This window comes from Hemiscyllium ocellatum, chromosome 29 (assembly GCF_020745735.1).
Source record: "Hemiscyllium ocellatum isolate sHemOce1 chromosome 29, sHemOce1.pat.X.cur, whole genome shotgun sequence".
In the NCBI taxonomy this organism is placed as follows: domain Eukaryota; kingdom Metazoa; phylum Chordata; class Chondrichthyes; order Orectolobiformes; family Hemiscylliidae; genus Hemiscyllium; species Hemiscyllium ocellatum.
In genome coordinates, this window is record NC_083429.1 from 17978320 (window position 1) to 18050408 (window position 72089).

Sequence of the window (72089 nt, forward strand, 5' to 3'; positions counted from 1 at the left end):
TGAGCTGTCTTCTTGATCCACTGTAGTTCATGAGTGTAGGTGTGCAAGTGGTGGTGTTCCCATGTATCTACAATTCTTGTCCTTCTAGATGGAAATGGTCATGGGTTTGGAAGGTGCTACCTCAGGTGTGCTACTGATGAATTTCTGCATGGAATCTTGTGGATTGTACACACTGCTGTTACTGAGCATCAGAAGTGGGCTGCTTTTGCCTGAATGGTGTCAAGCTTCTTGAGTGTTGTTGGAGCTGCATCCATATAGCAAGTTGGGAGTGTGCTATCACACTCCTGATTTGTGTCTTGATGCTGGCCAGGTTTTGAGGAGTCATAAGGTGAGTTACTCGTAGCAGTATCCCTAGCCTCTGAGCTGCTCTTGTAGCTACTGCATCATGTGGTGACTCTCACTAAATTTATGGTCAATGGTAATCCCCAGAATGTTGATAGTAGGGGATTCAGCATGATAACAACATTGAATATCAAGGGATGGTGGTTAGACTGACGCTTATAGGAGATGGTCATTACCAGGCATTTGTGTGGCACAAATGTTACTTGGCACTTGTCAGCCCAAGCCTAAATATTGTTCAGAACTTGCTGCATTTGAACATGGACTTTTTCAACATCTGATGAGTTGTGAATGGTCCTGACCATTGTTCATTCACTTCTGACCTTAGGATGGAGGGAAGGTCACTGATGAAGCAGTTGAAGATGGTTGAGCCTCAGACACTCCCCTGAGGAACTCCTGCAGAGATGCCATGGAGTTGAGATGACTGATATCTGACCACTGCATCCATTTCTCATTCGTGTTAGGTGTGACCCCAACTAGCAGAGAGTTTCCCGCCATACACTCATTGATTTCAGTTTTGCTAGGGCCCCTTGATGCCACACGTCATCAAATGCAGCCTTGATATCAAAGGCTGTCACCCTCGCCTCGCCTCTGGAATTCAGCTCTTTTGTTCTTGTTTGAACCAAGACTGTAATGAGGTCGGGAACTGCCCTAGCAGTATTTATATGGTGAGTTTAATTCAGTTTCAGATCAAATTTTAGCTCATGATGGAATGTAGAATAGAGGGAGCTTGTATCCACTGAAGTTTTGTAAGTAAGAGACGATGGGATTGAAACATTCTGAGTGTTCATGAAAGGGCGAATATGAAAAGAATCTTTCACCTTGTGAATGATTCTAAGGCTAAGTGTCACTATTTAAAAATAAAACATTGTCTTTTTAAGGCACAGATGAGGAAACATGTTTGGTTGCAGAGGGTCATGAGATTTTGAAACTGCTCTTTAAAAGCAAAGGGCTGAATTGCACATTTACTTTGCTAAAACCAAATTGCATGAAGCTTTTTGGAGGGCTTCTTGCAGCGAGATTGACATGTCCTCTCACTCTACTTCATCAAAATCACCTCATTAATTATCTATCCTGTCTCTGTGGCCTCTGTCACATTAAATTCTGTCTCATCTTATCACAGGCCATTCCTAGAACAACTCACTACTCCACTGATAACCACTGAAAGATCAGCAGCCCTTGTATCTACCTCATTTTTTTAAGGCCATTGTGCTCCCAGGTCAGCATGGTCATTCGAAAGCTGCCTTTTTGATGAAGGACACTGATGGAGAAGGGAAAGATTGTTCTGTGAATCTCCAACAGGTATCAAGAGGTTGAAAGGTATTAAGTCCTTTTCCTAGAGATCTGTCAGAGGAGGCTGCACTACTAACCCCTGTCAAGCTGACTCCAGGCCACCACCTTGGTCAGTGACATCTCCTGGGAGCAACGTATCAGCCAGCGGTACCATATGAAAGTCAACCCTCCGATACCTTAACGACAGGAGACAGAGAGTGATGGCGAGGGTTGTTTTTCAGACTGGATGCCTGTTTCCAGCGGTGTTCCACAGGTGCTGGGTCCAATTTAGTTTGTCATTTATTTAAATGATTCAGATGAGAATATAGAAGGCACGGTTAGTAAGTTTGCAGATGACACCAAAACTAGTGGTATTGTGGACAGCGAAGAAGGTTATAAGACCATAAGATCATAAGACATAGGAGTGGAAGTAAGGCCATTCGGCCCATCGAGTCCACTCCGCCATTTGATCATGGTTGATGAGCATTTCAACTCCACTTACCCGCATTCTCCCCATATCCCTTAATTCCTTGTGACATCAAGAATTTATCAATCTCTGCCTTGAAGACATTTAGTGTCCCAGCCTCCACTGCACTCTGCGGCAATGAATTCCACAGACCCCCCACTCTTTGGCTGAAGAAATGTCTCCACATTTCTGTTCTGAATTGACCCCCTCTAAGTCTAAGGCTGTGTTCACGGGTCCTAGTCTCCTCACCTAATGGAAACAATTTCCTAGCGTCCACCCTTTCCAAGCCATGTATTATCTTGTCAGTTTCTATTAGATCTCCACTTAATCTTCTAAACTCCAATGAATACAATCCCAGGATCCTCAGCCGTTCCTCGTATGTTAGACCTACCATTCCAGGGATCATCCGTGTGAATCTCCGCTGGACACGGTCCAGTGCCAGTATGTCCTTCCTGAGGTGTGGGGATCAAATCTGGGGCCTAACCAGAGCTTTATAAAGTCTCAGTAGCACAACAGTGCTTTTATATTCCAATCCTCTTGAGATAAATGACAACATTGCATTCGCTTTCTTAATCACGGACTCAACCTGCATGTTTACCTTTAGAGAATCTTCGACTAGCACTCCCAGATCCCTTTGTACTTTGGCTTTACGAATTTTCTCACCGTTTAGAAAGTAGTCCATGCTTGTATTCTTTTTTCCAAAGTGCAAGACCTCGCTTTTGCTCACATTGAATTCCATCAGCCATTTCCTGGACCACTCTCCCAAACTGTCTAGATCCTTCTGCAGCCTCCACACTTCCTCAGTACTACCTGCCTGTCCACACAACTTTGTATCATCGGCAAACGTCGCTAGAATGCCCCCAGTCCCTTCATCCAGAACATTGATATATAACGTGAACAGCTGCAGCCCCAACACTGAACCCTACGGGACACCACTTGTCACTGGCTGCCATTCCGAAGAAGAACCTTTTATCCCAACTCTCTGTCTTCTGTCAGACAGCCAATCCTCAATCCATACCAGTAGCTCACCTTGAACACCATGGGCCCTTACCTTGCTCAGCAGCCTCCCATGTGGCACCTTATCAAAGGCCTTTTGGAAGTCTAGATAGACCACATCCACTGGGTTTCCCTGGTCCAACCTATTTGTCACCTCTTCAAAGAATTCCAACAGGTTTGTCAGGCACGATCTCCCCTTACTAAATCCACGTTGACTTGTTCCAATCCGACCCTGCTCTTCCAAGAATTTAGAAACCTCATCCGTAATGATGGATTCTAGAATTTTACCAACAACTGAGGTTAGGCTAATTGGCCTATAATTTTCCATCTTTTGTCTTGATCCTTTCTTGAACAAGGGGGTTACTACAGCGATCTTCCAATCATCCGGACTTTCCCTGACTCCAGTGACTTTTGAAAGATCTCAACCAACGCCTCCGCTATTTCCTCAGCCACCTCCCTCAGAACTCTAGGATGTAGCCCATCGGGGCCAGGAGATTTATCAATTTTAAGACCTTTTAGCTTTTCTAGCACTTTCTCTTTTGTAATGGCAACCATACTCAATTCAGCCCCCTGACTCCCTTTAATTGTTGGAATATTACTCACATCTTCCACTGTGAAGACTGATGAAAAGTACTTGTTAAGTTCTCGTGCTATTTCCTTATCTCCGATCATTAGACTTCCAGCATCAGTTTGAAGTGGCCCAATGTCTACTTTTGCCTGTCATTTGTTTCTTCTGTATTGAAAGAAACTTTTACTATCATTTCTAATATTACTGGCTGGCCTACTTTCATATTTGATCCTCTCCTTCCTGATTTCTCTCTTTGTTATCCTCTGTTTGTTTTTGTAGCCTTCCCAATCTTCTGATTTCCCAGCGCTCTTGGCCACTTTATAGGATCTCTCTTTTTCTTTAATACATTTCCTGACTTCCTTTGTCAGCCATGGCTGTCTAATCCCTCCCCAGATAATCTTTCTTTTCTTGGGGATGAACCTCTGTACAGTGTCCTCAATTATACCCACAAGCTCCTGCCATTTTTGCTCTCCTGTCTTCCCCGCTAGCCTCTGCTTCCAGTCGATTTTCGTCAGTTCCTCTCTCATGCCCTCATAATTACCTTTATTTAGCTGTAACACCATTACACCGATTTTGCCTTGTCTCTTTCAAACTGCAGACTGAACTCTACCATATTATGATGGTGCTTCCTAAGTGTTCCCTTACTTTAAGATTTTTTATAAAGTCTGGTTCATTACATAGCACTAGGTCCAGAATAGCCTGCTTCCTTGTGGACTTCATGACAAGCTGTTCCAAAAAGCCATCCTATAAGCATTCCATGAATTCCCTTTCTTTGGATCCACTGGCAACATTATTTACCCAGTCCACCTGCATATTGAAGTCTCCCATGATCACCGTGACCTTGCCTTTCTGACCTGCCTTCTCTATTTTGCGATACATGTTGCGCCCCTGGTCCTGACCACTGTTAGGAGGTCTGTACATAACTCCCATTATGGTTTTTTTGCCTTTGTGGTTCCTCAATTCCACCCACACAGACTCCACATCATCCGACACTATGTCATTCAGTGCCATAGATTTAATTTTGTTCTTAACTAACAAGGCAACTCCACCCCCTCTGCCCACCTCCCTGTCTTTTCGATAAGTTGAAAACCCTTGGATGTTTAACTGCCAGTCCTGACCCCCCTGTAACCACGTCTCTGTGATGCCTACCACTTCATAATCATTCACGATGATCTGTGCCATTAGTTCATCTGCTTTGTTATGAATGCTACAAGCATTCAGGTAAAGTGCCTTAATGCTAACTTGCTTATCTAAGTTAAAAATCACACAACACCAGGTTATAGTCCAACAGGTTTAATTGGAAGCACACTAGCTTTCGGAGCGACACTCCTTCATCAGGTGATTGTGGAGGGCTCGATCGTAACACAGAATTTATAGCAAAAATTTGTAGTGTGATGTAACTGAAATTATACATTGAAAAATTGATTGTCTGTTTCTTATCTAAGATTAGATTTGTTATCTAAGATTACGAAGAGATCGTGTTCACTTAGGTCAATGGACTGAAGAGTGACAGATAGAGTTTAATTTCGATAAATACAAGGTATTAAACAAACAAGGGTAGGACTTATACAATTAAAAGTAGGACCTTGGGAAGAACTGAGAGACCTAGGCATTCAAGTACACAATTCTTGGAGGTTTGCAACACATAGATGGGTGGCTAAGGAGTCATTTGTCATGCTTGCCTTCATCACTTATTGAGCCAGAGTTTAAATATCTAATACTATGGGTCATGCATTTAAAGTGAGAGAGGAAAAGTTCAAAGAAGATGGGTGGAGCAAATCTTTTACACAAATACTGGTAGGAATGTGGGACGCACTGCCAGGGTGCTGGTGGAGGCAGACATAATAGAGGTACTTAAGGGGCTTTTAGATAAGCACATGAATATGCAAAGAATGGAGGGATGTGGACTAAGGGCAGGCAGAAGGGATTAGCTTAATTTGGCATCATGTTCCGTACAACATCAATAGCCCACTAAAAAGTATGGGCATGAAAATTCTCAATCAAGTACTTGCCTGGTTAGGTGCACAATTATGAACCAAACTTGAACTCCCAGTGAAGTGACCAATGAGGTCACCCTTTCCATTTCCTACACGGGCTGACCACATGACACAAGACTTTTGATGTAATAATAATTGACACTCACCTTTGGCCGGTTTAAATGAACACCAACACAGAAAGGTATCATTTAGGAAGTTGAATATTAACGAGGTGAATTATACCATCCGCAAGCTTAGATTTAGGTTTAGATTTTATTGTCACGTGTACTCAAGTACGCGGTACAGGGACACAGTGAAAAATGAACAAGGGCACCACACATTCTTCCTAAGTCCAAAATTTTAGTTAGAGAAATAGAAAAGTCAAGAAATAAAGTTAAAATGTCAAATATTACAGTTCTTTCTTCAGCCACGGGTTTGCAGATGTTCCAAGCTGGGTTTTCTCCAAGTGTGCTCACTATCCCCAACAGAGTGAGTTAAGATCCACTTGTGCGTGCCAGACTTCCCCGTCACTCACAAGGCTTTGGCCCAGACTACCCCATCGCTACTGACCCCCACTGCTGTCACCCTTCCCCACTGCCACCTCATCGTTATATCGGCATTGCTGCCATCTAGCCTTGCATTGGATCCGAGCCACTGCCACACTCCGTTGCAGTCGCTGTCTCCACAGTCTCCAAAAGGGAAGTAAGAAACCTAAAAAACTTTTGTTAAAACTGGAGAAAGAATAAATAAAAGAAAGAAAAAAGGAAAGGAAGGAAAGCAGGTGGAATTGATTAGATCTGGGTTCAAGAGTCTGGATGCTGTTTGCTCCACCTGCCACCATTTTGAAATGTGTTTAACAAACTTTAACCCCCTCAGTTGGCAATTCTCCACTCCCTAGTGAGAAACTCAATTCACCACTCATGAAAATCACAAAAGATGGAGCAAGTTGCTCCTGATGTCAAGAGGAGTCTCACCAAAATCCCATCTGATCCTGTCACACATCTCACCATACGATACAGGTCATTCATTAACATACCTGAGATTCCATAGCCTGCCTTTAAATATTTTTATGATAAAAGTAAAATTGATCATTGATAAGCAAGTTGATGTGAGCGAGATGGTGAAGTATTTAGATTAACCATGGAATAGATTCAAGGGGCTGTTCATATGACTTCATTGTCAAAGTACTCTGGACCAGAACTTGCTTTCTCTGTCTACAGATGTTGCCAGACTCAGTGAATCTTTCCAGCCATCCATGCAATCATGATAAACAACTCTTTTACTGATTCAAATCCTCAAATAAAAAGACTAAAGGCAGGAAATATTTCAAAGCAGAATAGATTTAACTTGACCTAAGCCTATTATGGTTGACTGAACAGATCATATGAGGATGATTGGTTAATGCAGACTGAGTAATTCCACACCTTTCACTAAAACTATGGTTAGAGTGGTCCTCATGATGCGGCTGAGGGATGTCATCACTTTAATTAACTAACAACATTTTCCAAATGGCAAACACGCAGTTTCATTCTCTCCACATGTGGAGCTATTGAAAACAGAACACAGCCATTTCATACACCAAGTGCAGTGCCTCGAGGTCTTTATAGTCTCTGAAAATTTTTAAACCACCAAAGAATATTGTTGAAAATGTACATTGCTGAGAGGCTGTCACCATTCTTTCAGATTTACTGTACCTCTCAAACCTGAAATGTCAAACACCAGCTGCCCCTGAAATACCTCCAAAATTATGTCTTTCTGAAAAAATTTTTTATTCACAAATTTCAATATCTTAATTATGGAGGCATAGAGTCATAGAGATGTACAACATGGAAACAGACCCTTCAGTCCAACCTGTCCATGCCGAACAGATATCCCAACCCAATCTAGTCCTACCTGCCAGCATCTGGCCCATATCCCTCCAAACCCTTCCTGTTCATATACCCATCCAAATGCCTCTTAAATGTTGCAATTGTACTAGCCTCCACCACATCCTCTGGCAGCTCATTCCATGCACGTACCACTCTGCAACATTACCTCCCAACTCCTATACTCAATACTCTGGCCAATAGAGGAAAGCATGCCAAACGTCTTCTTCACTATCCTATCCACCTGTGATTCCACTTTCAAGGAGTTATGAACCTGCACTCTAAAGTGTCTTTGTTCAACAACCTTCCCTAGGACCTTACCATTAAGTGTATAAGTCCTGCTAAGGTTTGCTTTCCCAAAATGCAGCACCTCGCATTTATCTGAATTAAACTCCATCTGCCACTTCTCAGTCCATTGGCCCATCTGGTCCAAATCCTATTGTAACCTGAGGTAAACCTCTTCGCTGTCCACTACATCTCCAATTTTGGTGTAATCTGCAAACTTACTAACTGTACCTTTTATGCTCGCATCCAAATCATTCATGTAAATTAGAGAATGCAGCACCAATCCTTGTGGCATTCCACTGGTCACAGGCCTCCAATCTGAAAAACAACCATTCATCACCACCTCTGTCTTCCACCTTTGAGCCAGTTCTGTATCCAAAATGGCTAGTTCTCCCTGTGTTCCATGAGATCTAACCTTGCTAATCAGTCTCCCATGGAGAACCTTGTTGAACGTCTTACTGAAGTCCATATAGATCACATCTGCTCTGCCCTCATCAATCCTCTCTATTACGTCCTCAAAAAACTCAATCGAATTTGTGAGACATGATTTCCCATGCACAAAGCCATGTTGACTGTTTCTAATCAGCCCTTGCCTTTCCAAATACATGTACATCCTTTCCCTCAGGACTCCCTCCAACAATTTGCCCATCACCGACGTCAGGCTCACTGTCTCTAGTTCCCTGGCTTGTCCTTACCACCCTTCTTAAACATTGGCACCAAGTTAGCCAACCTTCAGTCTTCCGGCACCTCACCCGCTAAATTGCCCATAGTTTTAGGTGCATTAGCCAAAGGGAAATGGGTCTGGGTGGGTTACTCTTCGGTGAGTCGGAGTAGACTGGTTAGGCCACAGGGCCTGTTTCCACACTGTAGGGAATTGAATCTAATTGAATCTTGAGTCGAAATTTCAACATAAGATTCAAATATAAGCTCTTGGGCCAGACACAAAAAAGAGCTAGAGGGTGAATGTACATATGCAGACAAGCTGATGCACTTGGGCAGGGAAAACAAGACAAGGAAATACATGGTGAGTGATAGGGCCTGAGAATCACTCAAGTATTGAAGGGACACTGGTGTTCACGTACATGGGTCCCTTAAGATGTTGAGACAGATGGATAAAATGGTTAAGAAGCATATGGAATATTTGCCTTTTTTATCTGAGGCAGAGTTTGAGCAGGGAGGTTATGATAGTGAAGTTGGCTAATTGGCATATTACTAATACAAATTTAGTAATTATCCCAATGGAGTCATCTCTGACTCCATTGGTATCTTACAATAAGTCACTCCTTCTCCAAACCAATACTGTGCGACAACAACAGATTATGTGAAGTTTAATGTAGCTTCAATATTAACCCTTTCAGACCATTGTCTTAAACAAAATTAAACATTCCTCTTCTCAGCTCACTTCGTAAGATGTGTGACATTTGAGAATCGTGCTTTCAAACTCAGTCTCTGAGTATTCTGAAGTAGCCCATTATATGTCAGCTCAATGAAAGCAGTACTTGAGTGCCAACCCTATAGAAGCTTGTTTTGACAACTCCAGGCATGTTTAATTTATGATAATCATCAATGAGTCCACAAATCAAAGACTAAAACTTTCAAACAGGCATGCCAGCTTAGCGTAGATTCACTGAGCAGCAACTTTCACATGTACATTGAAATAGCTCGGGCCCCAAGTGTACTTATTCAATAATATAACCACCACACTACTCTTTCATTAAGGAACAGTCGCTTAATGGTTTTGATAGTGGACTCCGAATAATTTTATCTGGACTAAACACTCCAAAGATCATGTGCTGAAATCCTATATGGCTAGTTGAGAACTTTTTGTTTAGAAATAATCAGATAGCTTTCTGATTCTTCGAAAAATATTTTGATCAACTGGTAGTTTGGGTGGAGCAATGGTAGATCAAATTTAATTCTGATAAGTGCACACTGATGCATTTTGGGAGATCTAATAAGGGAAGGATGTACACAAGGAATGGTAGGTCCAGAGGGAATACTGCGGAATAAAGGGATTTATTGTGCAAGTCCACAGATCTGCAAACGTGTTCCACAGAGAGACAGGGTGCTGAAGAAGGCAAAAGGGAAGCTTGTATTCATTGGTCGGGACAAAGAATACAGGAGCAAGGAAGTCTTTATAGCTTTATAAAACATTGGTAAGGCCACAGATGGAAAATTGTGTGCAGTTCTGAATGCCACACGATCAGAAGGATGTAATTACACTGGAAAGGATGTAGAGGAGATTCCCCAGCATGTTACCTAGGCTGAAAACTCTCAGTTATGAGGGGAGACTGGAAAGGCTGGGTTTGTTCTCCTTGGAGCAGAGAGGATGCTGGAGATCAGAGTCATTAGCAAGGTTAGATCTCACGAAATAAAAGGAGAACTTGCCATTTGGATACAGAACTGGCTCAAAGGTAGAAGACGGAGGGTGGTGGTGGAGGGTTGTTTTTCAGACTGGAGGCCTTCGATCAATGGAGTGCCACAAGGATCAGTGCTGGGTTCTCTAGCTTTTGTCATTTACATAAATGGTTTGGATGCGAGCATAAGAGGTACAGTTAGTAAGTTTGCAGATGATACCAAAATTGGAGATGTAGTGGACAGCGAAGAGGGTTACCTCAGATTACAACAGGATCTGGACCAGATGGGCCAATGGGCTGAAATGTGGCAGATGGAGTTTAATTCAGATAAATGCGAGGTGCTGCATTTTGGGGAAGCAAATCTTAGCAGGACTTATACACTTAATGGTAAAGTCCTAGGGAGTGTTGCTGAACAAAGAGACCTTGGAGTGCAGGTTCAAAGCTCCTTGAAAGTGGAGTCGCAGGTAGATAGGATAGTGAAGAAGCCGTTTAGTATGCTTTCCTTTATTGGTCAGAGTATTGAATACAGGAGTTGGGAGGTAATGTTGCAGCTGTACAGAACATTTGGGTGGGCCACTGTTGGAATATTGCATACAATTCTGGTCTCCTTCCTATTGGAAAGATGTTGTGAAACTTGAAAGGGTTCAGAAAAGATTTACAAGGATGATACCAGGGTTGGAAGATTTGAGCTATACAGAGAGGCTGAACAGGCTGGGGTTTTTTTCCCTGGAGTGGCGGAGGCTGGAGGGTGACCTTATAGTGGTTTACAAAATTATGAGGGGCATGGATGGAATAAACAGGCAAGGTCTTTTCCCTGGGGTCAGGGAGTCCAGAACTAGAGGGCATAGGTTTAGGGTGAGAGAGGAAAGATATAAAAGAGATATACGGAACAATTTTTGCACACAGAAGGTGGTACGTGTATGAAATGAGCTGCCAGAGAATGTGGTAGAGGCTAGTACATCTCTTTGATTCTAAGTGTGATGGTAGAAAAGCACAGCCAGTCAGGCAGCATCCGAGAAACAGGAGAATTTCTGAGGAGGAGCTTATGCTTGAAACATTGACTCTCCTGCTCTTCAGATGCTGCCTGACCAGGCTGTGCTTTTCCAGCATCACACTTCTTGACTCAGAGCAAAGGAGACTCAGGAAGAATCTGATTGAGGCACACAAAACTATGAGAAGTTTAGACAGAGAAGATCATAATAATACTTTTCCCCATGACAGATGTGCCTAACAGCAGAAGGTATCATTTAAAGGTGAGGAGTAAGTGGAGAGGAGATCTCAGAAATAGTGTTTTCACCCAAAGGCTGATAGAAGTGTGGAACATGTTGCCTGAGAGGTTGGAGGAGGTAGGTATTCTCACAATATTTAAGAAACATTAGGATGAACAGTTAAAATGTCAGGACTTAGTAGGTAATAGAAAAAGTGCATGTGATTGGGATTAGTGTAGTTTGTTGGTCTGCAACAGTGGGCCAAAAGGGCCTGTTTCTATACTTTATGACTCTGCGTCCAGGCTCATTCAGGAAACTTGCATCTGGTCCATCCAGCAGATCATCTCCACTCCATCTCCAAAGGAGCTGATTGTAACAGCCCTTGAAAGTAAACCACTCAGTTGTAACCCCACCTTCTCATGAAAACGCTGGTGTCAGGAATTCGTCTTCTGCCCTGCACTTGGTGATTGGGTTCAAGAGCACACACAAGCCTGACCCTGTGTAGAACATTCTGGAATGAGAGTGAATGAGTGTTCCACAGCTGCAATTCCCATTCAGGTGAATATTTTAAATTAAAACAAAGTTCTGAGCCTTCCATTCCCCTGAAACTTAAGGAAAACAATGAATTTGTGTGAGTCAGGGGCTGGAATATTCCAGCTCAGAACTGATTATCAAAAGGATGATGAGATACAACTCTAGTGAGGAGTGCAGGCTGTTGCTGATGCTGTGGGTATTGGGTTCGGTGCAGCTGGTTAGACAGTGTGGCTTCAGCTAATTTATGGCACCGTCATGAAATGTCCTGAAGGGAGTGAGAGCTACCGAGTTGTAAATTACACTGAAGGAAAACATTTTAACCACCAGCAGACAGGACAGCAGTGCCCAGGGAAAGCTGTTTCTACAAGATACAAGAGGCCCCACGAACCAGCAGTTCCTGCAAAAGCAACAATCTTGAAATACACACTTGTCATTTATGTTTTCTTTAAGGTGACCAGGGACCAGATGTTTTCACACAATGCTCAACGGTCTATCAACTGATTACCTGACTGCTTTTGAAATATTCTAGATATAGCCTGGGCCACAGCCAATTGCACCCTCTGAATTCGTTAAGAACTGTTACAAATCCCCATTACATATGTGAAAGAAACAATCGCAAACACAAACTGAAATTGCTGGTGAAGCTCAGGCAGCATCTGTGGCCCAACATTTCAACTCCCCCTCCCACTCTGCTGAGGACATGGAGGTCCTGGGCCTCCTTCACCACCGCTCCCTCACTACCAGATGCCTGGAGGAAGAACGCCTCGTCTTCCGCCTCGGAACACTTCAACCAATGTGGACTTCAACAGTTTCCTCATTTCCCCTTCCCCCACCTCACCCTAGTTCCAAACTTTCAGCTCAGCACTGTCCCCATGACTTGTCCTACCTGTCTATCTTCTTTTCCACTTTTCCACTTCATCCACCACCGACCTATCACCTTCATCCCCTCCCCCCACTCACCTATTATACTCTATGCTACTTTCCCCCCACCCCCACCCTCCTCTAGCTTATCTCTCTGCCTTTGTTCCTGATGAAGGGCTTCTACCTGAAACGTCAATTTTACTGCTCCTCAGATGCTGCCTGAACTGCTGTGCTCTTCCAGCACCACTGATCCAGAATTCGTGAGAAGAAAGCAGAGTTAATGTTTTGAGTCCAGTGCCTTTTCATCAGAACTGACAGAAGAGAGGGAAAAAAAATGGTATTAACGATGAAGCCAAGGTTGTGGAGTAGTGGTAAAGGGTCAGTAAATGGATAGGTAAAGATGGAGCCCAGAGAGAAAGAGAGAGAGAGATGTGAAAGGGATAGGTAAATGAGGGATTATTGATAGAAGCCAGGACAAAAGAGAAGCTGAATAGGTGATAATGAGAGCTGAGGGTAGCAGAGAATGGGTAGTCTATGATGAAAACAAACCCTGTGATATTAGGCTGAGAACATGTTGGTTGTGAGGAAAGCAGCCCATGGGAACCAGGATGTGCAGTGGGTGAAAAGCTGGGAATGATAGAATCCAAGTTCTAAAGTTATTGAACGATGTTATATCTTAGAGGCTGTAGAGTCCCCAAATGGAAAAGAAGATGCTGCTGTTTGAGCTTATGCTGAGGCTTGCTGGAACAGTGCAGCAGCCCTGCCATAGAAACATTGGCATGAGAACAGGGTGCTGTGTCAAAGTAGCAGGGAACTGGAAGCTTAGGATCAATTTTTAATCGACAAAACATAAGGTCTGCCTTTCTTCCCCATTTTGGATTCAGCACTTTTTCCAAGCTGCCATCAGTTCTGATGAAGAGTCACTAAAATTGAAATGTTAACTCTGCTTTCTTCCCATAGATACTGCCAGACCTGCTGAGTTCCAGCAGAAATTTCTGATTTTTTTTTAGATCTCCAGCATCCGCAGATCTTTGTTTTATAGAACACAAAATGTACATTGAAAAACAAATATACCCTTGTTTATCAAATACCATCACATACTCAATATGAAGAGATACCCCATCATTCCCTACAGCACACTTCAATGCACTCTTACCCTGGCATGAACTGTCTGACATAATCCATACCCTTCAGTATAACATTCTGATATACCCCATATCTTTCAACATAATACTCCCTCATATACCTAAACCCTTCAGTATAATACCCTCTGATATACCCCAAACCTGTCAGTAGAATACTCTGTACTTTATCACATACTTTAAGGATAAAACTCCGATACACTCTTCGATACAATATGACATCAGGAATGGTACGTATTATTCTCTGTCATTCTCAGCTAACAACTTGGTTAGCTTGCCGCTGAATTCTTCCACTCAGCATCAAATTTGTCACAGTTTTCACCCTCCCTATTTTTGCTTGTGGTTGGCATGTCTTACAATGACCTGAGCTGACTTCTGTTCCTATTCTTTGCAGCACCATGGTTGGTTATGGCTTCATACTTCTCATTAGTCTTTGCTGGTATCCAAGTACTGGATTTCTGACTTGCCCTGTCTGTCTGATGGGTAGATGTGATAGTTTTCCAGCTGCTTGCTGGCCATGCTTTATTCCCCTCTGATCTTTGACGTTGTGGTTGTGGTTTGACTCTCATGAAGAGTTACAATGCTGAGATCTGTGCACCCTGTGAGTTCCATCACTGCTAGACTACAGATAGAATACTGAGAATCCAAGTTGAACTTACATATTGGAACTGAAGTGTGATTGTCTCACTACTGGAATTGATATTCCATGAAAAGTTGTGAGATGGTCTCCCATAGATTATCCCATTGAGTACCACTTGTTGGGTAACACATCTTTTAGGATGTGCCTTGGTAATATGTTGGCAAAAGCTTCTGTGTCAAATTTGGTTTCGCGATGTGTTAACCTGCCTTTAGGGAACATACAATGCTGGTGGTTATAAAAGCTTCTAATCAGCTTCTACTATTGATCTGGTGTAAGACATTGACAATATGAAAGATTTGGCCATCTTCCAAAGGTTGCCTTTTGGTTTGGTGATTGTTCACTTCATTGTCATTCGGATGAGTTTCTGTGCTGCCAGTGCCATGGTGTAGTGCCCCCCTTGTTGGTCTTATTCAGGAGGCTGACTTGGCTTTTGAAATCAAATTTTCTTCACCTATGTCCTTTGGTGCCACAGGTTTTATGGATACACACATTCGGAAATGGTGAATTTAGAGGGCTATGGAGTCAGGACAACATAATGGGAAACCGGAGTAGTTCTTTCAGGAGTTGGTATAGACATGATGTGATGAATAGCCTTCTTCTGTACTGTAAAATTCCCCGATTCTATTCTATATGAGGAAGCTCTAGACAACTGTTGGGTAGATGTGAGACAAAAACAGTTGTGAACAATCTGACTGGTTTGTTAGTCTTTGCTGATCCTAGCAACAGTGCTATCTGTGCCTAAAGCATGCAATTGATGTTGGCCTGTCACTGTGCCTTTACATCATCAGGAAAGGTATTAATCATGTGGGCCCTTTCTTTACCCAGAAGACCTTTCCTGAATGCTTTGACCAGAGTAGAGGTGATTAACAAACTGATTAGTCTCTCTGTGAGTTCTTCTTCAGTGAATCACACCCATTACCTTTGCTGTGGAATCTGATGACAAGGTCATTGATATCCTCTTACATAAGAAAATAAGAAATAGGAGAGGCAGTCAGCTGTCTGGCCCTTCGAGCCTGCTTCTCCACTCAATAAGATCATAGCTGATTTATTACATGGACTCAGCTCCACTTACCTGGTCTCTCACCATAACCTTTAATTCCTTTACTATTCAAAAATCTATCCATCTTTGTCTTCAGAACATTCAATGAGGTACCCTTAACTGCTTCACTGGGCAGGGAATTCCATGGATTTACAACCCTTTTGGTGGAGAAGTTCCTTCTCAACTCAGTCCTAAATCTGCCACCCTTTATGTTGAGGCTATATTCCCCAATCCTAGTGTCACCTGCCAGCAGAACTCTCTGTTTCTGTCTTATCTATATTCTTCATAGTTTATATGTTTTCATAAGACCTCCCTCATTCTTCTAAATTCCAATGAGTGGAGTCCCAGTCTATTCAATCTCTCCTCATAAGCCAACATCCTCAACTCCAGAATCAACCTAATGAACTTCTTCTGCACCCCTAGTGGCAGTACATCCTTTTTTAGGTAAGGAAACCAAAACATCATGCAGTACTCTAGGTGTAGCCTCACCAGCAGCATTTACAGCTACAGCATAACCTCTCTCAACATTCAGGACAATATTTTATTTGCCTTCTTAATTACCAGCAAACCAACGTTTTGTGACTCACACAAAAGGCTACCCAGATGTGTCTGCATGGCAACATGCTGCAATTTTTTGCTATTTAAACAATAGTCCTTTTTGCTGTCATTCCTACCAAAATGGATGATCTCACATTTGCCAACACTGTACTCCATCTGCCATACCTTTGCCATACACTTAACCTATCTATTGGGCCTTCCATCTCTACAGCATCAGAGATCAATTTGTATCTTCTCTGGATCTTTTATTAATCACCCTTAGAAAGACTAAACTTATTTATTCTGCTAAGTCACTTGTTATCAGTAAATAATAATATTTTAAGAGACTCGCTCTAAAGAGATTTACGATCTTATCAGCAAAATGAAGCTGCATATGTTGCTTAAATAACTGGAGTTTGGTAAAGATGACAGAGTCTTTTTCCCAGGGTGGAAATAACTATCACGAGGAGGCATAATTTTAAGATGATTGGAGGAAGGTTCAGGGGAGATGTCAGAGGTAGGTTCTTTACTCAGAGTGGCGGGTGTATGGAATGCACTACCAGCCGTTAGTGGAGTCAGATACATTAGGGACATTTTAAATGACGCTTGGAGAGACACATGGATGATTGGAAAATGAAGGGTATGTATGTTAATCTGATCTTAGAATAGGATAAAATGTCAGCACAACATTGAGGACCAAAGAGCTTGTGCTGTGTTGCACTATTCTATGTTCTATGTCACTTGTCAATAATCAAAAGATTGCTCATTGTTTATTATTGAAGACCGATGGTTTCTTTATTGTGAAGTAGAGTGCAATGTTTCTTTATTTTTTTTACTTGATTTGCTGTGTTGTCTTTTTGTTTTTCCCTGTTTTGGTTTTATTTTCCTTAACTTTTTGTGGTTGCAGCCTCTTTAAGAAATTTTGCCGAGAGTTCATTTTATTTTATCCGCTTGTGGGTTGTGGGTATTGCTGGCTGGCCAGCATTTAGTAACTAGTTGCAACGGAAGAGGTAGTGATGAGCCGCCTTCTTCAAGTACTGTGGTCTACATGCTATAAATTGACTGAATGAATGCTCATGAATGCTCGGAGGGAATTCCAGGATTCCAGCAACAGTGAAGGAATAGCAATATATTTCCAAGTCAGGATGGTCAGTAGTTGGGAGGGGAACTTGCAGGTAGTGGTGTTCCCATGTATCGGCTGCCTCTGTCCTTCAGGATTAAAGTGGTCATGGTTTTGGAAAGTGCATCTCAGGATATTTGGTAAATTTTTGTAATACATGTTGCAAACAGTTCTGCTACTGAGCATCAGTAGTAGAGGGAGTGGATGTTCATGGATGTAGTGCCAATCAAGAGGTTGCTTTGTCCTGTATGATGCCAATCTTCTTGAGTGTTGTTGGAGCTGCACCCAATCAGGCAAGTGGAGACTATTCCATCACACTCCTGACTTGTGCCTTGTCAGTTTTGGACAAGATTTTGGTCTGTGCCTTGGAGGGGTAAAGCCCTGTAGTAGCAGCTTTCAGCCACTAGGAGGGAATTGGCACCAAATAAAAACTGATAACATCACATAAGCTTTGGTATTGAATTGACAGAAGGAAAAAATGGAAGAACCAGCTGACTACGTATTTTTCAGAGGGTCAGAAAATCACCTTTTTATGCTTAAAACATCATTTTCTAATAAGAAGGCACTGTACTAAACTGACAGTATTCTTTTCATCGAATCCCTACTGTTCAGAAACAGACCATTAGGGCCAACAAGTCCACACCGATACTTTGAAGAGCAACCCACCCAGACCCATTCCCTACTATTCTACATTTCCCCTGACTAATGCCCCTAACCTACACACCCCTGAACACTACGGGCAATTTAGCATGGCCAATTCACCTAACTTGCATATCTTTGGATTGTGTGAGGAAACCAGAGGAAACCCACACAGGCATGGAAAGCATATGCAAACTCTGCGCACCCAGTTGTCCAAAGCTGGAATCAAACCCAGGTCCCTGACACTATGAGGCAGCAGTGCTAACCACTGAGCCACTGTGCTGGTTTTGACTGTCATTGTTAGTTAGCTTTTTAAGAAGCCTTTTGACTGTTGTATGTGGAGAAACAGATTGAAACCAAATTTCTTTTATTTTTGTGCACTGAGGGAAACCCCAGGAGCTCGACATGTCCTGAGAGACAGGAAAGCAGATAGGATGGTTAAAACTAGTTATCTACATTCCATTAATCATCTTTCAAGATCGTTCTATGATATGGACATTATACATCAATGCATGTTATTGCTGTACATTCATTGTCCTAACAGAGAGAATACAGAAGGCAATTTGCACTCAGCAAGCTCCGTAGAAGCAGCCATGTCAAAACTTGTTTATTGTAAATGTTTGTACGAGAAGGTTGAGGATGACCTTATAGAGGCTTATCTATCATGAGGGGCATAGATAAGGTGAATATCAAAGTAGGAGAGTCCAAAACTAGAGGGCATATTTTTAAGGTTAGAAGGGAAAGGTTTAAAAGGGACCTGAGGGGCAACCTTTTCCACACAGAGGGTAGTTCATATGTGGAATAAACTGCCAAAGGAAGTGGTAATTGCCGGTACAATTTCACCATTTAAAAGACATGTGAACAGGTACATGAATAAGAAACTTTTTTTTTCCCTTAATAAAGTAACTTTTAGAGCAATATGGGCAAAATGCAGGCAGGTGGAACTAGTTTAGTTTGAGAAACTTGTTCAGCATGGATGAGTCAGACTGAAGCATTTGTTTCCATGCTGTATGACTCTGTGACACCAGAACTCCTTTCTTCTTTTCAGAATTAGCTTTATTGCCACATGTACTCAAATGAGTATAATGAAAAAGTTACAAGTTGCCACATACAGTGCCATCTTAGGTACAAAGATATCTAGGTTAAGATTCTTAAGTACAAATTCTTTCAACTTCCACCAAAGAAAGCAGGAATCTTAAGGTACCTTTTGCCTGGTAAAAGAGAGTATCAGCCAGTGCAGCACACTCTCAGTACTACATTCAAATTTCAGACAAAACAATACACTAACAACTCTGGAGGAGATTTGCTTCCATGAGCTTCAGTGGGTGAAGGGACCATCGAATGGTCCCTGGAAGAAAACTCATTATCATTGCCGCTGGATTGTTGACACATTTTCCTTGTCCTGGGAATTAATAACTGTCACCCACATTGGTATTAAGATCAGACATTAGAGGTTTTACTTTTAGTTGTTAGCTCCTTTGGACTGAAGTGTATATATTTTTACACAAACAAATTGATTCACATATTGTGTAATATAATTGCAAATGTAAGCAAAATGAGTTGGACTTGTGATGGTTCAGCCAATGGATCGCAGCTGAATTCATATCTTTTGGCATGAATATGCTCAATGTGTCCAGGCATGTCCCTGACATGTGATTAATTGTACCTTTGAAACACTCTTGGATCAATGTCCCACAATAGACTTCCTCAGTGAATCATGGATATTAATGGTTGTCAAGGATCTTAAAAGGGATCACACCCTCCTTAGAGTCAATACATGCTAAAATATGTTATTTATTTATTGGAAACAAAAACAGAACTGCTGGAAAACTGTAGCAGGTCTAGCAGCATCAGTGGAGAGAAAACAGTGAAGGACGAGTAATGTATGCCATTGGAAATATTCATGGGACTGGTGTTACATATCCTGAATGCCAGGCACTGAATTGGCCAGAGGATGTAGAAGCAGAGTCCCACGAAGCTGTGTCATTGCTTAGTTATTGACACACACACAATTTCCAAGGAAAACCTGAAAATGGTATGAGAAACATGAAATGGATAAAAGTTGCAGATTTTAATTTAAATGGCACAAGATCAATGTTTCAACCCGCCCCAAATTCTGCGACATCCACTTGGCTGAAAAGAGGAGCACGCAAAGATACTGAGCATTCTTTTGGATCATAAGATTAATAAAATGACTGCCAATTAGTTTGAACACTTTGATTGTGATTTGTTTCATAACACTGAACTATGGAAATTGACAACATACTAGCTGCCATCCTCAAAGCAGCCAGATTGCCCAAGAATTAGTTAGAGACCCCCTTTTTGGCAAAACACTCATTCTCAGGTCCCAGTGTGGGGCAACTGTGCTTTCCAGGTGATATTGCTACATTTGCAAAAAAAGATAGACAATAAAATCATGCATTTATACACAGCGACTTTAACATTGTGTTAACATCCCAAAATGTTTCACAGAATAGTTAACAAACAAAATTTAACAAAATTAATTTAGACTGACAGCAAAACATTGTCTAAAGAGTCAGCACCCAACAGCAATGCTTGTACAGTATTCACACCAGAATCTCTTTCTGTAACACCTCAAAGGATTTAAATTAATTGTGATTTTAACTCCCAGTCTGGAAACATTAATAGCTTATTCCTGGATTATCATACACCTGAATTTAACCAAACTCAACTTCTAGTTTATCCAAAAGGTCTGTTACCATGCTGTATGACTCTACGTCCTCTTCAGTATGTTAATCAAATACTCCAGTCTGGGATGATCAGTAACTCCTTACTCGGAGGTAATTTAGTTTACTATATTCTCCCCTTCTCAGGAGCACAGCTTTAATCATGCATGTCTAAGCAAGAATGTTGCACAACTGCACACAACAAGTAAAATTGAAACAAAGGTCTGTCTCGGGCTCTCTCTCTCTGCCATAAGCATTACCATTAAGCACAAAAGAAACCCTTCAGGTGCAGAACTTTATTCTTTTAAAAACCTTGAGGTACAGTTGTCTATCTTGCTAGGCCATAACATCTTCAAGTAAACAAGAACCCATTAGGCTGCCAAAGGAGCCCTCGCAAACTATTTTAGAAGACTTCACTCTGGCTGCAGAAGTAGCTATATGCTAATTATTATCAAATACACAGAAAACCATATAACCACAAATAACCATGACTCAAATTGCAAAATCAAAACTTAGTTTGTCTTAATATATGTATAAATCTGACAAAAAAGTATGATGATCTATCACACAATTGTCTGTGTTATAGCACTACATCTGTTGCAATGACTCCAGTGCAATTAGCCCAGAGAAGGAATAGGCCTGAACTCTCACATGCGAGATCTCCTGTGAACGTCTTTGTGATTTTGATAGTTGACTATGTGTACATGGTAGAAGCCCAGATGTTGTGTTATGTTTGCCAGGAATGATGAATTGCACCAATTCCCATCAGAGCTTTAACTTGGCACAGAATGGGAATCAAACATGAACCTTCCCTGGTGGATTTGTCTGAGCAGACCACTATCAGAGGAAATCAATCTCCAATAATGTTTGATCCACTTTCTGATCAGCTATGTGGCTTACAGGAAGTGGCTCAGTACAGGTGTAACCCTGAAAAGTGTGTGTACGTGCATGATGGATGGTGCAAAGAGTTAAGGCAGCAGTTGAATTGCTTTTGATGTACAACTACTTTTCTAGGAAGCAGATCCAAGACTTGGACTGCAAATAGAAATAGTTACGTTGTTCTCCCATAAACCAGTTCATTCAGCAACTCATTCAGTCTCAGCACTTCATAAAAAGTATACACACCCCTAGAGGAAAAAAAAAGTGATCAGGTTTCAAAAATCTACAGCTGTCTCTTGGTGGATTTTGGCACCAATTGACTTTTCTTGGTGCAGCCAAACATTAAAATCAGACTACACTATACTTGGATCATGCCTTTGTGAGAAATGTCAGACCTGGTTCATAAATTCAACATAATGCAGTATAATGAGGTATAAGCATTAACTGAACTCATGAAGAGAATCATCTTAATTTATCAGGACTTTAAAGATTGATTTAATATACTTGAGTTCCATGCACTGGAATGACATTTATTCCAACAACACAGTATGATTAGGACAGCACATGTCTGATAAACAGTATTCAAATCTTTGACATTGAAAGTTACCATTGTGATCAGTGGGGAGACACAGGCTTGCTCCTTTGGAGCAAGTGGTTTTGACAGACTGGCTGCTCCATGAGATTCCTTCACTGTAGGACAGTCCACTTTACAGCCACTGGGTAATCTCTGATGATATAGAATGCATGTAGTATGTGGCTGAAACATAACACACTGTTTCTGTTGTGCAGAGGCCAGGAGTCACCTTCTGGGCTCAGGGTTGGTGCCTGGGGAGCTGCATTCATGTCTTGCCAACTTCTCTTTTACATTCTTATTGTAATGGTTTTCATTAGGTCTCCTGTAAATTCCTGAAGCCTCACACAGGCAACGTGCAAAGCAAGACCCATTGCACTGCATCTACTAACTCTGATAGTGAAAGACCCCTGTATTGTCTAAGCCCAAAAACAGGATTGAAACAGACAGTACAACACTCACTCATATCCTGACACAGAACTGCACACTATGTTCCAGAACACAATGTCTAATACTCATCATTTAGTTCCAGTCCATTCCAAAAGTACCTTCCACAACCCCAGGGCATGCCAGAAATCTTTGCAACTAATAGATACTTTCGAATTATGGATGTTGTTCTAATGTACGAAAAACAGCAGCCAATTTGTACACTGCAAAAAAGAAATCATCCCATATTCTGATTTGTTTTAATTGAGGGATAGTCAGCTAGAGTAAAGTCTCTTAGCCTTCACTGTCATGGAATCATTCATGTCCAAGATGAAGCTTGGCTTAGCCTTTCATTAGAAAGTTGGCATCTGATAGTGCAGCACTGTTGGTCATCCTAACCTCAACCTCCCACGTACACCATTCTCCTCCCAAGGGCTGCAGTATTTCAACAGGTAGTTCACCATCACCTTTTCAAAAACACTTAGGACAAGAAATGGTATCTCAGCGACTGAAGCCCACATGCTCTTGAATGAATAGAAATTAGCTCCCACTGAACTGTCACCCTGTAATTTCTCCAAGATTTCTGGATTGCAGCTTGAGCTCCTGATTCAGAGGTGAGTGAGCTAGCAACTGTACCTCAACTGGAAACATCAATGGCAAGAACAATATCTGGGAAGTTCAGAGGTGCTCACTAACAGCACATTAATATTCCTCAGACACAGAATGTTGGAGAAGCTCAGCTGGTCCAGCAGTGCCTGTGGACAGAGAGACAGAATTAATTTCTTTGAGTCCAGTATAACTCTTCTTCAGACCACCTTTTTCATCAGAAGTTAGATTTGACAAAGGGAGCTGGGACATTAAGATGGCCAGTAACAAATTAGCAGTTCTTAATAAGGAGATCAAGTACAGGTAAAGGCCAGAGGGAAGGGTCTGGGGGAGGGAAAGTATTGGAGATGGATAAAAGGATCTGTATGGTGGGGGTAGTGGGGAGATGCCTGCCCGTGGCAATGGACAAAGAGATGAAGATGGCAGGAAAAGAATTCAGTATCATCTCATCTCATGTCTGAAATACTAGTGAGGGGTGGGGATGGGTGAAGGGCAAATGGGCATCTTAATATTTGTACCATAGAATTAACTATAAAGGAGGAGATAACGAATCTAAATGTTGTGCTCTTTCCCAGCACCTCATGACACTTTCCCACTCACTGCAACCTGGTATGGCCCAGACCAAACCTCCTAAAACTATTTAGAAGGAACATAACTTTAAATGGACAGGTGATAGACTTAGGACACAGATATTAGGGGTAGTTTCTTCACTCAGAGTAGTAGGGGTGTGGACTAGCCTGCTTGCAATAGTAATAGACTTGCCAATGTTAAGGGCATTTAAATGAGCATTGGACATACATATGGATAATAATGGGAACTGTGCAGGTTAGATGGGCATCAGATTATTTTCACAGGTCAGCACAACATCGAGGGTTGAAGGGCCTGTACTGCACTGTAACATTCTATGTTCTAGAAGGTTGTCTAGACCCTAACATTTTCTTATTTTTAAGGCAATTTAAGGTGTTGCGTTCCAGATGCAATTTGATCAGTCAAACTATCAGCTTTTGTGGCAAAACACACTTTAGTTAAAAAAAAAGCAAAATGCAATGCAGTTAATATACAACAAAAGAAGCAATTGTAATAATGTAACTCTACTGGAAAATGTAACAGACAAATAGATTATTAACAGTAACTGTTCCAATATAGTGACATGCCCCAAGCATTCCATTGGCAAAAGGAAAGTTTAGAAAAAGAGATTTTCTGTCAATTCTCTAGTCCAAAAAGAAAAACATCAGGAGAAAAAACTCAGACAGAGAGGAGCAGGGAAAGATTGACTTCAACTTCCACTCGGCTTCAAGACCCAGCAACAACTGTTACTGAAAACTAAAAACGAAAAATCCCAGTTCTGTAGGAACCTGACCCCACCCATTCATGCCGTTTCTATTGTTTCAATTTTAAACAAAAACCTAACGTCTCACAAACTGTTTACTCTAATAGGTCCGGGTAAACTACTCACTACCTCCGTCTTACAACCTCTCTTCAGAAAAAAAAAGAGAAAATACACTTCTTAAAGCCATAGTACCATTAAAACTAAATCCAGCTCAGATGGATCTACCCAGATTTGAAACTAGTGTAGCAATCAAGTGCAGAGTGATTCCCTCACCTTTTCATTCAAAGGCCTCCATACCTATGATATCTGCAGCATGAAATGGACAAGGCAATTTTGCTTTAGGTATGATATGCCCTGCCCTCAATTAATGGCCTGGCCAGCCCAGCACTGGAAAAGTGCAGCAAGAGTCCAAGAGAATGGAATCTGGGATGACAGAATGCCACTGGCTGTCAGTGAGGGAAAGGTAAGGGAACTCCTGACATCTAGGAGTCACAGTGAGTGGAATTTGCAAATATTACATGACAAGGAATTGCTTTTGCATCTCTTGATCCCACGTTGCAAGCAAAATATAATTCAAAACATATTTCTGTTTCACCTAATTTGCACTCAGTTAAGCTAATAGAAAAACTAACTATTTCTCCACTTGGTCCATAAATATAATCACACTGGTCAAAATAAATAACATTCTCAAACCTGAGCTGTATTTTTAAAAACAGTGTTATGTTCCGGCAGGTGACCAAACCTTTGTTGAAGAGGGTTACTTAATATTCCAGACTACAGGAAGGCAGCTAGAGCTCAGCAAGTATGACTTTCAGCTGAATATAACAGATCATGTATCGGTAATGTTAAAATCATTCCCATCAATTTCAACTGAAACATTTAAGATGTTGCAAGAGAGCACCCAGAAGAAATCACAGTGTATGAGTGAGGAGGAACAAATGAAACAGACACAGGTGTACCTCCTGGTCAGGTCTCTGCATTTCCATTGGCTTCAGGTTGGTATCCTTCTTTGCTACTCTTTACACGAATCCTTTTCTTCCACCTGTGCTAAATCAAGGTACATTTGTAAGGAGCAGCAGCTCAATTGGTGCATTCATCATGAAAACTCATGCCTCGGATTTATCTCCTGGGATGCATGGAGTAAGCTGGTCTCAGCTCATGAGGACAAGAGCCAATGTGATTTGCCTGAGGGATCCTTGGTTTTGAGGGGAAAGTATTAGCCAGTCTTCCCATTGAACATTATAATCCTGCTAATTGGCTATCATTGACCCATAAAGCAGGTGGAATGATGTTAGCTTGACATTGCAATGGTATGCAAACACATTGTCTTGTACCTCAAGCATCTGTTGAACTATTGCTTTTGAGGTTATTTTGAGACTCATATTCAGAATGAGTTCAAACACTTTAGATCTCCCAGTGTAACTGCTGCACATGAATTCCCTTAGTCAATAAATGTTAAATGTCACATCTTCCAACTGCTCACAGCTGATATCATCTGTATTTTCAAGGTTGGAGATCTCAGGCGTAGATAAGAATCGATGGAAAGAATTGTGTGGAGTTAACTGATAAAAGAAACAGTGTTATACTGCACTGCCTATCACACCAACTCTCAAACACATCTTTGACTGAGATGACCTTTACTGTTAACTGAGCCAAAACAACAAGCCAACATCTAGAAGTGTTATACAAATCCATAAACAGACGCAAAAACCAAACTGCCTACCTACACACACACACAAAAAAAATTAATATCACAGAATGGCAACACAGGTTAATGAGATCATAAGAAAAGCATCCAGGCTGCACATGTAGTTCTCAAGGGCTGGAATTGAAAAGCAGAGAAATTACATGAAACTTACATTTAATCTTGATTACACTAAATGTCAAGCACTGGCACAGGTCTGGGGTGTACATTTTATGGAAAGGAAGCCCTGGAGAAGTTGCTAAAAGGACTCAAAAGATCACAGCACAGCTAAGAAGGTATGCTGCTTAGGAAGGACTGAACATGAGGAGATGGAGTGGGCAAGAGTGCACATGATTGTGGCTAGCTCACCTGCAATGCTGGAGGCCACCCTTCTCTCCAGCTCACAGTACCTTCTGTCTCAGTGCAAAATACCGTAAGATCATGATACAGCTCATTGCGTCTGCTCCATCATTCAGTGAGATCAAGGCTAACCTGATACTTCTCAGCATTCACTTCCTTGCCTTTCCCCCACAACCCTCAAGCCCCTTAGGTGATCTATCCAGCTTAACCTTGAAAATGATTAATGACCCAGTTTTGACAACCTTTTGTGGTAAAGAATTCCACAGATTCATTATGCTTTGAGAGAGAAAAAAGTCCTCCTCATCTCTGTCCTAACCAGGTAACTCCTAACTCAAACTATAGCTCTGGTCCTGAACTCTCCGACAATAAAAACAAACCTCTCTATGTCTACCCCATCAGCTAGATAAATATTTCTTATGCTTCAACAAGGTCACCTCTCATTCTTCCAAGTCCAATGAGTATAGGCCCAACCTACAGAACCTCATCTCATAAGAAAATCCCTCCATTCAGAATCAACATAGTGAACTTTCCCTTGACTGTGTTTCAATATCAGTATACTTCTCTTTATGTAAGGGATGAAGGTATTCCCGGTGTGGACTAAATAGTGCCTTGTGTAGTTACAGGAAAGCGGTTATATTTTTAATGCTCCATTCCTTTCAAAATAAATGCCACATTCCATTTGCCTTCCCTATTGTCTGTTGAACTTGTATGATAGCCTTTTCTGATGTATGAACTTTGACATCCAAAACCCTCAGTGTAGCAGCTTTCTGCAGATTATTCCCAATTAAATAATATTCGACTTCCCTATTCTTCCTGCTGAAGTGTATAACCTCAAATTCCCCATGTTATTTTGGCATTAGCCAAGTCTTGCGCATGCACTTGTTCTATCCATATCCCTCTGCAGGCTCATTGTGTCATCATTATGTCATGCCTTTTCATTTATTTTTTTGAGTCATCACAAACTTGGCAATAATAAATTCATTTCCCTCATCCAAGTATTTAATATATATTGTAAATAGTTGTCACAGCGAACCCTTCTTCTTAGATACAAGAATATGAATGGAATGGTTTTTATGAATGGAAACACACATACCTAAAAAAAAATCAATGAGAAATACAACATATAGTGAAACACTTGCATACATCACCACAATTCTGCACAATTTTGATAGATTAAGACTAAGAGAAAAATGAAAAGATATAGTTTAAAAAGAGAAGTCCATCTACGTTTGAGTTCTGAGCCACCAACACCTTGCCAAACCCAATTAACATCGAAGTCACTAAATCCTCAGGCGTCATCCTTCGTTGCTAGGCTGATTCACCTCTGTTACAGACTCCGCTGGATCGACCAACATTAGAGTCTTTAGCCTCGGCCCACTCCATCGATGTTGCCCTGATGCACTTCTGATACTGCCTCACTGCCGCCAACAAAGTTGCTGATCCTCAGGCGCCATCTTTTGCTGCTGGGCCTACCTCACCAATGTCACCTCAGGGCTCACTGGAGTATAAACATACAAGGAATTCGGTAAGTTAACATGCAGTTATCACAAGCAATTAAGAAGGGAAATGGCATTTTACCTTATTTCAAAGGAGCAGGAGTGCAAAAGTAACAATGTTTTGCTACAATTGTTTAATGGGTTGGTGTACACTTTCATCTCCATATGTAAGGATGAATACAATTGACTGGGAGACAGGACAGTGAAGGTTTGCTTGACTGGTCCCGGGAGTGAAAGGATTGTCTTTTGAAAGGCCGTGCTGGTATTCTCCAGTATTTGCAAGAATAAAAAAAGAGTGATATCTTTGAAACATGAAAGATTCTAAAAGGGAGTTAAACAGGTTAGACATAGACGTTATTTGCCCTGACTAGAGATTCTAGAACAGAGGACAGAGTTTTTGGAGGTTGTTCCTTTAAAAACTGAGATGAAGTGAATTTCTTCACGAAATATTATAAGTCCTTGGGATGCTCTATCCCAGATGTTTATGAATTCCCTACTGTTAAATATAGTTAACACATTAATTAGGAGCAGAACCATGTCACTTGGCCTTTCAAGCCTGTTCCCCCGTTCAATAAGAACACGGCTGATCTAATTACTTCATATTCTTGCTCACCTTGAATAACCTTTCACCCTAGGCAAATCATGAGGTCTCCAAAAGGATCTGAACATGGCACCTCTAATACCAATCCATGAGCCAAAGTGGCAACTATACCTCAAAATCAATGAGGAAGTCACTGGATCATATATTTCATCTTTCAGGAATTCAAGGGATGTGGGGACCATGAGGAAACTAAAATTGAATGTGAAGAACAGCCATAATTGGAATGATTGGGGACCCAGATCCAACAGGTCATTTGATCTACCTCAGCCCCTACTTTTTATATTCAGATATTTTTATGATATATTGATATGTCTTGATGAAGAGAGATGGAAGGAGGTTTGTGTACAAGTAATAGGGAAGGTTGGCGCATTCCACTTAATGACCTTATCCATTTAATGGAAAAAATATGGATGATCAAGATTACTTTTACGCACAGAGCTGGTAAAGGCTTCATAAGAATCCTCACTTTATTAACTGAATAGATGCTAACCCATATTGGAACATGGCCCAAGAACAACTCCAGAGAATTCTCTAAGCATACCTGTGTATGTCATATGGATATGTCCAACTCTTCCAAATGTAAAGGTCGGGTCAGCCATCAGCTTTTGTGAGCTACACTTACAGGAGCACTTTATGCTGCGAGTGAAACCTAGTGCCTACAGCAAGTTTCTTCCTTAAGGTTTATTTCCATTTTATATCATCTTGATCTATCCCTAGACACTGACCAATCTCTCTCACCTTATGCACTTTACATGAGCTGAGGCAGCAGGAACTGCAGACTATTCTGCTCTTTAGGAAGAGGATGATGGGTACCACTGGAGGCCATTAAAACCCTCAAGCTTGTTTCACGACACAACAAGGTTATGACTAATCTTCACCTTTTCCTCACCTCCCCATACCTTTAGATAGCAAACTGACAAAATCAGCTCAAACTCACTTCTACTCTGCCTCTCGACTCCTACATTATTGCTAAATTTTCAGCTTTCTTATCAGATATCAAATGCTGGGTGAACATAAATTTCCTGTGTTAAATATTGGGTCAATATTTTTATGTAGAAAGTGCTCCAGAGCAGAATATGGCATCCAAACCAAAGGTATATTGGCACTTGGCCTGGGAACAAGGTCATTACTAGCTGCCAATGGATCAATGTCTGAGAATGCCTTGGTTTAATAATGGTTTAAGCCACTAAAAGAACTGGACACTGCAAAGATAATGGGCATGGCCTACATTTCTGCAATAGTACTGAAGATGTTTGCCCTAGAACTTGCTGTACCTCTAGTCAAGCTATTCCAGTACAGCTACAACACTAGTAACCACCCATTGTGGAAAATTGCCCAGCTATGCTCTGTACACAAAAAAAAACAGGAGAAATCCCATTTGGCCAATCACCGCCGCATTAGTCTACGCCCGATCACCAGTAATGTGATGAAAGGTGTTATCAATAGTGTTATCAAGCAGCACCTGCTCCGAAATAAGCTGCTCACTGATATCCAGTTTAGCATCCATCAGAGCCATTTAGCTTCTGCCCTTATTGGTGCCTTGGTTCAAACATGAAAAAATAAAAAAGAGCTCAATTCCAGAGATGAAGTGGGGAGTGACAGCCCTTGACATCAAGGTTGTATTGACATAATGTGGCATCAAGAAGCCCTAGCAAAACTGGAAATGCTCTCACCGGTTGGGGTCATACCTAGCACAATAGGAAGATGGCTGCAGTCATTGACCTCCAGGATATCTCAAGATAGTGTCCTAAGTCCTACCATTCTCAACTGCTTCATCATAAGGTTGGAATTACAGATATTCACTAATAATTTTATAATGTCCTGCACCACATCATGACCCCTCAGATACTGTAGCAGTCCATGTCCAACACAGCAAGACCCGATTAATATCCAGGCTTCAGCTGATAAGTAGCAAGTAACATTCATGCCATGCAAGTGCCAGACAATGACAATCTCCAACAAAAGAAAATCTCACATCGGCATCATTGACACTACCATCGCTGGTATTACCATTGCTGAATCTCCATTTATCAACATCCTGGGGTTCATCATTGACAGGAACTGAACTAGTGGGTGGAATGATGACACAGTGGTTAGCACTGCTGCCTCACAGCGCCAGAGACCGGGTTCAATTCCCACCTCAGGCAACTGACTGTGTGGAGTTTGCACATTCTCCCAGTGTCTGCGTGGGTTTCCACCAGGTGGTCTGGTTTCTTCCCCCGGTCCAAAAATGTGCAGGGTTAGGTGAATTGGCCATGCAAAATTGCCCGTAGTATTAGGTGTAGGGGAATGGGTCTGGGTGGGTTGCGCTTCGGCAGGTCGGTGTGGACATGTTGGGCTGAAGGGACTAAGTAATCGAAATTAATTGTAGTGTGGCTACAAGAGCAAGTCAGAGGCTAAGAATTCTGCAATGTGTAACTCCCCTGTCTCACCAAACCTGATCCACCATTCAAAAGGCACAAAACAGGAGTGTGATGGAATACTCCCCACTTATTTGGATCCATACAGCTCCAACAACACAAGAAACATGACACTATCCAGGGCAAAACAGCTTGGTGGATTGCCACCACATTCTCAAATATTCAGTCCTTTCACTGCCAATGCTCAGTAGCAGCACTGTATACCTCCTTCAATGCAGAAACTCACCAATGCTATTTAAAACAGTACCTCCCAAATTCATGACCACTCCTATCTAGAATGACAAGGATAGCAGATCATGGAAACACCAACACCTGCAAGTTCCTTTCCAAGCCACTATACTTGACTTGAAAATGTATCATTGCTCCCTCAATGGTCATCTTGTCAAAACCCATGAATTCCATCCCCAGCAACATGATGGATCTATCTGTACCAAATGGGCTCTTGTGATTCAAAAAGGCAATTCAGGATTCCAAAAATTGTTAGCCTTAACAATGATATCCACATTCCATGAGGGACTAAAAGAACAAAATTAACCCTCATCCCGCTCAATCCCATTGCCTGGAATTCCATATCTGCTACTTTAATCACTCTCATCATAAAGAATTCCAGTGAACCAAACTTCCTTTGACACCCATTGCCAACAACTGTTAATCAGAGAGTAAAATATTACCATTGCCCAAATTTAAACAAACAGTTTCATTGCCAAATGTTGCTCAGATGTAGCAACACATGGCATTAAATAAATGCTTTGTTGAGCATTTCCAAGTGTTTTTTTTTGTATGGGCTGTTTCTGAATGGCAATTGAATGGGTCAGGATACCAGGATTTAAGGTTATTTTTATCTGAGGTTGTAAAAATCCTGATCCAAGAATATCTTGATCAAGCAGACCATTTTTTTGGCAAGCTAGTTGTAATCTTATCAAGATTCAGCTGTTTTTACTTTGATTGTACCTTACAATTTGTGCTCTGTGAAATTCACAACAGAGCAGAGGTATTTAATTTCCCATTATTTCAGCCAATTTCCTTAGCTGTGTAGAAACAATGTAAGTCACATCAAGAAACAAAGCATATTTACAGCTGCTTTGCACACAGCCAGTCTACCCACAATTGAATAGCAACGATGAAACTATTGTCATATCACAAACAGCTTAGCTCAGTTAGCAACATCTTTGAGTTAGAGAAGATTATGAGTTCAAGCCACATAATAGGGCATAATCCAAATTTGATGGTCACTACCACACAGAGGACCTCTGCACTACATGATGTGACATCTTTCAGTTGAGGAGCTAAGCAAAAAGGTTAGTTGAATGGTAAAAATCCCATTGCTCAACAAGAGCCCGAACCAACATTCATCCTCAATCAATCTCATTCCCAGAAACCTTGATTATTGGCTAGTTTTTTTTATGTTACAGCGCCCACACTGTAGGGCAATATTTTGTTCAGAGTTTTTGCCACAGACCTTTAGTGAAGAGTGAAACCACCAATTGATGTCACCTCATCTGCTTTCACTAACCATCCCAAGAAAAAATGTATCAGAAATAGCTTATAGAAATTTTGTTGCTTTTTCACTGCTGACTGCAATCAATGTACATACTAGTTTAAACAAAATATAATTAATAATGTCAGAAGCAAAAGTACTCACGTTTTCATGGTGAAAACATTAAAACAATAAGATGTTTACAGAAGACATTTTAATACATGTTAGAAATTAGCTTTTAATACTTATCTCAGTGTTATTCAGACAAAATTTTGCCGATGGAACTATAACTTGGCAGGGTTTTTTTGCCTGTGCAGCACCACGCCAGTAGCGGTGTTTAAATGTTTTGGAATGGTCTTGGCCAAAGCATCGTGCAGCAGTCACTTTCAATCTGGACCAGCTCATAGACCATCGAAAGGATTCTAACAGATTCTCCCACACTTTGAGAGAACTGTCAGAAGGGTTTGACAATGTGCTCACTGAGAGGAACACTTGTTGTTCAGGCACTCCAAATCAGAATGGTTACAATAAGGAGACCATCGTGTGTGTGTGTCAGCCCTCTGCAAGAGTGTCTCAGCGTGTCCCGCTGTTCCTCATTACCCCACAGCTTTACAAATTTTGTTTCCCCTTCAGATAAAAATAATCAAGTCTCATTTTGCAAGCCACTTTGCATTCATGAAAGAATAACTAATTGGAGCTGGTGCCACATTTTGTAGTGCCTTATTAGTCACCAAATATCAGTTAACAACGAGCTTGGCAGTTTCTCCACAGAGATTCACTGGGCACTTGTGCACTGGCTCCCATCAGCCTCATTACAGATTATTGAGCCTTTGAAAGGCTGAGCTCTCAATTATCTGAAGAGCCAGCGCCTAAAGACCTGAGTCACCTGCGTAGCCTCTGCCATATTATGGGGCCACAAAAGGTATGCCTTTGGAACGCTGGAGAGACCAATCTGAAAAAAAGGACAACTCTCTCTTTGTGTTCTGGGTTGGAAAACTGCATTTTTAGCTCAGAAATTCAAACATAGCATGAATGAGATGGATACGACTGCATCGTGGAGTGCCAGAGAAATCACTGAACTGTCCCGTTCAATGAAAATAGATACTTTATAAATTGTACCAAGATGAACAAACATTAACAGTAGAACCCAGCTTACTGGTGCTAAAATAACACAGAGGTTACAGCTCAAGAGAACGAAAAAAAAGGTACAGAGTGCAGACAGCTATTTGTGTGCGTGAATCACAATGGGAAACAGATGTTTGACGATTAAGGGCAGGCAGGTGATGACAGAATGGCAGACTATGCAATGAGCTTTGCTGTGAAACAAAAGGGTTGAGAGTGTTTCTTTGCCGAATCTGCACGTAGGTACAGAATGAGCAACATTCACATCACCGGCTCCTCATTAACAACAGGACTGGGAATATTCCACCCTCTGAAGAGTCACTGACCCCTACAAAGTATGGAACTAATGGATTAAACAGCCTCAGCTGACATCATGCTCAGGAGAAGAGATTTCCATTTGAGTCTTTTTGTGGCTTGGTATCAAATCTATTCTGAATACACTGTTGTGAATCACCTTGAAACAATTTCCTACATTGAAGGTGCTACATAAATGCAGAATGAAACATACACGATTCTCAGGAGACTTGGCAGATTAGATGCAGAAAGGTTGTTTCTCCTTGTGGGAGAATCAAGGACCAGAGGGAATAATCTTAGAATAAAGGAGTCACACATTTAAAACTTCCTTCTCTCAGAGGGTAGTGAATCTGTGGAGTTCTTTATCATACCGGGCTGTCTACTTTTGTGATGTTCTTGCTTGTTGGTATTGAATATAAGGCATTTTGGAGCAGCTAAGCAAAAGCTGGAACATTAAATGTGGTACAGATTCACCCTGAAGGTTTTAATTTTTGATTTTGATTCAGGTTTATTTTGAATGTATTAGATTGAAGCATTTTCAGAGATGATTTCCTGATGTAGCTGGCAGTTGATTAAGTGGAGCTGAAAGCAAGTGCTGCAACTGCATTGCACCATTACTTCCCGATGGAACTTGAATTAGAGGTCAATGGTTTAGTGAGGCCAGTCAACATTGCAGCTGAAGTTTTTGGATTAGTGGTGCTGGAAGAGCACAGCAGTTCAGGCAGCAAAATCCAAAATACACAGCCACTATTGCAGTTGAAGTGCTTGTCACAAAGTTGAAGGGTGAATGCAGGAGGTCTGGTGGTTGACCTGTTCGGTGGTACGTACTTTGTGCAGAAGCTATTGGGGATTTGCCCATTCCAGTTGTGACTGTACATTAATTTCTCAATTACAAGGAGGTTGAATTTAATGCTGGATTAACTGTTCTGGATGGTATAGATCAGTCGTCATTAAGGAGCCCAGCCATTTTCCTATTAAAACACATTGCATTGTGCACTTCACCAACAGAAACCTTATACTGACCAATCATTATGGATTGCATATGTGTAGTAAGAATTTCAACAAAGGCAAAGAGTCAGATGATAATTTAACATGAGAAGGAACTCAGCCAGAATTTGTCAGACATATTCCTTTGTCCAAATATGACTTTTTAAAAATTGTTTTTATTGAATGTAAGGGTCAATTATCTTTAACAGAAAAGAATGTGCATTTACTTCCTCAATGTTAGTCTTCACTGTGAATTAATCACAATGTACCTCCAATCACTGTCAATCCCTTAACAGGCTTTACATGTAAGTTAATCTATTAAAAAACATGGGTGTTTTATTGGTGGTGGTTTATAGATGTAAGAAAAAGACAGGTGATTTAGTAATGCAAAAATAAAACATAAGTTATATGGATATATAAAAGAAAAATCACTTGTTATGTTTGCAAAGGGAACTGCTCATTAATGGGTCCTCACAGTCAACTGTGCAATCAATAATCCCTTCAGTTGTTTGATCAATTGTTATTGAGAAGGATCATAAATTGGCAAAATTAGGACCTGAAAGAATATTGATCAAAATACCAGGAGGGCTGGACTTTTGTGGTGTAGTGAAAGTGTCCCTACTTCTACCCAAGATGATCCACATTCAGGTACCAACCTCTATGGATGGGTGTCTCAGCTATTTTAAAATTAGCCTGTTCAAATGTACTCGGTCAACACAATCTCTCACAATGCCACTCTGCTGCAGTATTGTACTGACTTGAATGGATTGGAATCTGGAACCCCATATCCTGAGGAAACAAATTGAGAAACCTGAAGGAAAGTCACAACCAGAAACATGAACTCTGATTTCTCTCCACAGATGCTGCCAGACCTGAACTTCAACAATTTAACTTTTGAACACAACCTCAAGATTCCAAAGAACTCAACTGCTAATGAAATCCTTTTGAAACATAGAAAGGCAACAGCAATTCATTTGTGCAATATCAACAACCAAGAAAGAGATAAATATACTGATAATCAATTTGCAGTTAGGAATAAACAATAGCCAACTAGGGCTTGTGACCAAATGGTACTTTCTCAAATTCTAGGCTAGAACACTCGGGTTGAAATTCAAGTGGTGTATCTTAACATTTAATTGATTTTAAAAAATCCATCGGTTTACAAATTAGACCAGAGTAGCAGGGGGAAGCTCACCTGCTTGTCCTCAAATTGTGCCATGGGATCTTTAACTGGGCTGGTAGACAACAACATACTGATTAAGTGCAAAAGCACCTCAGACATTGTGGCACTCCCCCAGTGCTGATCCTTTCAGTCTCCAGTGTGGGACATCCCTAGTGACACTAACATACAATAAGCTCTTTTCACTGAAGATAATTGAAGTATCAATTGTGCATTAACAGCTGTGAGCCAAGTGCCAGTACATTCCAGAAGAATAATCACAATATATTGATACTGTTGAGTTGTGAGTTTGAATCACATTTGCAAAACAATTCATGGTCACAGCTGCTTTTTAGTTCCTTACTGATTTGTAGATGTCGTATTTGCTTAAGATAAACTGTCCATACAAGAATTAAGGGTAAACACAAGTGAAAGCTATTCATATGCTTCAGCCTTTCCACCACAGATATACATGCAATTGAGAAAAGCCTATACACACAGGCCTTCATGTCAGGGTTACAACTGTGCTGACAGTCTGTAGTGAGCTGGGACAGGAAGTTGAAATCAGCTGTTTCCTTATCACCCCCCAAGCAGATGCCTCAGAAAGTAGAAGCTTATGATCAAGTGTTTACTACATGTTTAGCAAATTAAAACAGGAAACAGATGCTGCCTAATTAAAGCTAAAGAGGTAATGACCATTTGTTCCACCCTTTAACAAGGGGCACAGGGTCAAACCTATCAAGTATTCTCAGAGAAATGTGAGCTTCAGTGAGACTGGGTTCAATTTTGTTTGAATTTGTCAGCAGTAGCTCAATTTTATTTGGTCTGCTGCTCCATTAAATTGATGAGAAATCTGGTATTAGAAAATTATAGAAACTATCCAACTGCACTCTTGAGCTCAAAGACAAATACTCTGCCTGAATGTTAGGGAGGACAAAGTAATTGGGCGGCACAGTGGTTAGTGCTGCTGCCTCACCAGGGACCTGGGTTCAATTCCCTCCCCGAGCAACTGTCTGTGTGGAGTTTGCACATTCTCCCCGTGTCTGTGTGGGTTTCCTCCGGGTGCTCCGGTTTCCTCCCACAGTCCAAAGATGTGTAGGTTAGGTGAATCGGTCATGCTAAATTGCCCATAGCGTTAGATGTCAGGGATAAATGTAGGGGAATGGATCTGGGTGGGTGGCTCTTTGGAGGGTCGGTGTAGACTTTTTAGGCTGAAGGGCATATTTCCACACTGTAGGGAATCTGTCATCTAAACACCACACAATTCAAAGGCCCTAATCTTAAAGTCATGCAATCACATAGTGCAACCTGATGTGAAGGCCTACTTAAGGTTTGCATTGTTGACTGTAAAACCAAAGTGCAGGTTCTACTTGAAATATGGCAGGAATAACCGAAGAACTCTGTCTTCAAAGCTTGTGAACAGATAGACAGCCAGTAAAAAATCGACATAAGTCAGGTCTCTGTATGAGGTCCAAAGTAAACCAAAGATAAAATTTCTGGACTTGACTGAAGGGAAGGAGTGCTGTAGCCTAGAGTGACCTGTTGCCGAAGAGCCTGGAGGGAGGGTCAGTGTCAGAGCTAACACTCTTGGTAACACTCCTAGATTAAACAGTGATGATACATGAACTCCAAAAAAATAGCATTTGCAAAATCAAGGACACCAACACTGCAAATGTTTCCCACTTCTGTGAAAACACAGTGACTGCAGCATTATTTAAATCCCTTAATTCAGTCAGCTTTCCATGTCCAGTGGTGAATAGAGGAAAAATGACTCTTTTTAACTTGGTTTACTTAAGACAGCCTCTGTTGGGAGTAGGCAGCTTAACATCTTCCATTTCCTTTGGCCAATTCCATAAAGGAAATGTCTTCTCACTCTTTCCAAAGCCAGGACCAGAAATACTGCATGTTAAACCAATGAAGGTGATATCAGCAAGCCTCTGAATGGCAGGTTTTGCTGTGCAGGGCCTTGGAAGGGTGCTAACATAAAATCAGAATTGTAGGAACAAAGAGCTTGGTGTGAGCCAATTACTGAGTTCAAGGCTGGGAGGCCATTATGAATTTGGGACCTAACAGAGATGAGCATTGAAGGGAATGATGGGTAGCTAGAAGGTGATGCTGGCCTGGTGGTGATACCACTCGGCTCAGACTAATGTTCTGGAGATACAGATTCAAACTGCACCACAGCAGCTGATGGAACTTCAATGCCATTAAAAATACTGAAAGATAGTTTCAGTGATGGGAACCACAATGTTATCAGTTTAATGAAAAAACCCATTTGCCCTTTACAGAAACAAATTTGCCAACCTATCCAACATGTGAATCCATTCCCAAAGCAATCATAACTGCCCTCTGAAATGACCTACCAAAACTTTCATTTCATTGACCATTAGGGAATGGACAAAAAGGTACTGGCCTTGCCAGCAGTGCCCATGTCTGATGAAAGAAGAAGTATTGACTTCGGTATATGTTAGGTCCAGGTATAGAGTGCGTGGTGAGCTGAGCTTTACAGGAGATAAAGGACAGCAGGCCATCTGGGAGAGTCTCTTTGCCTTAGCATCCATTTATTTCTGATCCTGCCTCCCTGATAGGTGCTAATAAATTGAAAGTTGCAACATTTCCAATTCTATGCAGAAGAACATTAGGATCATTGAGGATTGTTGAATTTCAAATAGGACATGTTGATCCTAGAATCGAGGGAGGGAGCTGGAATCAATAGCAAAGGTTCAAATTTAGTCTCATATGAACCCCATATGAATAAGATGCCGAAGTAGCCACTCAGACCATCAAACCTGCTCCACCTTTCAACTGATCAGATTATTCCAAATTCCCACTGAAACTGATCATGTTTCACTTCTTGTTTATGGAGAATCTGTCTATTTTTGCCTTAGAAATATTTCACAAAAAATTGACAATCTTGTCTCACCAATACAACTGAAGCATAACCTCCCTATTTTTGTATTCAATTCCTCTTGCAATAAATTATAATATTAGACCATAAGACATAGGAGTGGAAGTAAGGCCATTGGGCCCATCGAGTCCACTCCGCCATTCAATCATAGCCGATGGGCATTTCAACTCCACTTACCCACATTCTCCCCATAACCCTTAATTCCTCGAGACAACAAGAATCTATCGATCTTTGCCTTGAAGACATTTAGCGCCAGGCCTCCACTGCACTCTGCGGCAATGAATTCCACAGGCCCACCACTCTTTGGCTGAAGAAATGTCTCTGCATTTCTGTTCTGAATTTACCCCTTCTAATTTTAAGGTTGTGTCCACGGGTCCTAGTCTCCTCGCCTAACGGAAACAACTTCCTAGCGTCCACCCTTTCCAAGCCATGTATGATCTTGTACGTCTCTGCTAAGTCTCCCCTTAATCTTCTAAACTCCAATGAATACAATCCCAGGATCCTCAGCTGTTCCTCATATTTTAGACCAACCATTCCAGGGATCATCCATGTGAATCTCTGCTGGACACATTCCAGTGCCAGTATGTCCTTCCTGAGGGTTGGGGACCAAAACTGGACACAGTACTCCAAATGGGGCCTAACCAGAGCTTTATAAAGTCTCAGTAGCACAACGGTGCTTTTATATTCCAACCCTCTTGAGATAAGTGACAACATTGCATTCGCTTTCTTAATCACAGACTCAACCTGCATGTTTACCTTTAGAGAATCCTCGACTAGCACTCCCAGATCCCTTTGTACTTTGGCTTTACAAATTTTCTCACCGTTTAGAAAGTAGTCTATGCTTTTATTTTTTTTGCCAAAATGCAAGACCTCGCTTTTGCTCACGTTGAATTCCATCAGCCATTTCCTGGACCACTCTCCCAAACTGTCTAGATCCTTCTGTAGCCTCCCCACTTTGTCAGTACTACCTGCCTGCCCACCTAACTTTGTATCATTGGCAAACGTCGCTAGAATGTCCCCAGTCCCATCATCCAGATCATTAATATATAATGTGAACAGCTGTGGCCCCAACACTGAACCCTACGGGACACCACTCGCCACCGGCTGCCATTCCAAAAAAGAACCTTTTATCCCAACTCTCTGTCTTCTGTCAGACAGCCAATCCTCAATCCATCCCAGTAGCTCACCTCGAACACCATGGGCCCTCACGTTGCTCAGCAGCCTCCCATGTGGCACCTTATCAAAGGCCTTTTGGAAGTCTAGATAGACCACATCCACTGGGTTTCCCTGGTCTAACCTACTTGTCACATCTTCAAAGAATTCAAACAGGTTTGTCAGGCATGACCTCCCCTTACTAAATCCATGTTGACTTGTTCTAATCAGACTCTGTTCTTCTAAGAATTTAGAAACCTCATCCGTAATGATGGATTCTAGAATTTTACCAACAACCGAGGTTAGGCTAATTGGCCTATAGTTTTCCATCTTTTGTCTTGATCCTTTCTTGAACAAGGGGGTTACTACAGCGATCTTCCAATCATCCGGGACTTTCCCTGACTCCAGTGACTCTTGAAAGATCTCAACCAATGCCTCCACTATTTCCTCAGCCACCTCTCTCAGAACTCTAGGATGTATCCCATCGGGGCCAGGAGATTTATCAATTTTAAGACTTTTTAGCTTTTCTATCACTTTCTCTCTTGTAATGGCAACCATACTCAATTCAGCCCCCTGACTCTCTTTAATTGTTGGGCTATTACTCATGTCACTGTGAAGACTGACGAAAAGTACTTGTTAAGTTCTCCTGCTATATCCTTATTTCCCTTCACTAGGCTTCCTGCATCAGTTTGAAGTGGCCCAATGTCTACTTTTGCCTTGGCTTTCCTAATTATTTTCTATATCCACGCACTCGTCCATTGTAAATCTTGCACAAGAATACCCAGCTCTGCAATTCAGAGCTCAGCAATTAAATAAGGTGCTTTTTAAATTCTTTCTACCAACTTCACATCCCTTCACATCATACTCATCATACTCATCAGATATTACTGATATACTTAACCAATCCAAAGTTAGTTTTGTAACCTCCTTTTTCACAACTTACTTTCCAACCCATCTTAAATCAAAGCTACTATTCATTTGGTCCCTTCATTTAGATACATTGTCAAAAGGTGAGGCTCCAGCAATAATCCCAGTGGTACACCACTCATTACATCTTGCAACAAGAAAATCACCTGTCCATGACTACTCTATGCTTTCTATTAGCTAGCCAATCTTCATCCATGCCAGCCTGCTATTATGTGTACTGCATTAACTTTTGATGTGGCACCTTATCGAATGCCTTCTGAAAATTGAAGTACAATACATCTACGGGTTCATCCTTACCCACTGCGTATGTTACCACCTCAAAGAACTTCAATAGATTTATGTCTCCCCATACTTGTTGATTGAAGGAGTTATATTTGTTACTTTACAAACAAATGGAATTTTCCCCAAATTTAGGGAATTGTGGAGAATTGCGAACAGTACATCATGAACCTCATCAGCTTTTTCTTTAATGACCCCAAGATACAATCCATCAGAGTCAATTAGCCTGCAGCTCCAACAAACTACTTAGTTCTACTTCTCTGACAATTACAATTTTTTAGTTCCCTCAATACTTTCATTTCCTGATTTATAGCTATCTTTGAGATGTTACTTGCATCCTGCACATTGTCGCCTATTTTCTAAAGATCAGTGTCTCTCTACTCCCTGATCATTCATATATCTATCTAGACATATCTTAGAAGAAGCTATCATGCCCGTCTCTACCACCTTCACTGGCAACATGTTCCAGGCATCTGCCACCCTCTGTGTAAAGAACTTTCCATGTATCGCCCTTAAAGTTTTCCTTCTCACCTTGAACCCGTGACCCCTAATAATTTAGTCTCCCATTCTGGGAAAAAAAAATCTTTCTATCTACCCTCTCTATACCTCATGATTTTGTAGGCCTCATCTGCTCCCCCCCTCCATCTCATTCTTTCTAATGAAAATAATCCTAATCTACTCAGCCTCTCTTCATAACTAGCACCCTCCATACCACAAAGATACAAAATATCTGTTTCATTCATTATCATATGATTATTTTCCATTATTAACTCCCCAGGTGCACTTTTTGTAGGATCAACCTTCACTTGATTAAATCCATCCTTTCAATAGATATCTCTAGAAACTCTTACAATCTGTTTTTATATTTCTAGCTCATTTTCTCTCATATTCTAATATTTCTCTCATTATGGTTTCAGTAATTCTTTGCTGTCTTTTCTATATTCTTTCCTATCTTCTGACCTTACACTTTCCTTTGTTCATCTTTTCTCTTTAAGTTTGGCACTAGCTTTAACCTTTTTAGTTAAGTCTGGATGATGGATCTCCTTCTTTGAAATTATATTTCTGTTGGCTTTGAAATTTTCTTTTTGTTGGAATGCATTTATTCTGTGTTTTCTGAAATGTCCTATTCCATATCTACCATGTCATCTCTGTTAACCTATCCTTTAAGTTACCTTGCTACTCCTTTTAGCTAGCTCTGTTTTCATGTTGTCATAATTGTCCTTATTTAAATTTAAAGTACTAATCTTGAACCCAAACTTCTCTCCCTCAAACAGCATGTAAGATTCAATCATACTATAGCCACTGTCACCGATTTTCCCCTTCACTATAAGATCATTAATTTGTCCTATCTTGTTTTACAACACAGGTTCGGTATAGCCTGCTCTCTAATAATAAAAAGAGAAAGCGCTGGGGGAAAAAAACAAGCAGGATTGGCAGCTTCTATGCAGAGACTAAAAGAGTTAATACTTTGAGACTGAAGAAGAATCATATCATACTCAAATGTTCACTTTGTTTCTCTTTCCACAGAGACCAGATTTTTTGTGTTTCTCCATCACTTTAGGTTTGTATCTCAACTTTCCAGCATCCACAGTATTCTGCTTTTATTAGCTTACTCTCTAGTTGACTGTTCTAAAAGACTATCTGGTAAACATTCTAGGAATTCCTCAGCTAGGCTATATTTGCCCATATATTTTTTTTCTTTATGTATAGCTTGAAATCCCCCATGATTTTTACTATATCTTTCTGATAAGCCACCAGTACTTTTTCCATCACACTCCAGGCTACCATGTGGTTACTCTTATACCACTCCCACAAATGATTTCTTGCTTTTATCATTTCTTATTTCTATCCAAAGTGCTTCAACACCCTGATTTCCTGAACTTAAGTCAACCATATTTCTGTGTTGAAGGCAATGGCTTTATTTTGCTCCATATTTAACTGGAATAAACGATGGCTCAACCAAGATTGAATATTGGGTAAACAGCATGCTGAGATTGAAGTAATGGGAAGCCTGAGAGACGTGTTGGAGAAGGAGAGTGGGATGTCATCTCTAAGTCAGCAGAAGTGTCACTTGGGCAACAGGTGGAAGGAACCAGGAAAGTTCCTTGGGGAATGCTAGGGTAACAGAGTGTGTGAATGTGGGCAAACAATGCTGGAGATGTCCCGGCAATGTTTAGGATAGTGAAGAGTAGAAGTATATAAGGGCAGCAACGCTGGAATGGACAACAGTGTAGAACTATCTGATGATTGTCATTTGGATGATAGTGTTAAAGGTTGCAGAAGGGGTGAATGAAGTGAAGGGTGATTGTGCATTGCAGTCAATGTCAGAATTCATATTATTGAACATGATGCATCAAGATCGGAGATGAGGAAACAATTACAAGTAGTACTCATGTGAGGGATAATCAAGTGTTGGGTGGTGGGTGGTTTAATAGAAATTGTTTCAAAGGAAGAGGAAGTGAGACTCATGAGCAGAATAAGCTCAGAAAGGATTTGATGGCAGAAAACATTGAAACATGAGCAAGTTCAGCACCAGGACTGGTGGGAACATTGGAGGAAGTTCAGCCTCATGAGCTGATGGAAGAAAGCCCCAGGCTCAGCTGAACAATGGTCTCAATTTTATTGAGAAAGGAGTGATAGAATCACAGAATGGTTACAGAAGGTTTCTGCAAAAAAAACCTCAGTTAATCTCAATTCCCTCCTTTTCATCAGTAACCCTATAACACTGGGCTCTTCAGATATTATTGAAGCAGCACATCTCAGATCTGACCATTGTTTGTCAAAAATATTTTTCTTTTTTGATCCTGTATTACCTGATATTCACTTGTTCTCATCCTTCCCACCAATGTGAACAGTTTCTCCCTATCAAATTACTCTAAATGCCAATTCATCTCCAACATCTCTGTCTAGTCTTCTCTCAGCCTTCTCTAGGGAGAAAAGTCCCAGCTTCTACAATCTAGCCACGTAATCCCTTCTCAGTCCAAATGGTGCACCTCATATCCTTAAACTATGACCCCTGGTTCTGGACTCTCCAACATTGAGAACATCCTTCCTGTCTTTACCCTGTTTAGTCCTGTTAGAATTTCATAGATTTTTACGAGATCCCTATTCATTCTCTGAACTTTTGTGAATACAGTCCTAATTAATTCAGATAACTCCAACTAACTTTATTTTGTGCTGACTATCTTTTCTAAATGCTTTTCCTTATCATCAATTTCTGGGTTTACCTTGTACTATTTCTCTTGACCAATGGCATTGTTGTCTGTGGTTTGAGGACAGTCTGAATGATTTATACTTGATTGAGTGAATTAAGCACCACCTACTGTGTTGATGAAATGAGAATTTGGTGGGACAGTAAAGTGGGATCTCCTGGGAGACACACCTGAGGCCAAGTCCTAACAACGTTGTTTGTAGTAACGTAGAGAGTATTCTTCCAATGTGTAAATAGTTGCAGAGATGCAGTAACAACCTTCTGTTTTCTCTACAAGATTTTTCTTGTCAGATCAGAAAGTGGCTATAGTGATTGTAATGAGGTCAGCCAGGTGGACCTCATAGAATATGAGTTCCCTGATTGGGGCTGTTAATCTGCTTCAATCAGGGAACACTGACTGATAAATATAAACAGGACTGTCACTGCTTGTCACTGGCCACTTCGGTGTTTCTTTTCTTCCTGGTGGTGGAAATTTGAATAAAGATTTGTGCACTTTGTGTCTTTCACTGTGCCTCACACCTGCTGAGGAAAAGAATAAGCAGTACCGCAGTTAGGTGGTAGTGTGGGGGTGAAAAAAAACAAACATGAGTAAAAAAAAAGAAGAAAAATAAATAAATAAATAAACCGGAGTGTCCCCTTTGATGTGAAGGGCACTGCTTGTCACTGGCCACTTGGGAATTTTTTATGCTTCCTGGTGGTGGAAATTTAATAAAGATTTGTACACCTTGTGTTTTTCACTGTGTCTCACACCTGCACACATATGACATGGATGCTGGGAAAAAGATAAGCACTCTCCCAGTTAGGTGGTAGTGTGAGAAAAAGAAAACAAAACAAAAAAAACAGGAGATTAAAAAAAACAGGAGGGTCAAATGTTCTGTTCAGTCTGAGAGCTGGCTCTGAGGGAGCTGGATCAGCGTCGAATCTCCATGTGTAAATAAAGGGTGACTTGGTGATGGGATTCTGGTCTCTGTGGAGGTATTTCAGTGGCAATGAGAGAAAGGCACATTCCTGAAGAAATTCGCTCACAACAGTTATCTTTCAGTTGGGATAAACATTTCTAGCATCATGCCATTACTTGGGAAACTGGGCTCATTCAATCCTACCATCAAAGACTGGGCCCAATATATGGAAAGAATGTGTTAGGTTTTCCATTTTGGGAATGGATTCAAATCAGACTAATTCTCCAGAGAGCTTGTGGACCTGCAGTTTTTTTCAGTTATTAGGAGCCTAACCTTCCCTGAGGCACCAGATATGAAAACCTTTCAAGAGGCATTTAGTTAAGGGCTATTACAATCCTTAACCTCGTCTAATTCTGAAATGCTATTAGTTTTATTCAGCAATTTTAGAACCAGGGAATCCATATTTAGAATTTTGATTAGGTTAAAATGATTGGCAGAGGCATGTGAGTTTGGTTTGTCCCTTAATGAGATGCTGAGAGATATTTGATATGTGGGATTAATGATGTAACCGTGCAGAAACACCCACTGGCTGAAGCCCAGCTAGACTTCAAAAATGCAGCAGGTGGAGAGTGTGAGTTGCCGGGTATGTCAATGGAAGTAGGCATCCTCGCTAATCAGACTGAGCTTGTGAAACATCACTTGAGTGCATGCAATTGTACAGCCACATTGAGGACATATCCTGAACAAAGGGCCTCTTGGTCAGCCCACACCAAAACCGCTAACCAAAGCCAAACCTCAACCAAACAGTTAGAATTATCTTCAGAATACAAGCAAGCAAGCCATTGTAGTTGCTGCCAGAATATGAGATCGAGACTGCAAAAGAGTCCAACTAGACACAAATCGAGGAAGAGAATTCACAGGCCATTATCCAGGAGAGTTCACAAACTGGAATGGCCAGCTTCATCTGGTTTTGGAACAGTTAAATTATTTATGAAACATCCAAATCAGAACCAATTAAAATAATGTTTAGTTAAATGGTTAACCATTTCTAATGGACATTGATACTAATGTAATGTATTGTAATACTACATTGATACCTCACTTTTTACTCGATCATTTTCAGCATTGATACTAATGTGACCAATTCAGTGATTGCAGGACCAGTCTTTACCAAAATTCCTCTGGACTCCAACACTCATGTTTGTGCAAAACCTCACCTAGACTGAGAACCTGTACTGGAGAGTCTTTATAGATTATGGGTACAACTTCAGTTCTGGTCTCTTATGAGAAGAAGCTGATTCAGTTACTGCTGATTGTAGTAACAGTCTTGAGCCCAAGCTTCCTTTGGTTGAGAAAGATTCACCTAGATTGCCTTAACATTCTTAGATTGGAAAGCAGCTGCCTGAGTGAAGTCCTAATTAAATATCTGGAAGTTTTTCATGATGTTTCAATGACTATCAAAGGAGCCAAGGCCAACTTGCACATTGACCAGGAATCTGTTCCATGACTCTGCAAGGCCCAGACAGTGCCATTTGCCTTATTGGCAAAAGTAGAGGCCGAAATCAGAAGGTTGGAAAGCGAAGAATCATTAAACCAGTCCAATGGGTTGATTTGCCTTTGTGGGGATTTCAAATAAATGGTAAATGCTTTTCACAACTGGATAAATACCCAATCCCTTGCATAGAGGATTTATATGCAAATCTGGCAGAAAGAACAGTCCAAATTTTGAAGGTAGGCTTTAAGAAACAGCCTGCAGCTTTACTGGATGCTGAAATATCCCTGTTTCCGTCTGATCATAGGACCACACCTAATGCAACTACAACTATAGCTCCAGCAGAGTTCTAACGGGGCGAAGACTCTGCACCAGGTTAACTCTGACCTTATCGGACATGTGAAGGAGAGTGCAGTGGCATTAGGAAGGCCAATGCCAGACACAAGGCAGACAGTTTACTTTAGCGGATGAAGTTTACTTAGGAACCATGGGAATAGCCCTGCACAGGTAAGAGGCATAATGTCAGGTCCAGTGAAGCACAAAGTTCAGTAGGTGTGACAGTCCTGAACAAGCACATGGACCGTATGAAAGCTGCAAACTTACAAACGGTGTAGGAGCAAACGTGCCTAGCTCCTTGACTGTCTTTCTGACTGTTCTGGAACCCATGGGCTCTCCCTATCCATCAAGCATTGAAGATACTTTGGAATCTGAGATGGACATGGCAGATGATGCCACCTCGGCACCTTTGCTGCCTGAAGAGGAGATGAATTTCTTCCAAGACATTTGGGGCACAAAAGGCAAGCTGCTGGGTGTTAAACACCACCCGCATCAGAGGCCGAGTTGGAGGAACCTGAGCTGATGCTGAAGGGCCTGAGGAAGATCTACAATAAAAAAGAACTGACTTATGTCCTCAGGACCTAAAGTTGGAGGGATGTAATAATTGTAATGAGGTCCACCAGGTGGACTTCATACTCTGGTCCAATCAGGGAGCCATGGCATATACAAACACAGTTAAAAATCACACACCAGGTTAAAGTTTAACAAGTTTACTTGGAAGCACTAGCTTTCAGAGCACTGCTCCTTCACCAGGTGATTGTGAAAAATAAGATCATACGACACAGAATTTATAGCAAAAGTTTACAGTGTAATGTAACTGAAATTATATATTGAAAGAGACCTGGATTGTTTGTTAAGCCTCTCACCTTTTAGTAATGACCGTGTTGGTTTCAGTTCTTTCATATGTAAATCACAAAACTTTTTTTATAAGGTACATTCTCAAAGAACTGTAACAATTGGTGTCATGTCAGCCCAGATAATGTATTGAAGGTGTTAGCTTCCTGAGTGCGGCTGTCTGTGCTACAATGGTCAGACTGATTCTCATCTAAAAAATGGATTTACAGAATCTTACATGGATTCATGGAGTTTTTGAGCAAAGTAAGCTAGTGCTCCAAATGCTAGTGCTTCCAAATAAACCTGTTGGATTATAACCTGGTGTTCTGTGATTTTTTTTTTTACTTTGTACACCCCAGTCCAACACCGGCATCTCCAAATCATATGCAAACAGGAGTGTCTGAGGTTCTGTTCACTCTGAGAGCTGGCTCTGAGGGAACTAGATCAACGTCAAGGACTCTACATATGTAAATAAATGATGACTTGGTGACAGGATATCGTATTCTGTGGAGTTATTTCAGTTGGTAACTCACACATGTTCACCTGAATCACCAAGGAATACATTCTCTTTGAAGATATGGATAACCATACACACAAGAGGAATAATGCTGCAAATCTCCAATCCTCTGGCCTGTTTCTAAAGATGATCGAAAAATTATGGTCAGTTCCTCTACAATTCCCCATCCTCCACATCTTACTTGCCTCAGAATTATTAAATGAATTTGATCCAATCCTAATAATGTCATAATTAAGTACCGCCAGCCTTTCTAATACCATCTCAAAGGCAATTTGTATTGAACAACCAATGTTGGCTTTGCAGCAATGCCCGTGTCCTATGAAAGAAACTTTAGTGATACTTGTTTTTGGCAAATGTTCATTCACTGTGTCAAATAAGTTCTCTTTCACAATGACTTACACTGTCCCCTTTCTTGGTAAAGACAGATACAAAATATTTTGTTACTACCTGAACAATAACTCTGCCTTATGTGTAAATTTCCTTTTGAGTCTCTAATGGTCCACCCCTCCTCTACAGTTTTTTAGTGTATATCTCTCTCAAATCTTTGAGTAGCCAAGAATTCCTTAATTTCATTGTTAAAGGACAGGTTGGAGGTGACAGATGTAGAGGTAAGATGTGGTTTGAGCATGATTCAAAGATCATACAAGATCATAGGAACCCATGATCCCTCGACTGTGGGACAGTGAGCAGTTTTAGCAAATGAGAGTTGGATCTGATATATAGTCCCACCAGATTTGTTGATGAGTGGCTAAACTGCCCTGTCCAGTCAAATCTGTACCCGTAGGACTTAAGGGAATGGAGATAAGGGCTGTATTGGAAGCTGCAAAGCTGAGAGATATGGTTTTTATATGGACTGGGGCAGCAAAGGTGGAAATGAGAGTCAATGAACACATCAGTAGCCGTAGAAATGTTATAGCGACTAAAACATTTAGGAATTTAATAAACCTAAAATAAAACAAAGTGCAGGAAATATTCAGTAGATCTGGCAGCCTCTGTGGACAGAGAGATAGAATTAATTGTTTGACTTGAATAACTCACAATTCCAAAGAAGATTAATACAGGCTATAAATGTTCCCTCTGTTTCTCTCTCCATAGACGTAACATGACCTGACGTTTTCCCAGCATTTTTTCTTTTTATTATCTTTATTATAGCATAAAAGAATCATTGAAGAGTTATCTAGACTCCTATAGCTTGCTCTCTCCACGGATGCTGTCTGACCTGCTAGGATTTCCAGAATTTTTTGTTTTCAAAAATCATTGGTTGACTGGGAGAGTTCTGGAGACTGTTATTGTCCAGCGTGGATGCTGAAGCAAGTTTATTTCTGAAGAGGGCAAGAGACAGTGAGTGAAGAGCAGCTGAAGGAAGTGTTCAGATATTACCTTATCTACAAAGGGAGCTGTGAGACTCTACTCAGAATATTGTGCGTGCCCAATCAGCAAAGATAAGACATCAAATTGAATCAAGTTTTTATTCAAACCTCCTTTGCCAAACTAAGGCCTCCCATTCCAACAAATTGAACATTGTAAATATATGTTCAGTACACAAGAAGCAATTTTTAACCTGCATGTGGTTTAGATCTGGATTGTGTCTCATTCAAGAATGTACTCTTGATAAGTAGAATACGGCAAGAATAAAAGCAACATTAAGATGGAATCCTGCTAGTTGACCCTCATCACTTTGTTCAAAAGAGGAGAACTGTAGTTAATGCTGAGTGAAGCATTTATCAAAAGCAGCACAAACAGCTCTTTTCTTAAAGAAAAAATGTTTCTTTCTGTGAAAAATGAGCCTCCTGCAGTGACAGCAGCATTCTGTTGCTGGTGATTTACTGGGAACTTCACTGCAGTGAGATCCCTCATAACCAGACTGCAAAAAGGGAGGAGGGTGACCCTGCATCTGGCAGCACTGATGGGAACCAGATGTTTCAATGCTGTGAGAGCCAAATTGTCAATGAGAAACCTTTCTCTCACACTCAGAACATGCAAGCCAGTCAGCAATGGCCTGCCTTCCCTCTAACCTCTCCCCATCCCTTTTGACTTCATATCATATCTCTGTACTTTTTAAAAATTTCATTATTATTGCTCATCTATTTAAAAAATCTACTGAATGATTACCCTTCAACTTTCAATATTCCACAAAACTCAACTTAATCCCCTAATTTTAGCAAAAGACATCCAAATTGTGTTGACAGTTTCGGTTGGACTGTGTCCAACTGACTGTTGTATGCATTTTGGGGAAAAAACTAAATATGATATAAATTTCAGAAATATTAACTCTTTTAATTCCCTAACATCTCACATATTTCAGTTCTACATGATATAAGCTGGTGCATATAAATTACCATGCATTTATACCATCCAAACTGATTGTGACGCAATATTAGTGACTCTGAAGTCAGTGTAGGAATAAAGCCTACATGAAATATGCTATGATAAGCATCCTCACCACTTCATTGCCATCTTGGGGTTGAAATTTACATTTGTGTTGCTACATTTCCATTGCCTCAATAGCACTGCAGTTGTGAGGTGCTGAGGAAGCTCTAACTTTGACCCCCTACCTTTTTGTTTTGAAGTGGACTGTAGTGTTTTCAATCATAGAGTCATAGAGTCATAGTGATGTACAGCATGGAAACAGACCCTTCAATCCAACCCGGCCATGCCGAACAGATATCCCAACACAATCTAGTCCCACCTGCCAGCACTCAGCCCATATCCCTTCAAACCCTTCCTATTCATATACCCATCCAAATTCCTCCTAAATATTGCAATTGTACCAGCCTCCACCACTTCCTCTGGCAGCTCATTCTATACACGTACCACCCTCTGCATGAAAAAGTTGCCCTGTAGGTCTCTTTTATATCTTTTCCCTCTCACCCTAAACCTATGCCCTCTAGTTCTGGGCTCCCCCACCCCAGGGAAAGGACTTTGCCTATTTACCCTATCCATGCCCCTCATAATTTTGTAAACCTCTATAAGATCACCCCTCAGCCTCTGACACTCCAGGAAAAACAGCCCCAGCCTGTTCAACCTCTCCCTATAGCTCAAATCCTCCAAACCTGGCAACATCCTTGTAAATCTTTTCTGAACCCTTTCAAGTTTCACAACATGTATTCGACAGGAAGGAAACCAGAATTGCATGCAATAGACCAACAATGGCCTATGGCCTATTTAGTAGATTTCTAAATGTCCTGTACAGCCGCAACATGACCTCCCAACACCTATACTCAATGGTACTCAACCACCTGTACTCAATACTCTGACCAATAAAGGAAATCACACCAAACACCTTCCTCACTATCCTATTTACTTGCGACTCCACTTTCAAGGAGCTATGAACCTGCACTCCAAGGTCTCTTTGTTCAGCAACACTCCCTAGGACCTTACCATTACATGTATAGGTCCTGCTAAGATTTCCTTCCCAAAACGCAGCACCTCGCATTTATCTGAATTAAGCTCTATCTGCCACTTCTCAGCCCATTGGCCCATCTGATCAAGATCCTGTTGTAATCTGTGGTAACCCTCTTCGCTGTCTGCTGCACCTCCAATTTTGGTGTCATCTGCAAACTTACTAACTGTACCTCTTATTCTCGCATCCAAATCATTTATGTAAATGATAAAAATTAGAGGACCCAGCACTGATCCTTGTGGCACTCCACTGGTCATAGGCCTCCACTCTGAAAAACAACTCTCCACCACCACACTCTGTGTCTTCTACCTTTAAAGCAGTTCTGTATCCAAATGGTTAGTTTTCCCTGTATTCCAAGAAATCTAACCTTACTAATCAGTCTCCCAAGGGGAACCCTGTCGAACGCCTTACTGAAGTTCATATAGATCCCATCTACTGCGCTGTAGTCATCAACCCTCTTTGTTACTTCCTCAGGAAACTCAATCAAGTTTGTGAGACATGATTTTCCACTCACAAAACCACGTTGACTATCTCTAATCAGTCCTTGCCTTTCCAAATACATGTACATCCTGTCCCTCAGGATTCCCTCCAACAACTTGTCATCACCGACGTCAGGTTCACTGGTCTAGAGTTGCCTGGCTTGTCCCTATCACCCTTCTTAAACAGTGGCACCATGTTAGCCAACCTCCAGTCTTCCAGCACCTCACCTGTGACTACCGATGATACAAATATCTCAGCAATAGGCCCAGCAATCACTTCTCTAGCTTCCCTCAGAGTTCTAGGGTACACCTGATCAGGTTCTGGAGATTTATCCACTTTTATGCATTTCAAGACATCCAGCACTTCCTCCTCTGTAATATGGACATTTTGCAAGATGTCACAATCTATCTCCTTGCAGTCTTTTTCTTCCATATCCTTTTCCACAGTAAATACAGTGGAAAAATATTCATTTAGTATCTCCCCAATTTTCTCCACACAAAGGGCGCCTTGCTGATCCTTGAGGGGCCCTATTCTCTCCCTAGTTACCCTTTTGTACTTAATATATTTGTAAACATTCTTTGGATTCTCCTTAATTCTATTTGCCAAAGCTATCTCATGTCCCTGTTTTGCCCTCCTGATTTCCCTCTTAAGTATACTCCTACTTTCTTTATACTCTTCTAAGGATTCACTTGATCTATTCTGTCTATACCTTACATATGCTTCCTTCTTTTTCTTAACCAAACCCTCAATTTCTTTAGTCATCCGGTATTCCCTATAACTACCAGCCTTCTCTTTCACCCTGACAGGAATATACTTTCTCTGGATTCTCGTTATCTCATTTCTGAAGGCTTCCCATTTTCCAACCGACCCTTTACCTGCAAACATCTGCCCCCAGTCAGCTTTCGAGGGCTCTTGCCTAATACTGTCAAAATTGACCTTTCTCTAATTTAGAACTTCAACTTTTAGATCTGGTCTATCCTGTTCCATCATTATTTTAACTCTAATAAAATTATGGTTGCTGGCCCCAAAGTGGTCCCACACTGACACCTCAGTCACTTGCCCTGCCTTATTTCCCAAGATTAGGTCAAGTTTTGCACCTTCTCTAGTAGGTATATCCACATACTGAATCCTGCAGCCTTCTGAGACTGTACTGGTTTTCAAATGGAATTGGAATATTATGACCAAATGTGCCTCTGATTTCAAGTCTTAATTCCTCCTCAAAGTGCTAGGAAAAGCAGACCTCAAAGATTAGCTGTAAATACAGTCACAAATCCGTTTTGGTATGTAGAACTGCATGGTCATTTTTAAGCACCAGTTTATATCATGTACAGCTTAAATATGTAGATGTCTAAGAATTCAGAGTTAAGTATCTCTGAAACCTATGTTGTAATTTGCTTTCTTTTGCCCAAATTGAACAATGAAGCACAGGAGGAAACCATTCAATTCATCATGGCTGGTCCAGCTCATTGCTAAAGCTACCCAGTTATTCTCAATGCCTTCATAATTCATCATCACTGATATCTATGTACATTAATACAATCACGGGTGCATGTGTGTCTGGGCTTCAATTGAGCAATTTAGATGTACAATAGGATACTATCCTCAACATGTCATGCTGTAAGAATATACAGTTCAGTAAGATGGAAACTGAGAACTGTAACCATGCCTCTTAAATGTATATCTTATATCTGCTGCAAGACACACTCAAACAACAATCACCCTTCAAGTATTCTCCCAATTGTCTCTTAAATATTATTATTGGATCCACTGTCAAAAAGCTTCCAAAAACCCCATTCCAATTCATAACGACTTGCTATGTTTCATTATGTCACGTCTGATTTATGGCCAAATGTCTTATATATGTGTCCTGGTAGTTACAAGTGCTCCCGATTTACTCTTGGAAAGCTGTTTGAACGCCCCTAACAAATCTTCTAATTTTGTCTGCTCTAAGGTGAAACCCCTTAATTTTACGATGCAACTGATGTCGATCATCCTTGTTTCCATTCTAATCAACCTTGTGTCCAAGACAGACTCCTTAAACTGTAGGACCCACTTTGACCACAATATTCCAAATGACACCTCAGTATTTTGTAAAGCATTTTAAAGGTTTAGTATAATTTCATTATTTTGTACTCTAATCACTTGGGCTCATTCTTCTTGCCCACAAATCCAAGTCAAAATACTGTGGCCCAGTACCCTTTATAAATAAGCATGTCATTGGCCTCACAGGCACGAATGTCTTCCTGACAAGTACAAGCCCTCTCTGCTGAGAAATGAGAGTGGCCAAGATTCAGGGATAGTTAAATTTTCCTTAAGAGCAACAAGGCTCTATTGTGTTCTTGTGCACACTCTATGAATTTTGTCGGGTTTGGAGGGTTTGAGCTCTAGGAAAAGGTGAATAGGCTGGGGCTGTTTTCTTTGGAGTGTCAGAGGCTGAGGGGTGACCTTATAGAAGTTCATAAAATCATGAGGGGCATGGATAAGGCGAATAGATAAAGTCTTTTTCCTGGGTTGAAGGAGTCCACAACTTGAGGGTATAGGCTTAGAGTGAGAGGGGAAAAATTTAAAAGGGACCTAAGGGGCAACTTTTTCATGCAAAGGGTGATGCGCGTATGGAATGAGCTGCCAGAGGAAGTGATGGAGCTGGTACAATTGCAACATCTAAAAGACATCTGGATGGCTATATGAATAGGAGGGGCTTAGAGAGATATGGGCCATGTGCTAGCAAATGGGACTTGATTAATTTAGGATATCTGATTAGCATGGACGAGGTGGGTCGAAGGGTCTGTTTGCATACTCAGCATTTCTATGACTTTATGACTCTAATCATAGTTAACACTGAAGTTTCATAGAGAAAGAATGAGTATCCACCTTTCACTATTATCCACATATTAATGAATGTTCTTACTGGTTTATTGGCTCAGATCTTGCAATAGTAATGACAGTGAAACTGTCAGTGTTTATCATCATTACTTCCCTGGAAGTGAACACAAATTCTGGAGTCCGCGCACGTGCAATTAAGAAATTCTGAAATTGAAAAGTTTCTGTCAATGATTCTACACTTCCCCGTCAGTTCACTGTTGCAAACCACTCTGTTCTAATTAAATAAAAATCACTAAACTGCTGAGAAATTGCCCTTTTACACTGTTCGGTCTCACTGCTGGCCAGAGAAGCACTTGACTTGATGCCAGATTCAAACTGACTTTGGGAAATTAGAAATCACTGCAGAGATTACAAGATCTTTGTGGACAGCTTTCTGGTTCCAGCAAGAAGTGCTACTGACCACAAAATCCAAATCATTAAGTTTTAATCAGCGACTGAATGCTTTGAATACAAGCTTACTATACTATAGATTCTATAATAGTGAGACATTTCCCACACCTGATGGACTGGCTTGATAATCATACAGCCCAGCTGAGTCTGAAGGGCCCAGATTAGATTCCCAGTCTGCACTAAGTTGGTTAACCTCATGCAGGGCAGCAGTAGGATTTCTTGCCTCACATTGTGAGGATGGAGGGGCAATGAGTCATTTCTGCCACCTCCAAAAAGACCCCACCACCTGGGATATATTTCCCTCCCTACCCCTTTCCGCCTTCCGCAAAGACCATTCCCTCCGTGACTACCTGGTCAGGTCCACGCCCCCCTATGACCCACCATCCCATCCTGGCACTTTCCCCTGCCACCGCAGGAACTGTAAAACCTGTGCCCACACCTCCTCCCTTACCTGCATCCAAGGCCCTAAAGGAGCCTTCCACATCCATCAAAGTTTTACCTGCACATCCACTAATATCATTTATTGCATCCGTTGCTCCCGATGCGGTCTCCTCTACATTGGGGAGACTTGTCGCCTCCAAGCAGAGCGCTTTAGGGAGCATCTCCGAGACACCCGCACCAATCAACCACACCGCCCTATGGCCCAACATTTCAACTCCCCCTTCCACTCTGCCAAGGACATGGAGGTCCTGGGCCTCCTTCACCGCCGCTCCCTCACCACCAGACGCCTGGAGGAAGAACGCCTCATCTTCCGCCTTGGAACACTTCAACCCCAGAGCATCAGTGTGGACTTCACCAGTTTCCTCATTTCCCCTTCCCCCATCTCATCCTAGTTTCAAACTTCCAGCTCAGCACTGTCTCCATGACTTGTCCGGACTTGTCCGACCTGCCTAGCTCTTTTTCCACCTATCCACTCCACCCTTTCCTCCCTGACCTATCACCTTCATCTCCTCCCCCACTCACCCGTTGTACTCTATGCTACTCTTTCCCCACCCTTCCCTAGCTTATCTCTCCACGCTTCAGTCTCTCTGCCTTTATTCCTGATGAAGGGCTTTTGCCCGAAACGTCGATTTCGCTGCTCGTTGGATGCTGCCTGAACTGCTGTGCTCTTCCAGCACCACTGATCCATGACTGTTATTGCTGACTGTTGTCTTGTGTGTCCCACTTGATAAATGCATGTATGTGGATGCTCAGCGAATTTAAAAAGACGATTTGATTGCTCTTCGGTTGAATTTCCTATTGATATTTTAGATTTTCCTGCTTAATCTTAGACTGGAGAATGAGTTGAAACCAGGTATTGATCATAGCAAAATCCTACTGTCTCACCTTTATATTCCTTCTGCCACTCCTGCAATGATGGAGTGAATCCTAGTGTCATCCCTAATTCTTACCAACAGGGAGGAAAAATAGGACATCAGTGGATGATTCAAAAGCTCATTTTGCAGGTCAGGCTCAGCATTGTTCACTTTTCAATTCCAACTGAGTTTCAGATCTTTATGTCACGAACCACAGCAAGCTGGATCTCTTACCTCTCTCTAAGTTTCTGACACCATTCCTGCAGTACTGCCCAAATTTGGGGAATCTACTTCTGTGGCGGGACTCCCAGGAACCCACCATGCACAGCCACTGAATCGCAGCTATAGAAAGCCATAATCACACCACAGTGGGCATCCTGAATAGAAAGGACATCATAACCAATGAATTTGACAACCACTGGAGATCCCAAAGCATCTCACATTCAATGAAAGACGTTCAAAGTGTATTGATGTTTCTAATACAAGAAATGCAACAGCCAGGTTCTGAACAGCAAACTTCCACAAAGAGCCCAGAAAATTGTGATATTGACCAGAAAATCTTTGTTTGGAACAGTGATTGAGGGATTAATGTCATCTAGGACACCATGGATAAATCCTCTGTTCATAGTCATGGAGTCATATACCATAGAAGCAGCCCCTTTAGTCTACCATGTCTAAGCTGAACAACCAACACCAAATACACTAATCCCATTTACCTGCAGCTGGTCCATAACCCATTTTGCCTTTACATTTTAAGTGCTCATTCCAACATATCTTAAATGTTGTGAAAGTACTTGCCTCCATCAATGCCTGAGCCAGCATGTTCCATGTTTTAACCACCTTCTGTGTGAATTTTCTTTTAACAGTGATTTCTCCAAAACCACTTACTCCTCACCTTAAGGGACAAGAACTGTACACATTTAAAAGCAAATGGACTTATTAGTGATAGACAGCATGGTTTTGAGTGGAGCAAATCTGCCTCATGAATTGATTGAGTCTTTGAGGAGGTGGCAAAGATGATTAATGAGAGAAAAGTGGTTGATGTTGTCTACATGAACTGCAGTAAAGCCTTTGACAAGGTCTCTCAGGCAGACTGGTACAAAAGGTGACGTCAAATGGTATCAGGGTGAGATGGCAAGATGGATAAAGAACTGAATTAGTTATAGGAGTCAGAGGGTCGCAGTCGAAGAGTTCTTTTTGAAATGGAAGGCTGTGACTAGTGGTGTTCCACAGGGATCAGTGCTGGGACTTCTGCTGTTCATGGTCTATGTAAATGATGTGGAAGAAAAATGTGGCTGGTTCATTTAGTAAGTTTGTGGATGATACAATGGTTGGTGGAGTTGTGGATTGTCAGAGGAAAAGCAGGATATAGATCAGTTGGAGGCATGGGCAGAAAAATGGCAGATGGAGTTTAATCCGGATAAATGTGAGGTCAAGTGCAGTTGGAAATTACACAGTGAATGATAGAACCCAAAGGAGCATTGATATGCAGAGGGATCTGGGTGTGCAGGTCCACAGATCACTGAAGATGGCAGAACAGGTAGATAAGGGAGTCTTCATTGGAAGGGGCATTGAGTGTAAGGATGGATAAGTTATGCTGCAGCTCCATAGAACTTTAGTTAGGTAACATTTGCAATATTGTGTACAGTTCTGATCACCACACTACCAGAAGGATGTGGATGCTTTGGAGAGGGTACAGAAAAGGTTTACCAGGATGCTGCCTGGTATGGGGGATTTTAGCTGTGAAGAAAGGTTGGATAGACTGGGTTGGTTTTCATTGGGATGCAGGAGTGGTGACCTGATAGAATGGCATGGATAGAGTGGAAAGTATGAGGCTCTTTCCTAGGGTGGAGGAGTCAATTACATGGGGACAAAGATTTAATGTATGAGGGGGAATGTTTAAAAGAGAAGAGCAAGGCATGTGTTTCAAACGAAGGGTGGTAAGTGCCTGGAATACACTACCAGAAAAGGTGTTGGAAGTAGACACATTAGCAGAATTCAAAAAACACCTGGATGAATACATGAATAGAAAGAGATTAGAGGGATACGGATCCTGTAAGTGAAGACAGTTTTAGTATGAAAGGGCAGGCTTGGAAGGCCGAAGGGCCTGTTTGTTCTATGTTCTTTAAATTTATGCCCTCTGATCTTCGATGCATCTGCTATTGGGAAGAGATCCTAAGTCCTTCTCTATCTATACCTCTCAAATTTTATATACCTCCATTCGATCCCCATTAATGCCATCTGCTTGAGGGAAAACAAACTGAGCCTATCCAGTCTCTCCTCATAACTGAGAATTTTCATCGTAGGCAACATCCTGGTGAATTTTCTGTGCACCCTGTCCAGTGCAGTTCTGTCCTTTCAATATTGTGGCAACCAAAACTGCACATAGTATTCTGTCTGTAGCCTATAAAGCTGTTACAAAGCCTTCCTTGCTTCTATATTCTATGCCCCAGCTAATGAAGGCAAGCATCTGTATGCCTTCTTTACCATCCTGTCTTTCTGCGCTGACACCTTCAGTAATTTATGGATGTGTGTACTCTTCGTTCCTCAATACTCCCTCGGGACCTATCATTCATTGTATATGTCCTTTCCTTATTAGGTTCCCCCCCACCCCACCCCCCAAAGTGCATTACTGCATATTTATCAGGGTTAAATTCCATCTGCCATTATTCTGCCAAATTTACAAGCTGATCAATATCAGACTGCAGCCTGATATCATGCTCCACACTATCAACAACACTACTAACTTTCATATCATCTGCAAACTTACTAATTATTCCTTCTAAATTCACAGCTAAGTCATCAAAACAAACAGCAAGGGTCCATCACCAATCCCTGTGTTACACCAATGGTTACAGCCTGTTAATCACAAATTACCATTACTCTCCACCATTACCCTGTGCCTCCCTTTTACAAGCCAATTTTAGGTGGAATATGCCAACATGTCTTCGATCCCATGGGTTCTTACTTCTTCGAACAGCCTTCCGTGTGGAGCATTTTCAACAGCCTTACCGCAGTCTATGCAAAACATATTAACTGTGTTTTACATCAATATAGTTAGTCATCTTTTCAAAAAACGCAGCCAGTTAAGTAGTAGTCAGTTGGGATCTCCCAGTATCAAACCTATGCTGACTGTTCCTGATCAATCCTGCCCTTCCAAGTATTGATTAATCTTGTCACGCAGAATATTTTCCAATACTTTCTCTCTCACTGATGTCAGATTATCTGATCTGTAATTACTGACTTGTCCCTGCAACTCTTCTTGAACAAAGGAACCACATTAGCCATCCACCAATCATTTTGCACTTCACCTATGGCCAGCAAAATATTAAATATCTCCCCTAGGGTACTAGAAATCTCCTCCCTTGTCTCCAATAGCAACCTGGGATATGTCTTATCAGGACCTGAAGATTGATGCACCTATATGCCCATTAAAACATTTAATATCTTCTCTACATTAATCTTAAGGTGTCTAGAACCCCACCATCCCAACTGAAATCCTGGCTACAATTCAAGTTTGTTCTTTTATGAATAAAGGTGAAAAATATTAATTTCATACCTCACCAATGTCCACTGCTCTACACAGAAATTGCCGTTTTGGTCTCTAATAGGCCTCACCCTAATCCTTTTATTTTTAATATACTTACAAAAAGTCTTGTGGTTTTGCTTGATCACACCTGTCAAAGATGTTTTGTGGCTCGTCTTTGCCCTCCTAATTTCTTTTTTAAGCACTCCCCTGGACTCTCTATACTTTTGAACAGCCTCCCCTATTTTGAATGCACTGTACATGACATATACTTCCTTCTTTTTCCTTACCAAACCCTCACTATCCCTTGACGTCCAGCGTTCTCTTTCCTTTACTCTTAGAACTCACTAGTCTTACGTTTTCACAATAATCCTTTTAAAAGGCTTCTACTTTACCTGCAGAGCTGCTCCCAGTCCATATTTGCCAGATTTTGTCTAAGGTATTGAAATCAGCCTTACCCCAGTTTAGACACTTAATTTATGCACTACCTTTATCCCTTTCCAAAAAGACTTTGAAACATGCAGAGTTATGATCACTACCCCTAAAATGCTCACCCACCGAAACTTCAACCTCTTGACTGGTTTCGGACCTTAGAATTAGGTCTATCACTGCCCCATTACCAGTAGAACTATCTATGTACTGGCAAAAAACGCTGCCCTGGATGCACTTTAAAAATTCCACTCCATCTGATTCTGTCATACTGAGTGATCCATATAATATCAGAGAAGTTGAAGTCTCTGACATCTTTAACCCCGTTTCTCTCACAGCTACCCACTCCTGTATCTCCCCCTGACTTTTGGAAGACCTATAATAAAATCCCATCAAAGCAATTGCCCCTTTTGTCATCTCTAAGCTCTACCCAGACAGCCTCATTTGAAGAACATTCTACAAGATCCTCCATCATTGCCAAAGTTGTGGTTCTCTTTATCAATAATGCAATGCCCCCACCTCTCTTACTTTCCCCAGCTACCCTGCCTAAAATCTCCATACCCTGGAGTGTTGAGCCGCCAGTCCTGACTTTCCTTCAACCATTTCTCAGTGATTGCAACAATATCATATTCCTATGTGCTGATCCATCCTCTAACTTCATTTGCCTTACCAGTCAAGCTCCTAGTATTAAAATTGATACAATTTAGCTTTCTTGACTTCCATGTGCCTTATCCTATTCATTCCACCTCCGCTTACTGTGATGACCTAGAATACCTTCTATATCTGATTGGACCTTGCTCCCGGCATTATGTCTCCCTGGGATACCTCTCGTCATGATTTTGTCTTCCATCCCCCTGCCAAATCAATTTAAAACCTCTCCATCTACACACCAAACCTCCCAGCAAGCATTTTGAACCCATTCGAGATCAGGTGTGACCTGTCCAACCTATCCAGGTCCCACCCCACCCCAGAAGATGTCCCAATCATCCAAGAATCTCAAGCTCTCCCTCTCATACCATCCGTTTACTGTGCGCCTATCTGACCTATCTTCATATTCCTATACTTGATAGCACATGACCCTGGAAGTTACTCAAGGATTACAACCTCAGCAGTATTCCTCTTTAATCTGCTACCTAACTCTCTAACTTCCTGTTGTAGGACCTCATACTTTTTTACCCATGTTGCTGATACCAATGTGTAACATGACTGCTGGTTGTTTAGCCTTCCTGTTCAGAATGCCTTGCAGTAGATCTGTGCCATCCCTGACCCTGGAACCAAAGAGGCGCCATACCATTCAGGGGTCTTGTTTGCTGCCACAGAGCTGCCTGTCAGTTCCCTTTATAACTGAGTCCCCATCACTAAAGCTCTCCCAGTCCTATCCCTCCCCTGCTGTGCAGCAGAGCCAGCCATGGTGCCACTCGCTTGGCAGTTGCTGCTTTCACATGACAGTCCATCTCCCCCCAACTATAACCAACATGGACTATCTTTTTGAGTGGGAGTGACCACAGGAGACTACCTGCCCACACTTACTCATCTGCGTGGTGGTCACCCAACTCGTTTCTCTCTGTGTAGCCCTTACTGGTGGTATGACCAGCTCACTAAACCTGCTATCCATGACATTCTCAGCCTCATCCATGTTCCATAGTGAGTCCATCTGCAACTCCAGGCATTCCATATAATAAATCCAGAGCTGCAGCTGAACACACTTCCTATATACATGGTCACCATGGAGACTGGTAATGTGCCTAATTCCCATGTATTGCAGGATTAGTATTCCATGGGGCTGGATTCTGTTGCCATTGTGAATTTTATCAACTACAGACAATTAACTAGGAACAAATATTATTCAACCTTATCCCATATTCACCAAATCAGATTTCTCTCCGTCAGTCTTTTTTATTTCTAACAAATTACAAATAAGATCTTTACACTCTCTTCCTGCTGGTATTACTCACATGGTCTCTAAAACTGGTTACTGAGCAGCCAAGAATGTGTTGCTGGAAAAGCGCAGCAGGTCAGGCAGCATCCAAGGAGCAGGAGAATCGACGTTTTGGGCACGAGCCCTTCTTCAGGAATGAGGAAAGTGTGCCCAGCAGGCTAAGATAAAAGGTAGGGAGGAGGGATGTGGGGAAGGGGCTTTGGAAATGCGATAGATGGAAGGAGGTTAAGGAAACTTTCTCCAGTTTCCTCATTTCCCCTCTCCCCACCTTGTCTCAGTCCCAACCCTCAGACTCAGCACCACCTTCCTAACCTGCAATCTTCTTCTTGACCTCTCCGCCCCCACCCCCACTCCGGCCTATCACCCTCACCTTAACATCCTTTCACCTATTGCATTTCCAATGCCCCTCCCTCAAGTCCCTCCTCCCTACCTTTTATCTTGGCCTGCTGGGCACACTTTCCTCATTCCTGATAATGAGCTTATTCCCGAAACGTTGATTCTCCTGCTCATTGGATGTTGCCTGACCTGCTGCGCTTTTCCAGCAACACATTTTCAGCTCTGATCTCCAGCATCTGCAGTCCTCACTTACTCCTACTAAGCAGACAATCCAAACGACCAACACTGCTTTTTGAATCAGGATGTAATTTCCAGAGTTCTTCCCCTAGATTCAACTCCACTCCATCTCCCTCTCTCACTCCGACTTAACTCAATTCTCTTTCTTTCCCTCTCCCTCTCTCATTCCAAACTGAGCTCAATCCTCTTCCTCTCTCTCTTTATCTCCCATACTGACTGAGCTCGATCTGCTCCTCTTATAGAATCATAGAGTCATATAGTTGTACATCACAGAGCCAGACCATGTCCATGTGGAATAAAATGTCCATTCATGCGAACCCGATTTCCCTGTACTTGGCCCATACCTTTCTAAACATTTCTTATCCATGTATTTGTCAGCCTCAAATAATCCTTATGTCTCATCTCCTTGTGCACTCCAGATTTTCTCCTCAGGCTGCCCTGCTAACCCTCATTGTAATGCTGCAGCAAGGACACTGAGCGCTGTGAGACACAATCCCACTTCATGGACTGGACTAGTCCAGTCATAGAAGTGCATCTGAAGCATTAATTCAGATTTCACACCACAGATGCTGCCAGACCTGCTGAGATTTTTTGTCTCTGATTTCCAGCACCTGCATTTCTTTTGGTTTTCTTACTTAGTGTATCTACAGTCTATTCACTCATTCCTATAACATACAGTAATTGAGCTTTCCTATACGCCATAGCATTCCTGCATTGCCTTCTGTTTTTTTCCACTTTATCCCTCAACCAGAGTCACCAGGCTCACAGTTCTCATGTAGTGCCACGTCATTTTTCACAGACAGAAAGCCAGGAAGATGCCCATGTTTGTCAATAGTTCTCAGTCATGTCAAGTGAGATAGCCTTTGGATGGAAAGCCCTGGAACAGTGAGTCAGAATACAGGAAGGAGATTGAGTGCTTGGTGTTGTAGTGCAATAATAACAATCTCTCTTTAAATATTGGAAAAACAAAATAACTGATTGTTGACTTCAGAAAGAAAGAACGAGAACATGACCCCATCTATTTCAGTAGAGCTGAGATGGAGAGGGTTGAGAAGTTCAGATTCCTTGGAGTGAGAACAACCAATGATCTGTCTTGGACCACTCAAGTAGGTGCGATGGTCAAGAATGCACAACAACACCTCTTCTTCCTCAGGTGGCTTAGGAAATTCAGCATGTCCAGGCCGACCCTCACCACTTTTACAGATGTATTATAGAAAGCATAGTATCCAAGTGCATAACAGTTTGGTACTGCAACTGCTCTACCCATCTGTAAGAAACTACAGAAGGTTGTGTGCACAGCCCAGATCATCATGGAAGTGAACCTCTCATCCATGGACTCCATTTACAGTTCTCGTTGCCATGGAAAGGTTGCCGATATCTTTAAAGACCCCTGCCCATCCCAATAATGCTCTCTTCCAACTTCTCCCATCAGGCAGAAGACACAGAAGCTTGAACTCATGTATCAACAGGGTCAAGAACAGTTTGATCCCTGCCATTATCAGACTGCTGAGTGAACCTCTCTAACTTCAAATCGAGTTGATCTTGCTTTGCACACCTCCTGTGCAGCTGTAACCTTATAACCAGGTGCACAGCCCCCTTTTAAAGGTTATGCATGGGCTCAAAAAATACTGATCCATTCCTGGATATCCCAACATGGAAGGATTGTTCAGGAATGGCAGACGATCAGATGAAGTTGGAACCAGAAGAGAAGGATGCCATTAAGGCAAGCTAGAGACTTAATGAGTTGAATTTGTTAAGGTATGGTGAGAAAACTCACTGGACATCACTGTGAAAATCCCTCCAAAAAACACAATGTAACTGGTACTTAGTCAAAAAAAAAATTCAGCCCTTGGTTTAAAATTGTATCCAGTCCCCTTTGACAGTGCAACACCCCCTCAGTCCTGTACTGAAGCAACAACCTTTGTTCTTCTGCTCGAGTCTAGAGTGGGATTTATACATTGAACCTTCTGGGTCAGAGGAAAGATTGCTACCTATACAGGTGAAAGTGCGGACTACAGATGCTGGAAATTAGAGTCGAGAGTGTAACGCTGGGAAAGCACAGCAGGTCCGAGGAGCAGGAAAGTCGACGTTTTGGGTAGAAGTCTGAAGCCGAAAGCTTCAATTCCTGATGCAGGGCTTTTGCCCGAAACTTCAACTCTCCTGTTCTTCCAATGCTGCCTGACTTGCTGTGTTTTCCCAGCGCCACACTCTCAACTTGCTACCTGTTCAGTCATACCTAACACTTAAAGGTTATCTTAAAATTGCTTTTTGTGGAATGTGGCCACGATTGGCAAGCACAGTATTCATTGCCAAACCCCAATTTCTCTTGAATTGAGCAGCTTGCTTAGTCATCTTTGAGAGAAAAAGGCCTGTTACAGTGTGGAAACAGGCCCTTCAGCCCAACAAGTCCACACCGACCCTCCGACCCCCAGACCCATTCCCCTACATTTAACCCTTCACCTAACACTATGGGTAATTTAGCATGGCCAATTCATCTAACCTGCACATCTTTGTGACTGTGGGAGGAAACTGGAGCACCTGAAGGAAACCCAAGCTGACTCCACACAGACATTTGCCTGAGGCAGGAATTGAACCCGGGTCCCTGGCGCTGTGAGGCAGCAGTGCTAACAACTGTGCCACCGTGCCCCCTCACAGACCCACTTCGGTGGGTCTGAAATTAAAGGTAGGCTAGACCAAGTAAGGATGGCAGTTTTTCTTTCTATAAGGGATATCAGTGAACAAGAAGGGTTTTTTTTTACCATAAGCAGTGATGTTTTCATGGCACTGTTACTGAGAATCATATATTTGAGCTTAATCATTTAAAGGAGTTATAAAAAAAAACAACCATCTGGCTCCAATTGTAGAGTAAGTGCCTGGATGACAACTGATGACTGCTCATGAAACAGTATTTTCATTGTTAACACTTTCCTAGGGATGGTCATTGAGCTCATCACATTTACAACTTTATCTTTTTTTTCAATATGAGTCTAACCTTTTCTCCGGCTCAACCAACATTTGATATTTGATGAGTTGGAAATGAAAGAATGGAGGAATGGAGTGGCAATTGGGATGAAAGAACCTCATAATGTTCAGGGATCCTTGAAAACCATGACAATGGATGTCTTGAGGTAGAAATGTCCTCCTTAGAAGAAATGAACAGATACAGGTCTCTCCAATAGTTGAGGGAGAGGTGTAGGTTATTCAGAGACCATGTCATTCATGAACCCTGTGCGGAAGTGAAAATTATTGTTTAACACATGGAACTAACAAAAATAAATCAGACGTTGTTTGATTCCTCTAGTCAAGGAGCAGTGAGCAGAATCTTCCTTTGGAATCTTCAACTGTAGACAGTTGGACTTTAACTATTATCTCACACAAAGACATCTGGCGAGGAAGGTTACAACTTAGATGGGATGGAATTTTCCATGATGTAATCAAAGACTTAGAACACTTCGGCAGAAAGGCAAGAATGTCATCAGTCAAAGACCAGGCTGGAGTCTCAGAGGGAATTTCAGCTTTCAGTTTTATCATATTTACAATATTGAAATAGGGTCTTTCAGTTCAGCAGAATTGCACTGGTGTTTTTGTTCCATAAAACATTACTTCAATTTGTTTTTTTTTAACCAATATATTCTTATTTTCCTTTCTCCCTCATGTCCTTATATAGCTACAACCATGTTATTCTTAACTACTCCTTGTAGGAGCAAATTCTACATTTTAACTATTCTCTGAACAGTAACATTTCTCCTGAATTAATTGTTGAGCTTATTGGTGACTATCTTAGAATTATGGTCAGTAGTTCTGGTTTCCTCCTCAAGTGGAAACATCTTCTGTACAACTGTCCTATCAAAAGCCATCATTTTAAAGACCTTTTCAAATCACCTCACCGCTTTCATCCTATTCAATATTCCCGGATAGTACATAGACTCATAGAGATGTACAGCACAGAAAGAGACCCTTCAGTCGAACTGGTTATTCCAACCAGATATCCTACCCTAATCTAGTCCCATTTTCCAGCATTTGGCCCATATCCATCTAAACCCTTTATATTATATGATTATATGCCCATCCAGATGTCATTAAAACGTTGTAATTATACTAGCCTCCACCACTTCTCTGACAGATCCTTCCATACATGCACCATGCTCTGTGTGAAAATGTTGCCCTTTAGGTCTCTTTTAAATTTCCTCAGTTATCTGCAGTATGTCTTTACTTCATTTTCATCAGTGCCCCTTTAGTAATATGAAAACCAGAACTGTGCTAAGTATTTGGAGTGTGAGTTATCCAGAATTCTTCATAAATTTAACACATTTCCATGACAATTAATTGCATTTTATCCGTTTGAGGATATGTGGATTAGTTGTCAATCAGATGGCATTGATCTTGCAGTGGATTTGAAGCACCAACCTGACCATAGGGATTGGATCTCAACTAGACATTTGACCAGCTTCATTTAGGACATTTATGCTTGAAATCCCATTGAATAAGGGGAGTGGGGGGATGTAGTTTGGTGGTGGGGACTAGGGTAATAGCAATGAATCTCAATGAGGATTGGTACATCTCTTTTTCCCAAATATGAACAAATATTTACATACTAGAGTTATTCTGTTCCTCAATCAAGATTTCAATATCTGACAATTAGTGCATTAATATCTGACTGGAAATCTCTAATCAACCAAAAGAAATCTAACTCAAGAAGACAACATGCTTTCTCTAAAAGATACTAGTTTTAACATTCCACAGGTCTGACTGCTTGCAGTTATTGGGTAAATGTTTATTCAGTCCAAAACTAATTTAGTTTGTATTTTGTTGACATTAAATTGAAATCTATAATTTAAAATCTGTAGTTGCTAGATTTAATTAGAATTCTCTTTTAAGGGTGAAAGAGAAATTTAATCAAGAAACATCTAAAAATGAATTCTCATTATTTGAGTCTGCTAGATCCTTTGTGGTTCAGAGCATATAAAATTAGCCAACTTAGTACAACATAGCACTTAAGTGAAAATTACAATAGAGTATTGGAGTTAAGCACATCAGGAAGTTAAGCAGAATGAAGGAAAGTGATGATCTGTTGCTTTTGCTATTGGCTTAATGTTTTTAACCTCTAAGAATTAATTCTTATTTTGTTACAGAAGAAGTCAGTTATTTGGTGAGGGTTTATTCAATTCCCAAGGTTCAAAGTAATGCATCTGGTGGTAAAACCTAACTAAACATAAAATTGAATATAACAATTGAATATTTCCTGAGAACACAATTAAAGATGACAGTATAGGTAATACGTCACAGTGCAACATGTGAAAGATGTTGGATGCAAGTTTAGTCAAGGGTTTATAGTGTGGAACTGTGGCTCAGTGGTTAGCTAACCATGGATTCCCAATGACTAAAGCTCTGCTCCTATTTCCCCTTTCCCTCTGAGCAACAGAGACATACTCTGTGCCAGAGACCTGTGCCCCATGGCTTACCCCGGTAGGGCATCCCCAACAGTATCCAAAATGGTATACTTGTTGTTCAAGGAAACAACTACAGGAGATACCTACACTGCCTGCTAGTTCCCTTTCCTACCCCTGACAGTAACCCAACTATCTTCTTAATGTGGCTGTGGAGTAACTATCTCCCTGTAACTCCTCTCAATAATCCCCTCCGCCTCCCAATGATCCGAGGTTCATCTAGTTCCAGCTCCAGTTCCCTAACACAGTTCTCCCACGTTAGCTCCTAACAAGGAGCTGATATGCTCCTCACCCCCATTTTCCTGCCTTCTACCCATATCCCTTCACCCCATGATGAACTAAAAACGTCCCAGCATCTACCACACTTTGGGTTAGAGAATTCCACAGATTCACAACCTTTGGGTGAAGTAGTTTCTCCTTAACTCTGTTTTAAATTTGCTAGTCCTGATCCTAAAACTATGATTTCTTGACCTAGAATGCCCCACAAGAGGAAGCATTCACTCCACGTCTATTTTATTCATACCTTTTATCATCTTCAATACCTCAATTTGATCTCCCCTTTTTCTTCTAAATTTCAGAGAGTTTAGGCCTAAACTGTTCAATCTCTCTTCATACAATAAACCTCTCATTTCTAGGATCAATCTAGTGAACCTCCTCTCAACTGCCTCCAATGCCACTACATCTTTCCTCAAATAAGGGGACCAACCCTGTGCACAATAATCCAATTGCAATCTCACCAATTCCTTATCTACTTCCAACAAGACTTCCTTATGTTTATATTCTATTCCTTTAGGTATAAAAGCCAATGTTCTAATTGCTTTCTTTATTACCTGCTGTTACCTGCATGCTAGTTTTCTGTGACTCATGAACGAGGACACACAGATCCCTCTGCACCAGAGCACGCTGAAACCTCTCCCTGTTTATACAATAGGTCACCTGCCCATTTTTCTGACCAAAATGCAAGACCTCACACTTATCCACACAAATTCCATCTGCCACATTTTGCTCCACTCTCCAGATGTATCTATATCCATTTGTAAAGCTCTTATTTCCTCATTACAATTTATGGTTCCGCCTATTTTTGTGTCATCTGCAAATTTATCTACAGAGCCTCCTTTCCCTGTATCCAAGCTATTAATGTACATGGTAAATAGCTGGGGTCCAAGGACTAAACCATGAGGCACCCTACTAGCTACATTTTGCAATGCAGAAACAAACCCATTTATACCGAACCTGTGTCTTCTGTCCATCAGCCAGTCATCTATCCAAACTAATAAATCACCCCTAATCCCATACAATCCAACCTTTTGAATTAACCTTTAAGGCGGTACCTTATGAAATGCCTTCTGGAAGTCCAAATATATTATAACGACAAGTTCCCCATTATCCACTTTATGTGTTACATCTTTGAAGAACTCCAGCAAATTAGTCAAACATGATTTGCCCTTCTTAAAACCATGCTGAGTCTGATGAATAATGTTTTGCTCTTCCAAATGTCCTGATATTGTTTCCATGATAATTGATTCTCATACGTTCCAACAGATACTAAACTAACATCTGTAATTCCCACATATTGCTTCCACAATTTTTGAATAGGGATGTTATATTGGCATTTTTCCAATCCACTGGAACCTTCCCTGTGTCCAGGGAATTTTGGAATATTGTAACCAATAGATCCACTATCTCCACGGCCACTTCCTTTAATACCCTAGGGTGTAGGCCATCAGGCCTGGGGAACTTGTCTACCTTTAATCTTAATAGTTTGCTGAATATTTTTTCCCTATCGATGTTGATCATTCTAAGTTCCATTTCCATTGCCTCCATTTTGTCCATTCCAATTGGAATGGTAGAATGGTCCTCCATCGTGAAAACTCAGGAAAAGTATTGATTTAGCATCTCTGCCATTTCAATGTTCCTCACTATTAACTGTCTGGTTTCATCTTCCAAGAATTCATCTTAATGACTCTCTTCCCTTTTATATACTTATAGAAGATTTTATTATCCTTTTTTGATATTTCCTGTTAGTTTTCTTTCGTAACTTATCTTAGCTGTTTTTATTAATTTTTTTAGTATCCCTTTGTTTATGTTTGAAAGTTTCCCAATCTTTCAGCCTGCCACTGTCCCATGCATACCTTAGTTTCGACTTTATATTGTCCTTGACATCCTTGTTTAACCATGGATTTTTTAAACCCCACCCCATCCTTACCATCCTTCTTTCTCACAGTGATATATTTTTGTTGTGAGGAATTGAATAACTCCTTAAACATCTGCCAGTGAACATGTACCGCCTTAACTTTTAGCCTTCCTGCCCAATCTACTCAAGCCAAATCTGTGCTCATGCCTATATAATTTCCTTTGTTTAATTCTAGAAAACTGCTGTTGGGTTCCACTTTCTCACCCTTACACAATACCAAATCCAGAGTCGCCTACTCCCTGGTTGGTTCCACAATATATAGCTCCAAGAAACAATCTCTAATACAATTCAATGAACTCTGCCTCTAGGCCATCCTTACCAATCTGATTCTTCCTACTATTGAAAATATCTTCTTCACATTCACCCTCTTCAGGCCTCTCAGTATTCTGTAACTTTCAATGAGATCCCTCCTCATCCATCTAAACTCCATCAATTACAGACCAGAGTCTTCAATCACTTCTCGTATGATAAGCCCTTCATCCCTAAGGGGGATGAACTACCTTTGGAATACCTCCAAGGCCAGCACAAACTCCCTTAGATATGGGGTGGCACTGTGGCACAGTGGTTAGCACTGCTGCCTCACAGCACCAGAGACCCGGGTTCAATTCCCGACTCAGGCGACTGACTGTGTGGAGTTTGCACATTCTCCCCGTGTCTGTGTGGGTTTCCTCCGGGTGCTCCGGTTTCCTTGCGCAGGTTAGGTGAATTAGCCATGCTAAATTGCCCGTAGTGTTAGGTAAAGGGGTAAATGTAGGGGAATGAGTGGGTTGTGCTTCGGCGGGTTGGTGTGAACTTGTTGGGCCGAAGGGCCTGTTTCCACATTGTAAGTAATCTAATCTAATCTGCTCACAATGTTTCAAATACAGATCTGACCAGACCTTATGCAGCCTCAACAGTACATCTCTGCTCTTTTTTTTCTAACCCTCTTGAATGAATGCTAACATTGCATTTGTCTTCCTAACCTTCCCAGCTGAACTTGTGTGTTAACCTGTGTGTTCCACCACATTCCACCTTCTACTCTGCACAGAACTC